Consider the following 72,089-nt stretch of genomic DNA (forward strand, 5'->3'; position numbering starts at 1 on the left):
GGAAAACAGTTTTCATGGGCACAGAAATCCTAAATCATTTCAGTTTACTAAATCCAATGGTTCTAACCGAGAGTCACCTTAACTTTATTGACAACTCCCAAATGGATACTGTCATTAATGCGGTTCTTCAATAATTACACATAATACATAATACTGTAGCTGTTTAGTTACAGTCACATGTTCAACTATCATCAGCTGATCCAGGAAATCATTTTCTGCATGCCAGTCAAATGTAGTTCTTCATTCATTACTCTGGTAAAGACAGTTATGCCGTGCTCCACGTTGGATCCAACATCCCAAACAAATCGATATTTATAATGTGTTATTGTCTACTTGATTTACAGTAGGGTCTCGTTAGTCCGTTTGGAAACGGAGATACTTAGCTCATAATGTGTAGAGAACTGTTCCTTGGTGGATAGGCTATTGTACAACACACAGAGCTATTTTCCTTTATTCAGGACATTTAGAATGACAACACATTACAGAGTAGCCTAGTGGGATTATTCACAAAATTATCTGGTGATCAGGTTATGAAATGTCATGACAAAGCCAGTTTAGTTCCCATGTTTTACCTGAAATATTAAATGATTTATAGTCCTAGGTCTATGTTGTTGTTAGGTGAAGTTATGGGTCCTACAGTAGGTCTATGTTATTGTTAGGTGATGTTATGGGTCCTACAGTAGGTCTATGTTTTTGTTAGGTGATGTTATGGGTCCTACAGTAGGTCTATGTTGTTGTTAGGTAAAGTTATGGGCCAATTTGTTAAACACTTAGTGTTCAAACCCTCATTGTCAGGCTGATGGCAAAGCTAACCAAAGCATTTTTCTAGTTGAAGTGTTTTTTTAAGTATAAAGCATTTGATTTGGGACAATAACACAAACATTATATTAATCAGGTGATTCATGCGAGCCTTACAATTATAATCCAAAAGTAATGTGAAATGCACTCATAAGCAACCTGTAAATGGAGGCTGTTTTTGCTGTCAGCCTATGAGAACTCCCCTGAGTTTTCCCCCACGGTGGTGAATTAGTGAATAGACACAGAGCTTAATGTGAGTTTCCTTGAGTAGCACTCCTGATCTTGCGATGTAATATTCAGAATACATTGTGAGAAACTAAAGTCTTTGCTCATCATTTTTTGCTCCAGGCAGATATACTACATCCATATCTAGCGGTTTCCTCATTTGCAGGGAGGTGTTTCTGCAATCAAATTGTGTATGCTTTGCCATCGTGCTGCAATTTTAGCAAACACAGAAAGGAGCCTATATTGGAGACCAAAAGTCGTCTGGCACACTGCTTAGGATTTCAACAACTTTAATAACTTATTTCTAATGTGAAAACAAGACAAAATATGATTGTTGGTAAGTTGACTGTCTTAATGGTCAAATATTTTAACAGAAGTCAATCGTTGTACAAGTTCATGGGTATGATCTGGGCATCACCTTTTACCTCAAATAAACAATGGATTTCTGCTGTTGTGGGCCTTTAACCTCTTGCTTCTAGGCGTTCCGCTGGTGGAACCCCTAGCCAACAGCCAATGGGATAGCAGGGCGCGAAATACAAAACATCAAAAATCTAATAATTAAAATTTCTCAAACATACGACTATTTTACACCATTTGAAAGATACACACACTTCTCCTTAATCACACCACATTGTCCGATTTCAAAAAGGCTTTACGGTGAAAGCAAAACATTAGATTATGTTAGGCTACCACCCCAGCAAATAAACAACAACACAGCCATTTTCCAAGCAAGGGTAGCCATCCAAAAGCAGAAAACCAGCTAAAATTATGCACTAACCTTTGACGATCTTCATCAGATGACACTCCTAGGACATTATGTTAGACAATACATTCATTTGTTGTTCTATCAGGTTCATATTTATATAAAAAAAAAACATTTTACATTGGCGCATGACGTTCAGAAAATGGGCACATCAATTTACAGAAATACTCATCATAAACGTTGACAAAATATATAACAATTAATTAACCTCTCTAGGGTAGGTGGCAGTATTTTCACATCCGGATAAAAAACGTACCCGATTTAATCTGGTTATTACTACTGCCCAGAAACTAGAATATGCATATAATTGTTTGATTTGCATAGAAAACACCCTAAAGTTTCTAAAACTGTTTGAATGGTGTCTGTGAGTATAACAGAACTCATATGGCAGGCCAAAACCTGAGAAGATTCTGTACAGGAAGTGCCCTCTCTGACCATTTCTTGGCCTTCTATACCCTCTTTATCGAAAACAGAGGATCTCTGCTGTAACGTGACATTTTCTAAGGCTCCCATAGGCTTTCAGAAGGTGCCAGAATGTTGAATGATCCCTCTACAGTCCCTGGCTGAAAAACAGTAGCGCATTTGGATAGTGGTCGATCTGAGAACAATGAGACGGGTGTGCACGTGAAGAGTCCATTTTACATTTTCAGTCTTTGAACAAAAAAGACGTCTCCCGGTCGGAATATTATCGCTATTTTACGAGAAAAATTGAATAAAAATTGATTTTAAACAGCGTTTGACATGCTTCGAAGTACGGTAATGGAATATTTTGAATTTTTTTGTCACGACATGCTTCCGCGCGTCACCGTTCGGATAGTGTCTTAAACGCAAGAACAAAACAGAGGATATTTGAACATAACTATGGATTATTTTGAACCAAAACAACATTTGTGGATGAAGTAGAAGTCCTGGGAGTGCATTCTGACGAAGAACAGCAAAGGTAATCCAATTTTTCTTATAGTAATTCTGAGTTTAGTGAACGCCAAACTTGGTGGGTGTCAAATTAGCTAGCCCGTGATGGCGAGCTATCTACTCAGAATATTGCAAAATGTGCTTTTGTCGAAAAGCTATTTTAAAATCTGACACCGCGATTGCATAAAGGAGTTCTGTATCTATAATTCTTAAAATAATTGTTATGTTTTTGGTGAACATTTATCGTGAGTAATTTAGTAAATTCACCAGAAGTTTTCGGTATGTTTGCTAGTTCTGAACGTCACATGCTAATGTAAAAAGCTGGTTTTTGATATAAATATGAACTTGATTGAACAAAACATGCATCTATTGTATAACATAATGTCCTAGGAGTGTGACATTATATGCTAGCTTGAAAAATGGGTGTCTGATTATTTCTGTCTGGGTACTCTCCTGACATAATCTAATGTTTTGCTTTCGTTGTAAAGCCTTTTTGAAATCGGACAATGTGGTTAGATAAAGGAGCGTCTTGTCTTTAAAATGGTGTAAAATAGTCATATGTTTGAGAAATTGAAGTAATAGCATTTTTAAGGTATTTGAATATCGCGCCACTCGATTCCACTGGCTGTTGACTAGGTGGGACGATTTCGTCCCACATACCCTAGAGAGGTTAAAGAATTATAGATAAACTACTCCTTTACGCAGCCGCTTTGTCAGATTTCAAAATAACTTTACGGAGAAAGCACATTGTTCAATATTCTGAGTACTGAGCCACATCATCAATCCAAGCTATACAGTTAGCCGTCCAGCCACGGCATCCACAAAACTCTGAAATATGTTTAAAATATTTTCTTACCTTTGCTGATCTTTGGCTGAATGCACTCGGAAGGACTCCCACTTCCACAGAAATGTTAATTTGTTCGATAAAGTCCATCATTTATGTCGAAATAAATCTGTTTTGATGGCGCGTCCAGATCACCATTCCAAAATGCATGAAGCGCGTCTATCCACCGTCGACGAAAAGTTATAATGTTCACTCAGCGTTTGTAGAAACATGTCAAACCATGTTCACAATCAATCTTTAGGGTGTTTTTAACGTAGAATTTCGATAATATTTCAGCCGGACAATAGCAGTTTCATTTCAGAAGAAAAAGAAAAATGGCTAACCCTTCGTGAAAACGCGCGAGGTAAGTCAGTGACCCCAGCGAGACCACTTACTGTTCCGGGTATTATTCAATCAAATTGCATTGTAGAAGCCTCAAACAAGGTTCTAATGACTGTTGACATCTAGTGGAAGCCTTAGGAAGTGCAAGTTGTAGTTTGGATAGAACATCATTTGAAATGACTACAACCCTGAGTGCCCACTTCCTGGCTGGATACCTCTCAGGTTTTTGCCTGCCATATGAGTTCTGTTATACTCATAGACATCATTCAAACAGTTTTATAAACTTTAGAGTGTTTTCTATCCAAATCTACTAATAATATGTAAATATTTGACTCTGGCCCCGAATAGTAGGCTGTTTCATTTGGGTACGTTTTTCATCCGGCCGTGAAAATACTACCCCCTATAGCGAACAGGTTAACCGTCTGTCTGATTTTGTCATTCACACAGGAGAGAGGCGGGACAGTCGTGGATCCTCTGGGGAGCCTCAACAACATCATGATGCTGACGAGGCAGAGAAGAGTCTCTCCAGATCAGAACACCTCAGGAAACACCAGCAGAGACCCACAAGGAAGATATCTCACTGCTGCTCTGACTGTGGGAAGAGATTCACCTCATCAGGCATTAAAATTCATCAGAGAATCCACACAGGAGAGAAATCTTTTAGCTGTACTCAATGTGGGATGAGTTTTACTGACTCTAGCAGTCTGACTAAACACCAGAGAATACACACAGTAGATAAACCTTATAGCTGTGGTCAATGTGGGAAGAGTTTTGTAAAATCTAGAGATCTGACAGTGCACCAGAGAATACACACAGGAGAGAAACCTTATAGCTGTGGTCAATGTGAGAAAAGTTTTGGTCAATCTAGCCATCTGACAGTGCACCAGAGAAGACACACAGGAGAGAAACCTTATAGCTGTACTCAATGTGGGAAGAGTTTTGTTCAATCTAGCCAGCTCTCATTACACAAGAGAACACACACAGGAGAGAAACCTTATAGCTGTGATCAATGTGGGAAAAGTTTTACTAACTCTAGCAGTCTGACTCTACACCAGAGAATACACACAGGAGAAAAACCTTATAGCTGTGGTCAATGTGGGAAGAGTTTTGTTCAATTTGGCCAGCTGACTCGACACCAGAGAATACACACAGGAGAGAAATTGTATAGCTGTGATAAATGTGGGAAGAGTTTTACTAACTCTAGCAGTCTTACTAAACACCAGAGAATACACACAGGAGAAAAATCTTATAGCTGTGGTCAATGTGGGAAGAGTTATGTTAAGTCTACAGATCTGACAGTGCACCAGAGAATACACAAAGGAGAGAAATCTTATAGCTGTGATCAATGTGGAAAGAGTTTTGCTGCATCTGGCAATCTGACTAGACACCAGCGAGTACACACAGGAGAGAAACAATTCCACTGTTCAGATTGTGGAAAAAGATTCTCAACTTCACAGAACTTGAAGATGCACCAGAAAACACACACAGGAGATAAACCTTATAGCTGTGGTCAATGTGGGAAGAGCTTTATTACATCTAGCCATCTAACACGACACCGGAGAACACACACAGGAGATAAACCTTATAGCTGTGGTCAATGTTGGAAGAGCTTTATTAAATCTGGCCATCTGACAGTACACCAGAGAACACACACAGGAGAGAAACCTTTTAGCTGTGATCAATGTGGAAAGAGTTTTACTGACTTTAGCAGTCTGACTAAACACCAGAGAATACACACAGGAGATAAACCTTATAGCTGTGGTCAATGTGGGAAGAGTTTTGTAAAATCTAGAGATCTGACAGTACACCGGAGAACACACACAGGAGAGAAACCTTATAGCTGTGATCAATGTGGGAAGAGTTATGTTTCATCGAGCGGTCTGACAGTACACCAGAGAACACACAGAGGAGAGAAATCTCTTAGCTGTGACCAGAGATAATCTGATAAAAGATCTCTGATCAAATATCAGAAAATAGATGGAGTTGTTTCATGATATCAATTAATTAATGTCACAATGTAGAATGTTTTAACATTGTAGGAGTATTTTAATGATGTCACAATGTAGAACCCTAAACGTTTGTCCCCTGTTCTATTGATTTCAACATGATATGGATATTAGCCTCAGGGGGAAAATCCAGGCTCTGAAATGGAAGAGTTACTATTTATGTGATTTAATAAAAAAGAGTTGTGTTACACTTGCCACGTTGGTGACGCACTTTAATCAAAATGCAACACTTCAAAATGTAGCTAGCTGTTTTCTACAAATTGTTTTCTAACCAGGGATGTACACATTATTCCCAGATTCCGTGTGGTTTGTGAGCTGTTAGTTTTAACAGGATGTTCAACCTCATCTCCCTCCTCTCGCACAAATGATTTTAGCATGATATTGATGAGTTATGACAAATAAGTGTTCCTTTGTTTAGCGACCCCTACATTTAAATGCATCACTCCAAAATGTAGCTGACTGTCTTCTGCAGGTTGTCCTCTAATCAGTGAGGTAAAATATATCTCCCATTTCCATGTGTTTTGTTTAGTTGTGTTAGTTTCAACCGCACAAACAACCTGATTTCCCCCCTAATCGATATCAGTGATTTATTGCTACTTGTCAAAACAACAGTGTTGTTAAATATTTCTGTTTATTTTGTTAATTTTCATTGTCTTTTATTTGTTTTTTCCTGTGAAGCATCCATGTCTGATATGTGCTGTGTAAATAAAGCTTGATTTAATTTGAACATATTGCAAAATAAATTAACCCAATGACTGATAATCAACAGACTTCATTTTTTATTTTATTTAACCTTTATTTAACTAGGCAGTTAAGAACAATTCTTATTTACAATGATTGCCTACCAGGGAACAGTGGGTTAACTGCCTTGTTCAGGGGCAGAACAACATATTTTTACCTTGTCAGCTCTAACCACTAGGCTACCTGCTGCCCTCTTGCATAACCAATGAACACGTATTTTAGAATGAAAAACAGTATCAATTCAGTGTATCTTCCACTATGTCAAAACAGTATCACTTTTCAACCAATTCAGTGCATTTGTTGAAACTGAAAGGTTTTGAAATCAACAATACGTCAAAATCAGACGTTTCATTCAGACCCTGCAGGGCTTAAATTAAGCCAGGACTTGATAAACTAGGACAATTAAGTAGCTTTCCTGAACTTGGCTTAGTTAGTCGGAGACTGGAGTCAGGTAAGTAAGCCTAAATGAGAACACCTGGGTTAATCCTGATTAGGTGCAGTATGAACACCTGGGTTAAGCCTGATTAGGTTCAGTATGAACACCTGGGTTAATCCTGATTAGGTTCAATATGAACACCTGGGTTAATCCTGACTAGGTTCAGTATGAACACCTGGGTTAATCCTGATTAGGTTCAGTATGAACACCTGGGTTAAGCCTGATTTAGGTTCAGTATGAACACCTGGGTTAAGCCTGATTAGTTTCAGTATGAACACCTGGGTTAAGCCTGATTAGTTTCAGTATGAACACCTGGGTTAATCCTGATTAGTTTCAGTATGAACACCTGGGTTAATCCTGATTAGTTTCAGTATGAACACCTGGGTTAATCCTGATTAGGTTCAGTATGAAAACCTGGGTTAATCCTGATTAGGTTCAGTATGAACACCTGGGTTAATGCTGATTAGGTTCAGTATGAACACCTGGGTTAATCCTGATTAGTTTCAGTATGAACACCTGGGTTAATCCTGATTAGTTTCAGTATGAAAACCTGGGTTAATCCTGATTAGGTTCAGTATGAACACCTGGGTTAATGCTGATTAGGTTCAGTATGAACACCTGGGTTAATCCTGATTAGGTTCAGTATGAACACCTGGGTTAATCCTGATTAGGTTCAGTATGAACACATGCTGTTGGTCTAGTGGTGCTCATTAAAACCCGGAATAGAAAACACCAATACTGGTGTGAATCTGGAGACGAAACAATGGCAGAGGCAAAAATAATTTGTTCCAAAAAACTTTTGTGTGCATGAAAAAAATGCTCCAAAACAAATGTTGTCAAACCATCCAGTTATTCAAGGTAAAAACCACACTGCTGCTACTGAGCAGTAGAACAAGAGGGTTGGGCTGCAATTTGCAGTGAATTCAATGGAAATGTAACCAGAAGAAGAGTACAACAACTTCAGGTGAGATATCTGCATTATTATCAGGATTACACGAAGAAACAACAACTAGAGGTGAGATATCTGCATTATTATCAGAATTTCACATTTCTCAAATTCATATTTTTGTGACATCACTTTTATTATTAAATTATATCTGCCTTTTATAGACTCTGTGGAAGAACTTTAAACTGGCTTTAAAAAGAGAGAAAGCAGAGATCAGAAGAGAGTGATTTACTACTGGTGGTGGACCACCAAAACAAGACAACACTGATGAATTGAGTGACTTCCTGTCAGGAATAATAGAGCAGCAGCAACCTCTGGATGGTATACCAGATGATGACCAACCTCTGGATGGTATACCAGATGATGACCAACCTCTGGATGGTATACCAGATGATGACCAACTTCTGGATGGTATACCAGACGATGACCAACCTCTGGATGGTATACCAGACGATGACCAACCTCTGGATGGTATACCAGACGATGACCAACCTCTGGATGGTATACCAGACGATGACCAACCTCTGGATGGTATACCAGACGATGACCAACCTCTGGATGGTATACCAGACGATGACCAACCTCTGGATGGTATACCAGACGATGACCAACCTCTGGATGGTATACCAGACGATGACCAACCTCTGGATGGTATACCAGACGATGACCAACCTCTGGATGGTATACCAGACGATGACCGACCTCTGGATGGTATACCAGATGATGACCGACCTCTGGATGGTATACCAGACGATGACCGACCTCTGGATGGTATACCAGATGATGACCGACCTCTGGATGGTATACCAGATGATGACCGACCTCTGGATGGTATACCAGATGATGACCGACCTCTGGATGGTATACCAGAAGATGACCATTTGGACAGTTCAGATGAAGAACTGAGCACTAATGGTACATAAACCAAAGACAGTAAATTGGTTACTTCCTTTGTTAAATATATTCCACTGTCTGAGTCAATCTTTATTCTTCTTCATTCTAAGAACCATATGAGTTTATTTGTGCTTCTAACCGTGTTCTTTTTCCAGAGGAAAGGAATGTGAACAGGTTGGAAGAGCCAGTACACAGTGAGGGTGGAATGTGAACAGGTTGGAAGAGCCAGTACACAGTGAGGATGTAATGTGAACAGGTTGGAAGAGCCAGTACACAGTGAGGGTATAATGTGAACAGGTTGGAAGAGCCAGTACACAGTGAGGGTGGAATGTGAACAGGTTGGAAGAGCCAGTACACAGTGAGTGTGGAATGTGAACAGGTTTGAAGAGCCAGTACACAGTGAGGGTGTAATGTGAACAGGTTGGAAGAGCCAGTACACAGTGAGGGTGTAATGTGAACAGGTTGGAAGAGCCAGTACACAGTGAGGGTGGAATGTGAACAGGTTGGAAGAGCCAGTACACAGTGAGGGTGGAATGTGAACAGGTTGGAAGAGCCAGTACACAGTGAGGGTAGAATGTGAACAGGTTGGAAGAGCCAGTACACAGTGAGGGTGGAATGTGAACAGGTTGGAAGAGCCAGTACACAGTGAGGGTGTAATGTGAACAGGTTGGAAGAGCCAGTACACAGTGAGGGTGTAATGTGAACAGGTTGGAAGAGCCAGTACACAGTGAGGGTGGAATGTGAACAGGTTGGAAGAGCCAGTACACAGTGAGTGTGTAATGTGAACAGGTTGGAAGAGCCAGTACACAGTGAGGGTGGAATGTGAACAGGTTGGAAGAGCCAGTACACAGTGAGGGTGGAATGTGAACAGGTTGGAAGAGCGAGTACACAGTGAGGGTGTAATGTGAACAGGTTGGAAGAGCCAGTACACAGTGAGGGTGTAATGTGAACAGATTGGAAGAGCCAGTACACAGTGAGGGTGGAATGTGAACAGGTTGGAAGAGCCAGTACACAGTGAGGGTGTATTGTGAACAGGTTGGAAGAGCCAGTACACAGTGAGGGTGTAATGTGAACAGGTTGGAAGAGCCAGTACACAGTGAGGGTGTATTGTGAACAGGTTGGAAGAGCCAGTACACAGTGAGGGTGTAATGTGAACAGGTTGGAAGAGCCAGTACACAGTGAGGGTGGAATGTGAACAGGTTGGAAGAGCCAGTACACAGTGAGTGTGTTCCCTCCACATCTGCTATAACATCCCTGAGAGAAGATGCTGCCACCACCTTTCAGCAGAGAACAAAGAAGATGACCATGCATGAAACGTTAACCAGAGAATTTCATGAGCATAAAATGAAATATCTGAAGGAAGAACATGAGATGAGAATTGTCCAGGTTGAATTGGATATGAAGTTGGAAGAGAGAGGTATGATCCTAAAAAGAGACAGTAATGAGACAATAGTGATGACCAGCCATGGTGAACAATATGATATGTAAAACTATACATGTTTTGTCATTTGGATATTCATGAGTGAGAGTATTTTAATCACCACAAACTACATTTTAAACCAGTCTTGGTTTAGTCACTCATTTCATTTTGCTTCACACTATTTGAATTTTTTACAGAACAAACATTATCAAACCAAAAAGAATCCATAATGAATACATTCCATATTTAAATGCATCTCATCTAGTTGAAATGCTGCAATGTGAAGCAACTCTGTGCAACTGTGCAAGTCCTCGTTGGTCATTGACTGCCTCAGTCATGGACACATCTGCCTCAATCACATCTGCCTCAGTCATGGGAACATCTGCCTCAGTCATGGGAACATCTGCTTGATGCTGATCATGGGAGGATCAGGACAGTCATGGGAACATCTGCTTGATGCTGATCATGGGAGGATCAGGACAGTCATGGGAACATCTGCTTGATGCTGATCATGGGAGGATCAGGACAGCCATGGGTACATCTGCTTGATGCTGATCATGGGAGGATCAGGACAGTCATGGGAACATCTGCTTGATGCTGATCATGGGAGGATCAGGACAGCCATGGGTACATCTGCTTGATGCTGATCATGGGAGTATCAGGACAGCCATGGGTAAACCTGCTTGATGCTGATCATGGGAGGATCAGGACAGTCATGGGTACATCTGCTTGATGCTGATCGTGGGAGGATCAGGACAGCCATGGGTACATCTGCTTGATGCTGATCATGGGAGGATCAGGACAGCCATGGGTACATCTGCTTAATGCTGATCAGCGGAGGATCAGGACAGCCATGGGTACATCTGCTTGATGCTGATCGTGGGAGTATCAGGACAGCCATGGGTACATCTGCTTGATTCTGATCATGGGAGGATCAGGACAGCCATGGGTACATCTGCTTAATGCTGATCAGCGGAGGATCAGGACAGCCATGGGTACATCTGCTTGATGCTGATCGTGGGAGGATCAGGACAGCCATGGGTACATCTGCTTGATGCTGATCGTGGGAGGATCAGGACAGTCATGGGAACATCTGCTTGATGCTGATCGTGGGAGGATCAGGACAGCCATGGGTACATCTGCTTGATGCTGATCGTGGGAGGATCAGGACAATCATGGGTACATCTGCTTGATGCTGATCGTGGGAGGATCAGGACAATCATGGGTACATCTGCTTGATGCTGATCGTGGGAGGATCAGGACAGCCATGGGTACATCTGCTTGATGCTGATCATGGGAGGATCAGGACAGTCATGCTGCGTCAGGTAGTTGTGCAGCACAGCTGTAACAATGATCACCTTGCAGCATCTTCTTGGTTTGAAACAAAGTGTAGTGCGTAAACACTGGAATCGATTTTTCCATACTCCAAACATACGCTGGACCATCACTCTGGTGTGGATATGAGCTCTGTTGTATCTTTGCAGCTCAGCTGTTGTGGGATTTATGTATGGAGTGAATAAAAACTTACTCTGACCAGATTACTATATAGTAACTATTAGTAGACCATGTTACTATGTAGTAACTATTAGACCATATTACTATGTAGTAACTATTAGTAGACCATATTACTATGTAGTAACTATTAGTAGACCATGTTACTATGTAGTAACTATTAGTAGACCATATTACAATGTAGTAACTATTAGTAGACCATGTTACTATGTAGTAACTATTAGACCATATTACTATGTAGTAACTATTAGTAGACCATATTACTATGTAGTAACTATTAGTAGACCATATTATTATGTAGTAACTATTAGTAGACCATGTTACTATGTAGTAACTATTAGTAGACCATGTTACTATGTAGTAACTATTAGTAGACCATGTTACTATGTAGTAACTATTAGTAGACCATGTTACTATGTAGTAACTATTAGACCATATTACTATGTAGTAACTATTAGTAGACCATATTACTATGTAGTAACTATTAGTAGACCATATTACTATGTAGTAACTATTAGTAGACCATATTACTATGTAGTAACTATTAGTAGACCATATTACTATGTAGTAACTATTAGTAGACCATGTTACTATGTAGTAACTATTAGTAGACCATGTTACTATGTAGTAACTATTAGTAGACCATGTTACTATGTAGTAACTATTAGTAGACCATATTACTATGTAGTAACTATTATTAGACCATATTACTATGTAGTAACTATTAGTGGACCATATTACTATGTAGTAACTATTAGTAGACCATATTACTATGTAGTAACTATTATTAGACCATATTACTATGTAGTAACTATTATTAGACCATATTACTATGTAGTAACTATTAGTAGACCATATTACTATGTAGTAACTATTAGTAGACCATGTTACTATGTAGTAACTATTAGACCATATTACTATGTAGTAACTATTAGTAGACCATATTACTATGTAGTAACTATTAGTAGACCATATTACTATGTAGTAACTATTAGTAGACCATATTACTATGTAGTAACTATTAGTAGACCATGTTACTATGTAGTAACTATTAGACCATATTACTATGTAGTAACTATTAGTAGACCATATTACTATGTAGTAACTATTAGTAGACCATATTACTATGTAGTAACTATTAGTAGACCATATTACTATGTAGTAACTATTAGACCATATTACTATGTAGTAACTATTAGACCATATTACTATGTAGTAACTATTAGTAGACCATGTTACTATGTAGTAACTATTAGACCATGTTACTATGTAGTAACTATTAGTAGACCATGTTACTATGTAGTAACTATTAGTAGACCATATTACTATGTAGTAACTATTAGTAGACCATATTACTATGTAGTAACTATTAGTAGACCATATTACTATGTAGTAACTATTAGTAGACCATGTTACTATGTAGTAACTATTAGTAGACCATGTTACTATGTAGTAACTATTAGTAGACCATGTTACTATGTAGTAACTATTAGTAGACCATGTTACTATGTAGTAACTATTAGACCATGTTACTATGTAGTAACTATTAGTAGACCATGTTACTATGTAGTAACTATTAGTAGACCATGTTACTATGTAGTAACTATTAGTAGACCAGATTACTATGTTGTAACTATTAGTAGACCATATTACTATGTAGTAACTAGTAGACCATGTTACTATGTAGTAACTATTAGTAGACCATATTACTATGTAGTAACTATTAGTAGACCATATTACTATGTAGTAACTATTAGTAGACCATGTTTTTCACCCTAATATCCACTGTCACCAGGTAGTTGTCCACTATGTTGTCCTCTCTGAAACTGAGACCAATGAAGAGTTGAGGGAAATCCTTCCATCCTGAGTTGCACCTTTCCAACGGGCAACAATGTTTGACAACTCTAAATGAGGAGTTCATCCACCCTGAACATTGATGGAAAACCAGTTGTTATGGTTACGGTACTCCTCAGCATCAGGAGTTGATGGTAAATCAGTTGTTATGGTTACGGTACTCCTCAGCATCAGGAGTTGATTGACAACCAGTTGTTATGGTTACGGTACTCCTCAGCATCAGGAGTTGATTGACAACCAGTTGTTATGGTTACGGTACTCCACAGCATCAGGAGTTGATGGAAAACCAGTTGTTATGGTTACGGTACTCCTCAGCATCAGGAGTTGATGGAAAACCAGTTGTTATGGTTACGGTACTCCTCAGCATCAGGAGTTGATGGAAAACCAGTTGTTATGGTTACGGTACTCCTCAGCATCAGGAGTTGATGGTAAACCAGTTGTTATGGTTACGGTACTCCTCAGCATCAGTAGTTGATGTAAAACCAGATGTTATGGTTACGGTACTCCTCAGCATCAGGAGTTGATGGTAAACCAGTTGTTATGGTTACGGTACTCTGCAGCATCAGGAGTTGATGGTAAACCAGTTGTTATGGTTACGGTACTCCTCAGCATCAGGAGTTGATGGTAAACCAGTTGTTATGGTTACGGTACTCCTCAGCATCAGGAGTTGATGTAAAACCAGTTGCTATGGTTACGGTACTCCGCAGCATCAGGAGTTGATGGTAAACCAGTTGTTATGGTTACAGTACTCCTCAGCATCAGGAGTTGATGGACACTTGATGGGAACATGACATCCATCTAACCAGCCAATCACTCCTGGGAACTGCCCATATTCAGAGAATTACCCTTTATAGTTGGCTTGACCAGCAGCATCAGGAAACTAGATATAAAGACTCCTCCTGCAGACTTTATAGTTGGCTTGGCCAGCAGCATCAGGAAACTAGATGTAAAGACTCCTCCTGCAGACTTTATAGTTGGCTTGGCCAGCAGCATCAGGAAACTAGATGTAAAGACTCCTCCTGCAGACTTTATAGTTGGCTTGACCAGCAGCATCAGGAAACTAGATGTAAAGACTCCTCCTGCAGACTTTATAGTTGGCTTGGCCAGCAGCATCAGGAAACTAGATGTAAAGACTCCTCCTGCAGACTTTATAGTTGGCTTGGCCAGCAGCATCAGGAAACTAGATGTAAAGAATCCTCCTGCAGACTTTATAGTTGGCTTGGCCAGCAGCATCAGGAAACTAGATGTAAAGACTCCTCCTGCAGACTTTATAGTTGGCTTGACCAGCAGCATCAGAAAACTAGATGTAAAGACTCCTCCTGCAGACTTTATAGTTGGCTTGGCCAGCAGCATCAGGAAACTTGATATAAAGACTCCTCAGTTCACAAATGGCCCTGCAGACTTTATAGTTGGCTTGACCAGCAGCATCAGGAAACTAGATGTAAAGACTCCTCCTGAAGACTTTATAGTTGGCTTGACCAGCAGCATCAGGAAACTAGATGTAAAGACTCCTCCTGCAGACTTTATAGTTGGCTTGGCCAGCAGCATCAGGAAACTAGATGTAAAGACTCCTCCTGCAGACTTTATAGTTGGCTTGGCCAGCAGCATCAGGAAACTAGATGTAAAGACTCCTCCTGCAGACTTTATAGTTGGCTTGGCCAGCAGCATCAGGAAACTAGATGTAAAGACTCCTCCTGCAGACTTTATAGTTGGCTTGACCAGCAGCATCAGGAAACTAGATGTAAAGACTCCTCCTGCAGACTTTATAGTTGGCTTGGCCAGCAGCATCAGGAAACTAGATGTAAAGACTCCTCAGTTCACAAATGACCCTGCAGACTTTATAGTTGGCTTGGCCAGCAGCATCAGGAAACTAGATGTAAAGACTCCTCAGTTCACAAATGGCCCTGCAGACTTTATAGTTGGCTTGGCCAGCAGCATCAGGAAACTAGATGTAAAGACTCCTCAGTTCACAAATGGCCCTGCAGACTTTATAGTTGGCTTGGCCAGCAGCATCAGGAAACTAGATGTAAAGACTCCTCAGTTCACAAATGGCCCTGCAGACTTTATAGTTGGCTTGACTAGCAGCGTCAGGAAACTAGATGTAAAAACTCCTCCTGCAGACTTTGTCAACTATTAAACACACAGTTGCTTCACTGGCACTGACACAAATCACCAGTTTCACAATGAAATATTCCAGATGCCAAAAACCTCAGTGATCAGAACTTGGAGAGAATTGGGTGAAGGCCTTCCTCTTTGAGACAGAGAGGAAAGTCTAGGCTCAAGCAGAGATATTATCTCCAATGCATTTTCTTTGTACATAAGAAAGCGGTCTCAAGGTAATGTAATGGATTCCTCCTATCCACAAGTACTGGTCTGGCCTCTGTAGTGCATGTTGGTCTTCATTTAGACATTCCACATAGTCCAGGCTACCTCACAAACAGCACTAAGCAGAAGTTAAACCTGCCTCTTTGAAAGATTCATTTAATCTTCCATTTAGTCCTGGAGTAGCTCTAATCCTCCCTCTTGCAATAGGCTTTGATTAGTCCAGAACAGGCTAAATCTACCACTATTTTAACATAACTCAAAGCGACTTGCACAGACTTAAGACAGCTCAAACAAGCATTTTAGTCTGGGACTAAGCTTAAGCCTTGTCTGTGAAACCGGCCCTGAGTGTTTTATATAATATGACTAAATGTGTTTATTTCTGTGTTGCAGTCAAGAAATGGAACAGCAAGGCCACAGAACATGACATAAGCAGAGCTGTGGGAGACCACCTCAAGCCCCTGGTAGAGCCGGGGGTGGTGTTTACCACTCCACCACGCCTTCAGCAGGCTGGAAAAGTGGGATTGGTACTGTTTTTCATATTAAGACCAAGAAATGTGTTGCTTTTACACATATTTGTTCATTGGTTTGGAAATAGTCTTGATTGGTCAGTCATTGGATTAATTTGTTTCACAATATGTTTAAATCAAATCAAGCTTCATTTATACAGCACATTTCAGACATGGATGCAACACAATGGTTTCACAGGGGGAAAAAACTATGAAAACAAACAGAAATATTTAGTACACAACAAATATGAGGATAAAAAACAAGATTAACAACTGAAAGACTAATGAGCACCCTAAAGAAATGCCATTGATTAAAATATTAACAATTGGATGCAACATCCAACCCAAAATATAACTTGTTTTACTACATTGTTTGTTGTTACGTTCCCCAGCAAGAAAAAATCTAAAATGTTGCTCAAACAGAAGAGGAACTAACAAAGAGTCACTGACAACAACCACAACTAAACAGGTGGGGGTTTTAGGAGGGGTTCTGAAAGACACTATGGGGGTGTCCACTGAAAGTTGACTAGTAACAACAACTGGGACCTAAAAGACACCCACCATGAGACCCACTAAATCTGCCCAAGAAGAGACAAACAAAATAAAAACCCACACCAAACTTAAAGACAGGAAGCAAAACAAAAAGTTGGAGCAACTAAAGGTGTTGACTCTCCACATGTATCAAGACAACTGGAGCACTGGACCAGACACTCTTAAATAGAACCTGGACCAGCTCAGGTGAAACACCTTCCCACTAACGAGATGGACAAGCCAGCACAGGTGAAACACATACTGACTAACGAGGTGACACCAATCAGTGCGTCCTAAGTGCTAACGAGCTAGACGTGCTAACGAGCTAGACGTGCTAACGAGCTAGACGTGCTGACGAGCAACTTCAAAACATAAATGGGGAAACCAAAGCCTGTAACACCTTCCCCCTTAAGACAACAAATATATCCTATATTTTTGTTGGACAAGTTTGCTCACCACCAACAGAAAACAACTTGCTGTCAACAATTAAAAACAAGAAAAAACACGTATTTCTAAATAATAATATACAATTATATCATTTTTCTCCTTTTTCTTACTATAGAATCCTAAAACTCACTAGCTTCTAGAACTCTCGTCCCCTTGGAACGAGCCCAAACAAAAATCAAATCAAATTGTATTAGTGATGTCTGATTTCAAGAGCAAACTCCTGCAATATCTCGATAGGCATGTTGTTGGATCGGAAAACACATATTTTTGACTGCCCACATCTGAGACAATCAGAAACCAAGTTGTCCTTGGCAATAATTAACTTAATGGTGAGGCATGAAATAATAAAACATGTATCTTTTGTCAGGCTGGATGTTTGAAATATGAGGTGATTTGAGTCATGCTTCTTCAGTAGTGGAATAAAGACAATTAGCATTTGAATGTTGTAAAGAAATACTGGAGTGATGTAGGATTGTTAATAAAATTGATTATAGACAAATTGATTATTGGCCGTCGGGCATAGTATTCTTTTCAATGACATTTTGCTAGGTGGGATAGCCCCAATGTCAAAACACAGTTTTGAGACGGTTTGTGATGTATTGAAAACCTAAACATAAAATGTGCAATATACACAAACATCTGCCACAATAATCATATTACTTGTATTTTTTTAAACAAGCACTTTATAAACTGCACAAGCACCAGAAACGCTGTTGTTTTGACAAGTAGCAATAAATCACTGATATCGATTAGGGGGGAAATCAGGTTGTACGTAATGTTGAAACTAACACATCTAAAAAAAACACATGGAAATGGGAGATATCGTTTACCTCTCTGGTTAGAGGACAACCTGCAGAAGACAGTCAGCTACATTTTGGAGTGATGCATTTAAATGTAGGGGTCGCTAAACAAAGGAACACAACACTTATTTGTCATCACTCATCGATATCATGTTGAAATCAATTGTGCAAGAGGAGGGAGATGAGGTTGCACGTCCTGTTAAAACTAACAGCTCAAAAACCACCCAGAATCTGGGAATAATGTGTACATCACTGGTTAAAGGACAATTTGTAGAAAACAGCTAGCTACATTTTGAAGTGTTGCATTTTGATTCAAGTGGGTCACCAACATGGTAAGTGTAACACAACTCTTTTTTTGTTAGTCACTTTTTGTTAAATCACAAAAATAGTAACTCTTCCATTTCAGAGCCTGGATTTTTCCCCTGAGGCTAATATCCATAAAATGTTGAAATCAATAGAACAGGGGACAAACGTTTAGGGTTCTACATTGTGACATTATTAAAATACTCCTTCTACAATGTTAAAACATTCCACATTGTGACATTAGTATCATGAAACAACTCCATGTATTTTCTGATATTTGATCAGAGATCTTTTATCAGATTATCTCTGGTCACAACTAAGATGTTTCTCTCCTGTGTGTGTTCTCTTGTGTACAGTCAGACTGCTAGATGAAACATGACTCTTCCCACATTGACTACAGCTATAAGGTTTCTCTCCTGTGTGTGTTCTCCGGTGTAGAGTCAGATTGCTAGATGAAACATGACTCTTCCCACATTGACCACAGCTATAAGGTTTCTCTCCTGTGTGTGTTCTCTGGTGTAATGTCAGATGGGCAGATCGAACAAAACTCTTCCCACAAAAATCACAGATATAAGGTTTCTCTCCTGTGTGTGTTCTCTGGGGCACTGTCAGAGCTCCAGATTGACCAAAACTCTTCCCACATTGAACACAGCTATAAGGTTTCTCTCCTGTGTGTGTTCTCTGGTGTTGAGTCAGATGGCCAGATGTGGTAAAACTTCTCCCACATTGATGACAGCTATAAGATTTCTCTCCTGTGTGGATTCTCTGATGATATTTAATGCCTGATGGGGAGGTGAATCTCTTCCCACAGTCAGAGCAGCAGTGAGTTCTCTTCCCTGTGGGTCTCTGCTGGTGTTTCTTGAGGTGTTCTAATGTGGAGAGACTCTTCTCTGCCTCGTCAGCATCATGAGGTTGTTGAGGCTCCCCAGAGGATCCAAGATAGTGAAGTATCTCTCCTGTGTGAACAACAAAGTCAGACAGATGGTTAAAGGCCCACAACAGCAGTAATCCACTGTAAAAGGTGATGCCAACAGCGTAGCCATGATGTTGTACAACAATTGACGTCTGTAATGAATGTTAAAATTATTTGACAACTGTCTTAAAATGAGCAAGAATAGTCATATATAGTCTTGTTTTCACATTAGTAGTAACATCGATGATTGTAGGCCAGAAATAAATTATTAAAGTTGTTGAAACTCTAAGCAGTGTGCCAGACGACTTTCGCTCTCCAATATAGGCCCCTTTCTGTGTTTGCTAAAATTGCGGCACGAGGGCAAAGCACACAATTTGATTGCAGAAACTCCTCCCTGCTAATGAGGAAACCACTGGTTATGGATGTAGTATATCTGGTAATGAGGAAACCACTAGTTATGGACCTAGTATATTTGGTAATGAGGAAACCACTAGTTATGGACCTAGTATATTTTGTAATGAGGAAACCACTAGTTATGGATGTAGTATATCTGGTAATGAGGAATCCACTAGTTATGGATGTAGTATATCTGGTAATGAGGAAACCACTAGTTATGGATGTAGTATATCTGGTAATGAGGAATCCACTAGTTATGGATGTAGTATATCTGGTAATGAGGAAACCACTAGTTATGGATGTAGTATATCTGGTAATGAGGAAACCACTAGTTATGGATGTAGTATATCTGGTAATGAGGAAACCACTAGTTATGGATGTAGTATATCTGGTAATGAGGAAACCACTAGTTATGGATGTAGTATATCTGGTAATGAGGAAACCACTAGTTATGGACCTAGTATATTTGGTAATGAGGAAACCACTAGTTATGGATGTAGTATATCTGGTAATGAGGAAACCACTAGTTATGGATGTAGTATATCTGGTAATGAGGAAACCACTAGTTATGGATGTAGTATATCTGGTAATGAGGAAACCACTAGTTATGGATGTAGTATATCTGGTAATGAGGACACCACTAGTTATGGATGTAGTATATCTGGTAATGAGGAAACCACTAGTTATGGATGGAGTATATCTGGTAATGAGGAAACCACTAGTTATGGATGTAGTATATCTGGTAATGAGGAAACCACTAGTTATGGATGTAGTATATCTGGTAATGAGGAAACCACTAGTTATGGATGTAGTATATCTGGTAATGAGGAAACCACTAGTTATGGATGTAGTATATATCTGGTAATGAGGAAACCACTAGTTATGGATGTAGTATATCTGCATGGAGCAAAAATGGTGAGAAAAGATTTTGGTTTTTCACAATGTATTCTGAATATTACAAAGAAAGATCAGGAGTGCTACTCAAGGAAACATGAAGCTCCGTTGTCTATTCACTAATTCACCACAGTGGGGAAACTTACAGGCTGCCAGCAAAAACAGCCTCCATTTCCAGGTTGCTTATGAGTATATTTCACACTACTTTGGATTATAATTGTTAGGCTCATTTGAATGTCCTGCTTAATATAATATGTGTTAAGCAAATCAACTGCTTTATACTTAAAAAAAAACACTTCAACCAGTAAAATGCTCCTTGACTAGCTTTGCTACCAGTCTGTCAATGAGCGTTTGTAAAATAAATGTACCCAAATTGGCCCATAACGTCACCTAACAATAACATAGACCTACTGTAGGACCCATATCTTCACCTAACAATAACATAGACCTACTGTAGGACCCATAACTTCACCTAACAACAACATAGACCTACTGTAGGACCCATAACATCACCTAACAACAACATAGACCTAGGACTATAAATCATTTAATATTTCAGGTGAAACATGGAAACTAAAATGTCTTTGTCATGACATTTCATAACCTGATCACCAGATAATTTTGTGAATAATCCCACAAGGCTACTCTGTAATGGGTTGTCATTCTAAATGTCCTGAATAAAGGAAAATATCTCTGTGTATTGTACAATAGCCTATCCATCAAGGAACAGTTCTCTACACATTATGAGCTAAGTATCTCTGTGTCCAGACAGACTAATGAGACCCTACTGTAAATCAAGCAGACAATAACACTTTATAAACATCAATTTGTTAGGGATGTTGGATCCAACGTGGAGCACAGCATTACTGTCTTTACCAGAGTAATGAATGAAGAAGCACTTTGGTTGTTGTTGCATGTCGTGATGTTTGTCATGTGACTGTCATTCAGAAAATGATTTCCTGGATCAGCTGATGATAGTTGAACATGTGACTAACTAAACAGCTACAGTATTAAGAATTATGTGTAATTATTGAAGAACTGTGTTAATGACAGTATCCATTTGGGTGTCGTCAATAAAGTTAAGGTGACTCTCGGTTAGAACCATTGGATTTGCAAACTCTGAAATGATTTAGGATTTCTGTGCCCATGAAAACTGTTTTCCCAGTGTAACATAAGGAGACACTAAATGTTACGTAGGTAGAGAGCATTTCAAAGATCTGAATACAGAAAACCGTCCTAACATGACAATAACCTAAACCACAAGGCCAAATCTACACTGGAGGAGCTTACCAAGATGACATTGAATGTTCCTGAGTGGCCTAGTTATAGTTTGGACTTAAATCGTCTTGAAAGTCTATGGCAAGACTTGAAAATGGTTTGTGTCCCTGTTTTATAAGATAGTACTCACTGTATTTACTGGTGTTAATCAGATCAATGTCCCTGTTTTATAAGATAGTACTCCCTGTATTTACTGGTGTTAATCAGATCAATGTCCCTGTTTTATTAGATAGTACTCACTGTATTTACTGGTGTTAATCAGATCAATGTTCCTGTTTTATAAGATAGTACTCACTGTATTTACTGGTGTTAATCAGATCAATGTCCCTGTTTTATTAGATAGTACTCACTGTATTTACTGGTGTTAATCAGATCAATGTTCCTGTTTTATAAGATAGTACTCACTGTATTTACTGGTGTTAATCAGATCAATGTCCCTGTTTTATAAGATAGTACTCACTGTATTTACTGGTGTTAATCAGTTCTCCAGTCTTCTCTTCTTCGTCCTCCTCTAATGTGACAGTAATCTCCCCCTCTTCATCCTCCAATCCAAAAACGGCATCTTCCTCCTTTTCTTTCACAGTAACATCCTCCTCCTCTTTCACTCTGAAGGCGTCTTCCTCTTCTTTCTCTGTAACGTCTTTCTCTTCTTCTTTCACTGTAACAGCCTCACCCTCTACTTCTTGTTTTACTGTGACATCCTCCTCTTCCTTCTCCTCTTTCACGACAACGTTCAGCCCCAGAGCTTCTTTCTCCGTCCAGCAGACCTCTTCTTTAGCAGGAGGAGAGTAGTTTAGTGAACTCATGGTCGGGGATAATAGCTAGTTAGCATTAGCGACTAGACTAGTGCTAACTTAACCAGCCAGCCAGTTGACTTACAACGTAAATATTTAATTTAATGGGGTAGCTAGATGTTTCCACATAACTACGTTTAATGTATAGTGGCAAATACAACACGAATTTGTCCAAAGAACTTGAATATTCCGACTTTGTCGGCTGGCGAGCTACCGAGGTGGCTGCAGTTGTTGAAGAAGCGTTCCGTCCACTAGATTATACGTCACACTAGAAACATCGCCTGAAAGACACATATCGCCATCTGCTGTCTGGAGGGAGGAAACGCAGTTGAGGAGGGAAAACTATTTTTATTCTTCATTGAATTATAATATTATAAAGCAGTTTAGGGAAACGTTTTTCCTTCTTCATTAAATAACAATATTATATCAACACGTGCAAAGAGCAACAAGTGTTGTTTGATTAGTTCAGATTTTTTATGAGAATTTAAAACAAACTTAACCTCTACTCCACATCTGTATTTCTGATTCAGTCAAATAACTAGATATCAAAATAAGCACCTAGTTATTAATAGCCTTGATAAAGATGAGCAAAAATTACTGTATAAAATAAATAAACTTTACCCACTACCAGGATATTTTTAGCCCAAAACCTGGTTACCTCTCTGCTAGGAGGCTGAAACTTGGCCATAAGTATTTCTTCCAGCAAGACACATCAACATCCACAAAGAAATGGTTAATTGGGCATAAAATCAAAAATGTTCTATGGCCATCTCAGTCTTTGGACTTGAACTCCATTGTGTTCCTTGTGGCTCAGTTGGTAGAGCATGGTGTTTGCAACGCCAGGGTTGTGGGTTCGATTCCCACGGGGGGGCCAGTACAAAAAAAATGCATGAATTGAAATGTATGTATTCACTACTGTAAGTTGCTCTTATCCAGAGCGACTTACAGTAGTGAATACATACATTTCAATTCATGCATTTTTTTTTGTACTGGCCCCCCCACAACCTGGAGGTGTAACAATACATCATGTAGATGTATATAATGAACAGACTAGGTCTATACTGCTGCTACATGGTGTAACAATACATCATGTAGATGTATATAATGAACAGACTAGGTCTATACTGCTCCTACATGGTGTAACAATACATCATGTAGATGTATATAATGAACAGACTAGGTCTATACTGCTGCTACATGGTGTAACAATACATCATGTAGATGTATATAATGAACAGACTAGGTCTATACTGCTCCTACATGGTGTAACAATACATCATGTAGATGTATATAATGAACAGACTAGGTCTATACTGCTCCTACATGATGTAACAATACATCATGTAGATGTATATAATGAACAGACTAGGTCTATACTGCTCCTACATGGTGTAACAATACATCATGTAGATGTATATAATGAACAGACTAGGTCTATACTGCTCCTACATGGTGTAACAATACATCATGTAGATGTATATAATGAACAGACTAGGTCTATACTGCTGCTACATGGTGTAACAATACATCATGTAGATGTATATAATGAACAGACTAGGTCTATACTGCTGCTACATGGTGTAACAATATATCATGTAGATGTATATAATGAACAGACTAGGTCTATACTGCTCCTACATGGTGTAACAATACATCATGTAGATGTATATAATGAACAGACTTGGTCTATACTGCTCCTACATGGTGTAACAATACATCATGTAGATGTATATAATGAACAGACTAGGTCTATACTGCTCCTACATGGTGTAACAATACATCATGTAGATGTATATAATGAACAGACTTGGTCTATACTGCTCCTACATGGTGTAACAATACATCATGTAGATGTATATAATGAACAGACTAGGTCTATACTGCTCCTACATGGTGTAACAATACATCATGTAGATGTATATAATGAACAGACTAGGTCTATACTGCTCCTACATGGTCTAACAATACATCGTGTAGATGTTTATAATGAACAGACTAGGTCTATACTGCTCCTACATGGTGTAACAATACATCGTGTAGATGTATATAATGAACAGACTAGGTCTATACTGCTCCTACATGGTGTAACAATACATCATGTAGATGTATATAATGAACAGACTAGGTCTATACTGCTCCTACATGGTGTAACAATACATCATGTAGATGTATATAATGAACAGACTAGGTCTATACTGCTCCTACATGGTGTAACAATACATCATGTAGATGTATATAATGAACAGACTAGGTCTATACTGCTCCTACATGGTGTAACAATACATCATGTAGATGTATATAATGAACAGACTAGGTCTATACTGATGCTACATGGTGTAACAATACATCATGTATGAACAGACTAGGTCTATACTGATGCTACATGGTGTAACGATACATCATGTATGAACAGACTAGGTCTATACTGCTCCTACATGGTGTAACAATACATCATGTAGATGTATATAATGAACAGACTAGGTCTATACTGCTGCTACATGGTGTAACAATACAGTGTATTCGGAAAGTACTCAGACCCCGTCACTTTTTCCACATTTTGTTACGTTACTTATTCTAAAAAAAAAATTTTAAATACTGAATTGACACACAATACCCCATAATGACCTCACAATACCCCATAATGACAAAGCAATACCCCATAATGACAAAGGAAATACATTATATATATTTCTTTGCTCATTTATTAAAATAATAAACTGAAAAATCTGCATAAGTATTCAGACCGTTTACTACGTACTTTGTTGAAACACCTTGGGCAGCGATGACAGCCTCCAGTCTTCATGGGGATGACGTTACAAGTTTCTACCATTCTTCTCTCAAACTCTGTCAGATTGGATGGGGAGCTTTGCTACACAGCTATTTTCAGGTCTCACCAGAGATGTTAGATTGGGTTCAAGTCCGGGCTGGTTCACTCAAGGTTATTCAGCGACTTGTCCCAAAGCCACTCCTACACTGTCTTGGCTGTGTGCTTAGGGTCATTGTCCTGTTGGAAGGTGAACCTTCGCCCCAGTCTGAGGCCCTGAGTGCTCTGGAGCAGGTTTTCATCAAAGAGCTCTCTGTACTTTGCTCCGTCCATCTTTCCCTCGATCCTGACTAGTATCCCAGTTCCTGCCGCTGAAAAACATCCTCACAGCCTGATGCTGTGCCAGGTTTACGCAAGATGTGATGCTTGGCATTCAGGCCAAAGACTTCAATCTTGGTTTCATCAGACCAGAGAATCTTGTTTATCATGGTCTGAGAATCCTTTAGGTGCCTTTTTGGCAAACTCCAAGCAGGCTGTCATGTGCCTTTTACTGAGGAGTGCCTTCCGTCTGGCCACTCCACCATAAAGGCCTGATTGGTGGAGTGCTACAGAGATGGTTGTCCTTCTGGAAGGTTCTCCCATCCCCACAGAGGAACTCTGTAGCTCTGTCAGAGTGACCATTGGGTTCTTGGTCACCTCCCTGACCAATGCCCTTCTCTCCCAATTGCTCGGTTTGGCTGGGTGGCCAGCTCTGGGAAGAGTCTTGGTGGTTCCAAACTTCTTCCATCAAAGAATCATGGTGACCACTGTGTTCTTGGGGACCTCCAATGCTACAGACATTTTTTGGGACCATTCCCCAGATCTGTGCCTTGACACAATCCTGTCTCGGAGCTCTATGGACAATTTCTTCGACCTCATTGCTTGGTGTTTGCTCTGACGTGCATTGTCAACTGTGGGACCTTATATAGACAGGTATAATCATAAACAATATTATTTCATGTGGCATAAACAAAAACACAAATTCTCAGTCAAAAATATAAGTCAGAACACAGCGCCTTTATTCTCTCATGTGATTTCAGGTTCTGTGACTGGGAAAATGTCTTTCCACACAGAGAGAGATGTGGTAGGGCTTTTTTGGTGTGTATCTTCTTATGCTCCTTCAGGCTGCTTAACCAGGTAAAACGCTTTCCACACTGGGAGCATTGGAAAGGCTTTATCCTGTGTGTATTCTCTCATGCTCTTTTAACGGACCTTTCTTAGCAAAACTCTTTCCACGCTGGGAACAATGGAAAGGCTTTTCTCCTGTGTGCATCCTCTCGTGAGCTTTTAGGTGCCCTGTCTGAGTAAAACTCATTCCACAGTGGGAACAGTGATAAGGCTTTTCTCCAGTGTGTATTCTCTCATGCCTTTTCAGGTTAGCTAAAACGCTAAAAGTCTTTTCACAATGGGAACATTGGAAAGACTTTTCTCCTGTGTGTGTCCTCTCATGAGCTTTTAGGTACCCTAAATGAATAAAACTCTTTTCACAGTGGGAACATTGGAAAGGCTTTTCTCCTGTGTGTATTCTCTCATGAGCTTTTAGGTCCCCTAACTGAATAAACCTCTTTTCACAGTGGGAACAGTGGTAAGGCCTTTCTCCTGTGTGTATTCTCTCATGCCTTTTCAGGTTAGCTAACACGGCAAAACTCTTTTCACACTGGGAACATTGGAAAGGCATTTCTCCGGTGTGTAGTTTCGCATGCTTTTTTAGGTTTCCTATTAGAGTAAAACTCTTTCCACAATGGGAACATTGGAATGGCTTTTCTCCTTTGTGTATTCTCTCATGCTCTTTTAATTGCCCTTTCTTAGTAAAACTCATTCCACAGTGGGAACAGTGATAAGGCTTTTCTCCTGTGTGTATTCTCTCATGCCTTTTCAGGTTAGCTAACATGGTAAAACTCTTTCCACACTGGGAACATTGGAAAGGCTTTTTTCCTGTGTGTGTCTTCTCATGCAGTTTTAGGTTCCTTAACCAGCAAAAACTCTTTTCACAGTGGGAGCAGTGGTGTTGTCTCGCTGGTTTGGGCGTCTCTGGGTCTGGTTCCCCTGAAGGACTCTTCCCGCTGTCAGAGTGAGAGTCTGGTTTCTCTCCTGCCAAAGACAAACAGAGAATCCCGTTAAACAGAGACCTGAATGAAATCTCCACAAGATAAAACTGTCTTCCTATGAGGTTTAATCCAGACTAGATCCCTCAATAAAAGAGCAGAACTGGTCATCACAGAGTGGCTGTAGTGCTTTGTAGGCTGGGTAAATCCATTTGAATTCAATACATTTTTGGCAGCATCCCTTTTGATTTAAAAAAAGCTTTCCTTACATGTTGGACTATGGAAGATGTGGTAAGAAAGTGACTTCATGTAACTGAATGTAAAAACATTCATGAGATATACAGTTGTAAGTGTATATACAGTACCAGTCAAAAGTTTGGACACACCTACTCATTCAAGGGTTATAATTATTTGTTTTACCATTTTCTACATTGTAGAATAATAGTGAAGACATCAAACTATGAAATAACACATATGGAATCATGTAGTAACCAAAGAAGTGATAAACAGTTCAAAATATATATTTGATTTTTCAAAGTAGCCACCCTTTGCCTTGATGACAGCTTTGCACACTCTTGGCATTCTCTCAACCAGCTTCACCTGGAATGCTTCTTCAATAGTCTTGAAGGAGTTCCCACATATGCTGAGCACTTGTTGGCTGCTTTTCCTTCACGCTGCGGTCCAACTCATCCCAAACCATCTCAATTGGGTTGAGGTCGGGTGATTGTGGAGGCCAGGTCATCTGATGCAGCACTCCATCACTCTCCTTCTTGCTCAAATAGCCCTTACACAACCTGGAGGTGTGTTGGGTCATTGACCTGTTGAAAAACAAATGATCGTCCCACTAAGCACAAACCAGATGGGATGGCGTATCGCTTCAGAATGCTGTGGTAGCCAGACAGGTTGTGTGCCTTTCCAAATCACGTCCAATCAAGCTGTAGAAACATCTCATCGATGATCAATGGAAACAGTATGCACACCTGAGCTCAATTTCGAGTCTCATAGCAAAGGGTCTGAATACTTATTTAAATAAGGTATTTATGTTTCTTATTTTTAACAAATGTGACATTTTTTCTCCAAACATATTTTCTCTTTGTCATTATGGGGTATTGTGATGCCATTATGGGGTATTGTGATGTCATTATGGGGTATTGTGATGTCATTATGGGGTATTGTGTGTAGACTGATGAGGATTCTTATTTATTTAATCCATTGTAGAATAAGGCTGTAACGTAACACAATGTGGAAAGACTTAAGTGGCAAAAAAAGGGGTTAAAGACATGTATCTCTCTTATATAGGACAGACACTTCAGAACAAACTTCCTTTGGATGTTTTGGGGGACTGTTGTTCCATGTTGTGAATGTTATGCAATGCGTTAGTATGGGTTATAGCAGTATGGCCAAATATTGTTTTACATAAAATAACTTTTGAATATTTCTTTATTGATACTTCTATGAGTCTTAAAGTTCAAAATCAAATAGCAAAATTATCCTTGGTATAACCTTCTTAAAACAGTTTTTAAATTGTCAATACTGCCCCCTAGCCCCAACAGGTTAACCTGTTGAGGACAGACGTTCCATTTCGTGACAAGAAAATTCCAAATATTCCATTACCATACTTAGAAGCATGTCAAACGCTGTTTAAAATCAATTTTTATGCTATTTTTCTCGTAAAATAGCAATAATATTCCAACCGGGCAACGTTGTATTCATTCAAAGGCTGAAAGAAAAAAATGGAGTAGTCTCGTGGACGCGCATCTCCAGTGTCACTGTCCCCAGGCTGACCACTTACAAATTATCCTGCTGTTCTTCGCCCAGAGACAGCAGACACCCCATTCCACTTTCTGGCGGCTTTAGAGAGCCAATGGGAGCCTTAGAAAGTGTCACGTTACAGCACAGATGCTGTATTTTCGATAGAGATGCAACAGAAGGAGAACAAATTGTCAGACAGGGCACTTCCTGTAAAGGAATCTCTCAGGTTTTTGCCTGCCATTTGAGTTCTGTTATACTCACAGACACCATTCAAACAGTTTTAGAAACTGTGGAGTGTTTTCTATCCAACGCTACTAATTATATGCATATTCTAGTTTCTGGGCAGGAGTAGTAACCAGATTAAATCGGGTACGTTTTTTTATCCGGCCGTGAAAATACTGCCCCCTATCACAAACAGATTAAAACATTCTACATTGTGACATCATGAAAATACTCCTTCTACAATGTTAAAACATTCTACATTGTGACATTAATTCATTGATATCATGAAACAACTCCTTCATGTATTTTCTGATGTTTAATCAGAGATCTTTTATCAGAGTATCTCTTGTTACATTGATCACAGCTATGAGGTTTCTCTCCTGTGTGTGTTCTCTGGTGTTCAATAAGACGGCTAGATGTAACAAAACTCTTCCCACATTGACCACAGCTATGAGGTTTCTCTCCTGTGTGTGTTCTCTGGTGTACAATAAGACTACTAGACTTAGTAAAACTCTTCCCACATTGACCACAGCTATAAGGTTTCTCTCCTGTGTGTGTTCTCTGGTGTGATACCAGGTTGCTTGACTGAGTAAAACTCTTCCCACATTGATCACAGCTATAAGATTTCTCTCCTGTGTGTTTTCTCTGGTGTGATAACAGGCTGCCTAAATGAGTAAAACTCTTCCCACATTGAGTACAGCTAAGATATTTCTTTCCTGTATGTGTTCTCTGGTGTACAATCCATTGGCTAGATGTAGTGAAACTCTTCCCACATTGAGTACAGCTATACGGTTTCTCTCCTGTATGTGTTCTCTGATGAATAGTCAGACAGCTAGATATAGTAAAACTCTTCCCACATTGATCACAGCTATAAGGTTTCTCTCCAGTGTGAATTCTCATGTGTACTTTTAGTGATTTTAATCTTAAGTAACTCTTCCCACAATCAAAACAGTGGTGAGATTTCTCTCCAGTGTGAATTCGCAGGTGTACTTTTAGTGAATTTGATCTTGAGAAACGTTTCCCGCAGTCAGAGCAGCAGTATGGTTTCTCTCCTGTGTGTACTTGCTGGTGTATTTTAAGTTCTGATGAAGATTTGCAACCTTTCCCACAGTCAGAGCAGCAATGAGATTGATCATCTGTGGGTCTCTGCTGGTGTTTCTGGAGGTGTTCTGATGTGGAGAGACTCTGCTCTGCCTTGTCAGAATCATGATGATGTTGAGGCTCCCCAGAGGATCCACGATAGTCCCGTATCTCTCCTGTGTGAACAACAAAGTCAGACAGATGGTTAAAGGCCACAACAGCAGAAATCCACTGTAAAAGGTGATGCTGTCTTAAGACAGTCAAGTCAGAAACTGTAGTGATATTTTGTCTTGTTTTCACATTAGCAGAAACATCGATGATTGTAGGCTAGAAATAAGTTATTAAAGTTGTTGACATCCTAAGCAGTGTGCCAGACAACTTTTTGGTCTCCAATATAGGCCTCTTCTGTGTTTGCAAAAATTGGCGCACGAGGGCGATGCACACACAATCTGGTTGTAGAAACTCCTCCCTGCTAATGAGGAAACCACTAGTTATGGATGTAGTATATCTGGTAATGAGGAAACCACTAGTTATGGATGTAGTATATCTGGTAATGAGGAAACCACTAGTTGTGGATGTAGTATATCTGGTAATGAGGAAACCACTAGTTATGGATGTAGTATATCTGGTAATGCGCACGCAATTTGGTTGCAGAAACTCCATGCTAATGCAGAAACTGCTAGTTATACCAATACCATAGACCTACTGTAGGACCCATAACTTCACCTAACAATAACAAAAACCTACTGTAGGACCCATAACTTCACCTAACAACAACATAGACCTAGGACTATAAATCATTTAATATTTCAGGTGAAACATGGAAAGTAAAATGTCTTTGTCATGACATTTCATAACTGATCACCAGATAATTTTGTGAATAATCCCACTAGGCTACTCTGTGATGTGTTGTCATTCTAAATGTCCTGAATAAAGGAAAATAGCTCTGTGTGTTGTACAATAGCCTTTCCATCAAGGAACAGTTTTCTACACATTATGAGCTAAGTATCTCCGTTTCCAAACGGACTAACGAGACCCTACTGTAAATCAAGTAGACAATAACACATTATAAATATCGATTTGTTTGGGATGTTGGATCCAACGTGGAGCACGGCATAACTGTCTTTACCGGTGTAATGAATGAAGAACTACATTTGACTGGCATGCAGAAAATGATTTCCTGGATCAGCTGATGATAGTTGAACATGTGACTGTAACTAAACAGCTACAGTATTAAGTATTATGCGTAATTATTTAAGAACCGCATTAATGACAGTATCCATTTGGGAGTTGTCAATAAAGTTAAGGTGACTCTCGGTTAGAACCATTGGATTTAGTAAACTGAAATGATTTAGGATTTCTGTTCCAATGAAAACTGTTTTCCCAGCGTAACATAAGGAGACAATAAATGTTAAGTAGTTAGAGAGCATTTCAGAGATCTGAATACAAAAAAACTGTCCGACAGCAAGATCCGGTATTTAAGTTAAAGTTCATCATATGACAAGCTTAACGTTATGACTATAACTACTGTTCCCTGAAGGAGGGAAACTAGGTACAACATACTATTAAATCCACACCTCGCTGGAAGCCCCGCATTCCACAGGTGATGAGCGTGAGACTCGGATATATTCCTTAAATGATTTAATCCTTAAATGTAATACCTCACTTCACCGACCCAGGAAGTGGCGGAGCCAAACAGGTGTTGCAACTCGTTCATAACTGGCACGCAGATCGGTAGAAATGGTAAGATAAATTGGCACTTCAAACGGAAATGGAAAAAGTTTGCCTATTTTACCGGAAACTCCAGGAGCATAACGTCAGAATTAACGAAGGCCAGCAGCAGGTGGGGAATTGGTTATTTTCTTCTGGTTATATTGACCTCTGGCTTCCTCAAGTCATTTGTGTGTGTTAATTATTTAATCAAACGCTTGAAGCATCAGTTCAGTTCAAGTTCTGCACATACAGTTGATTTTATTAAACACATGGGGTGTGTCTATATGAACAAATACACGTCATAACATTTCAACCAATCAATTGGTAGAAAGAAAATACTAATTTAAAAAAAAAATCTGCCCTAGAACATACAACATACATGCATTCAGACCCCTTCCCTTTTTACACATTTGGTTATTATAAAATTGATTTATTTTTTCAATGATCAACTTTCAGACAATACCTCATAAACACATCACAATACCCCATAAAAGTGAGAAAAAAAGTTTAGAAATGCTTGTATGTATATATATATATATATACCTATATATATAGGTCATTCCAGTAGGTTACAGTAGGTTGTATCTCTCTAGGTCATGCCAGTAGGCTACAGTAGGTTGTATCTCTCTAGTTCATGCCAGTAGGTTACAGCAGGTTGTAACTCTCTAGTTCATGCCAGTAGGTTACAGTAGATTGTATCTCTCTAGGTCATGCCAGTAGGTTACATTAGGTTGTATCTCTCTAGGTCATGCCAGTAGGTTACAGTAGGTTGTAACTCTCTAGGTCATGCCAGTAGGCTACTGTAGGTTGTATCTCTCTAGGTCATGCCAGTAGGTTACAGTAGGTTGTATCTCTCTAGGTCATGCCAGTAGATTACAGTAGGTTGTATCTCTCTAGGTCATGCCAGTAGGTTACAGTAGGTTGTAACTCTCTAGGTCATGCCAGTAGGTTACATTAGGTTGTATCTCTCTAGGTCATGCCAGTAGGCTACAGTAGGTTGTAACCCTCTAGGTCATGCCAGTAGGTCAGTAGGTTGTATCTCTCTAGGTCATGCCAGTAGGTTACAGCAGGTTGTAACTCTCTAGGTCATGCCAGTAGGTTACAGTAGATTGTATCTCTCTAGGTCATGCCAGTAGGTTACAGTAGGTTGTATTTCTCTAGGTCATGCCAGTAGGTTACAGTAGGTTGTATCTCTCTAGGTCATGCCAGTAGGTTACAGTAGGTTGTATCTCTCTAGGTCATGCCAGTAGGTTACAGTAGGTTGTATCTCTCTAGGTCATGCCAGTAGGTTACAGTAGGTTGTAACTCTCTAGGTCATGCCAGTAGGTTACAGTAGGTTGTATCTCTCTAGGTCATGCCAGTAGGCTACAGTAGGTTGTAACTCTCTAGGTCATGCCAGTAGGTTACAGTAGGTTGTATCTCTCTAGGTCATGCCAGTAGGTTACAGTAGGTTGTATCTCTCTAGGTCATGCCAGTAGGTTACAGTAGGTTGTAACTCTCTAGGTCATGCCAGTAGGTTGTACCTCTCTAGGTCATGCCAGTAGGTTACAGTAGGTTGTATCTCTCTAGGTCATGCCAGTAGGTTACAGTAGGTTGTAACTCTCTAGATCATGCCAGTAGGTTACAGTAGGTTGTATCTCTCTAGGTCATGCCAGTAGGCTACAGTAGGTTGTAACTCTCTAGGTCATGCCAGTAGGTTACAGTAGGTTGTATCTCTCTAGGTCATGCCAGTAGGTTACAGTAGGTTGTATCTCTCTAGGTCATGCCAGTAGGTTACAGTAGGTTGTAACTCTCTAGGTCATGCCAGTAGGCTACAGTAGTTTGTATCTCTCTAGGTCATGCCAGTAGGTCAGTAGGTTGTAACTCTCTAGGTCATGCCAGTAGGCTACAGTTGGTTGTGTCTCTCTAGGTCATGTCAGTAGGTTACAGTAGGTTGTAACTCTCTAGGTCATGCCAGTAGGTTACAGTAGGTTTTATCTCTCTAGGTCATGCCAGTAGGTTACAGTAGGTTGTAACTCTCTAGGTCATGCCAGTAGGTTACAGCAGGTTGTATCTCTCTAGGTCATGCCAGTAGGTTACAGTAGGTTGTAACTCTCTAGGTCATGCCAGTAGGTTACAGCAGGTTGTATCTCTCTAGGTCATGCCAGTAGGTTACAGTAGGTTGTATCTCTCTAGGTCATGCCAGTAGGTTACAGTAGGTTGTAACTCTCTAGGTCATGCCAGTAGGCTACAATAGGTTGTAACTCTCTAGGTCATGCCAGTAGGCTACAGTAGGTTGTATCTCTCTAGGTCATGCCAGTAGGCTACAGTAGGTTGTATCTCTCTAGGTTATGCCAGTAGGTTACAGTAGGTTGTATCTCTCTAGGTCATGCCAGTAGGTTACAGTAGGTTGTATCTCTGTAGTTTATGCCAGTAGATTACAGTAGGTTGTATCTCTCTAGGTCATGCCAGTAGGTTACAGTTGGTTGTATCCAAGTGGAAACAATTATCAACCCAATGTGAAAAGTGTTGAATTTGGTCAACAACAAAATGAATGGCTTATTTGCTACGTGAGGTTTACTAGATCTAACAGAAGTTTCGTAATGATTAAGTTGTTATGTGGACACGTGTCATACCGACAACTTTGATAAAACACTATAGGATTTGTCTCCAGATCGCTATGCATATTCATGCTAGTAGCTTAGCATCTCTCTCCATTGAATACAGGCGGTTGACGTCAACAACCCTCATAGAATATAAACAATAGATTACAATAATAAGATGTATCCACCAATCCAAAGACAGGATAGGCGGGAGATAGACAACCCACAGTGCAGCTTTGTGGACAACGACTCCCCTTGTTAGGACGGAGAGACATCTTGTCAGTATATCCATAATCTTTGGTGTAGCCAACCCAACTCTCACATGGCTCTATTGGGGGTCACGGTGTGTAGTAAAACATCACTACATTAAAATCACTACATGCCGTGGCCCCCCAGTCTGCGGTCAGCAGATAGACCCTCCTCAAATATATATGTTAAGTCACTTTTTGGAAACGGAACGGAGAAAACAAGGGGTAGCTTGTTCTCTACGTCGTCTGATTCTAGACATATCAGTCATCATCCCAGGACCCTCCGTTGAAGAGGTATTGACGAGCCAACTCCGAATATCCAAAGTTAAAAACTAATTGAAGGTGGTACTTACTGGTGTTACTCAGATCTCCTATCTCCTCCTCTTCATCTTTTAATGTGACAGTAATCTCCCCTTCCTTCTTCACTCCAAACACAGCATCATCCTCTTCTTCCTCTTGTTTAACTGAAACGTCTTTCTCTTCATCTTTCACTGTAACAGCCTCACCCTCTACTTCTTGTTTTACTGTAACATCCTCCTCTTCCTTCTCCTCTTTCACGACAATGTTCAGCCCCAGAGCTTCTTTCTCCGTCCAGCAGACCTCCTCTTCTTTAACAGGAGGGGAGTAGTTTAGGGAGCTCATGTTCGGGGATGTTAGCTAGCTAGCTATCATTAGCGACCAGGCTAATGCTAACTTAACCAGCCAGCTACTATAGCTGACTAACACAAAATAACGTAATATTAAATTAAATAGGTTAACAAGTAGATACGACAGAAGTGTGTCTGAAACACAGTAGCTAATATAGACCGAAAGCGTATAAATAGCTTGAATCTTTCGGCTATGTTGGCTAGCAAGCTACCGAGGTGGTTGACGAGCTGTTTATGAAGAACCGTCCACTAGATTATACGTCACGCTGCAGCGTCGCCTGAAAGACGCACATCGCCGTCTGCTGACTGGAGGGAAACGCAGTTGAGGATCAGATTTTATTTTCAGACAAAGATTATTTTACATGGATTTAATTAAATAATACTATTGAGACATACAAAGACAGGAATGTGGTGATTGATTAGTGAGAATAAAAAAATGTTCACTACAGCACATTTAAGGCAGTTTCATTCAGTCAAACAACATATAAATAAGTAGCCAGCTACTGTAGGTCTATACTGCTCCTACATGGTGTAACAATACATCATGTAGATGTATATAATGAACAGCCTAGGTCTATACTGCTGCTACATGGTGTTACAATACATCATGTAGATGTATATAATGAACAGACTAGGTCTATACTGCTCCTACATGGTGTAACAATACATCATGTAGATGTATATAATGAACAGACTAGGTCTATACTGCTCCTACATGGTGTAACAATACATCATGTAGATGTATATAATGAACAGACTAGGTCTATACTGCTCCTACATGGACTAACAATACATCATGTAGATGTATATAATGAACAGACTAGGTCTATACTGATCCTACATGGTGTAACAATACATCATGTAGATGTATATAATGAACAGACTAGGTCTATACTGCTGCTACATGGTGTAACAATACATCATGTAGATGTATATAATGAACAGACTAGGTCTATACTGCTCCTACATGGTGTAACAATACATCATGTAGATGTATATAATGAACAGACTAGGTCTATACTGCTCCTACATGGTGTAACAATACATCATGTAGATGTATATAATGAACAGACTAGGTCTATACTGCTCCTACATGGTGTAACAATACATCATGTAGATGTATATAATGAACAGACTAGGTCTATACTGATCCTACATGGTGTAACAATACATCATGTAGATGTATATAATGAACAGACTAGGTCTATCCTGCTCCTACATGGTGTAACAATACATCATGTAGATATATATAATGAACAGACTAGGTCTATACTGATCCTACATGGTGTAACAATACATCATGTAGATGTATATAATGAACAGACTAGGTCTATACTGCTCCTACATGGTGTAACAATACATCATGTAGATGTATATAATGAACAGACTAGGTCTATACTGCTCCTACATGGTGTAACAATACATCATGTAGATGTATATAATGAACAGACTAGGTCTATACTGCTGCTACATGGTGTAACAATACATCATGTAGATGTATATAATGAACAGACTAGGTCTATACTGCTGCTACATGGTGTAACAATACATCATGTAGATGTATATAATGAACAGACTAGGTCTATACTGCTCCTACATGGTGTAACAATACATCATGTAGATGTATATAATGAACAGACTAGGTCTATACTGCTGCTACATGGTGTAACAATACATCATGTAGATGTATATAATGAACAGACTAGGTCTATACTGCTCCTACATGGTGTAACAATACATCATGTAGATGTATATAATGAACAGACTAGGTCTATACTGCTGCTACATGGTGTAACAATACATCATGTAGATGTATATAATGAACAGACTAGGTCTATACTGCTGCTACGTGGTGTAACAATACATCATGTAGATGTATATAATGAACAGACTAGGTCTATACTGCTCCTACGTGGTGTAACAATACATCATGTAGATGTATATAATGAACAGACTAGGTCTATACTGCTCCTACGTGGTGTAACAATACATCATGTAGATGTATATGATGAACAGACTAGGTCTATACTGCTCCTACGTGGTGTAACAATACATCATGTAGATGTATATAATGAACAGACTAGGTCTATACTGCTCCTACATGGTGTAACAATACATCATGTAGATGTATATAATGAACAGACTAGGTCTATACTGCTCCTACATGGTGTAACAATACATCATGTAGATGTATATAATGAACAGACTAGGTCTATACTGCTCCTACATGGTGTAACAATACATCATGTAGATGTATATAATGAACAGACTAGGTCTATACTGCTCCTACATGGTGTAACAATACATCATGTAGATGTATATAATGAACAGACTAGGTCTATACTGCTCCTACATGGTGTAACAATACATCATGTAGATGTATATAATGAACAGACTAGGTCTATACTGCTCCTACATGGTGTAACAATACAGTGCATTCGTAATGTATTCAGACCCCTTCACTTTTTCCACATTTTGTTACATTACAGCCTTATTCTAAAATGATTAACACTACCGTTCAAAAGGTTGGAGTCACTTAGAAATGTTCTTGTTTTTGAAAGAAATACACTTTTTTGGTCCATTAAAATAACATCAAATTGATCTGAAACACAGTGTAGACATTGTTAATGTTGTAAATGACTATTGTAGCTGGAAACAGCTGATTGTTTATGGAATATCTACATAGGCGTACAGAGGCCCATTATAAGCAACCATCACTCCTGTGTTCCAATGCCACGTTGTGTTAGCTAATTCAAGTTTATCATTTTAAAAGGCTAATTGATCATTAGAAAACCCTTTTGCAATTATGTTAGCACAGCTGAAAACTGTTGTGCTGATTTAACAAAGCTTTTGTAAACAGTCTTGTTGCATAACAATCAGGGAGTAGAACAACAATAATCATCACCCTCTTGACCAATCTTCCCTCCCCTTAACCTGTACCAGGTGGACATTGGGTTTGATTCAGACCCTGACAGTGTACCAGGTGGACATTGGGTTGATTCAGACCCTGTCAGTGTACCAGGTGGACATTGGGTTTGATTCAGAGCCTGCCAGTGTACCAGGTGGACATTGGGTTTGATTCAGACATTGTCAGTGTACCAGGTGGACATTGGGTTTGATTCAGACCCTGCAAGTGTACCAGGTGGACATTGGGTTTGATTCAGACCCTGTCAGTGTACCAGGTGGACATTGGGTTGATTCAGACCCTGTCAGTGTACCCGGTGGACATTGGGTTTGATTCAGACCCTGCCAGTGTACCAGGTGGACATTGGATTTGATTCAGACCCTGCCAGTGTACCAGGTGGACATTGGGTTTGATTCAGACCCTGCCAGCATGGCCAGAAATGTATTCCAAGGTCAGTAACTTATAACCACAGAACCACCCCAGACCTTTCATGACTAAAAACACCCAAGTATTAGATTTACTACCATGGTCTAGTATGTCACTGCATCAGACACCATTCACAATGCTGGCTGAGGTACGAGTAAAACATGACATATTATTTCCTAACCATTCACAATGCTGGCTGAGGTACGAGTAAAACATGACATATTATTTCCTAACCATTCACAATGCTGGCTGAGGTACGAGTAAAACATGACATATTATTTCCTAACCATTCACAATGCTGGCTGAGGTACGAGTAAAACATGACCTATTATTTCCTAACCATTCACAATGCTGGCTGAGGTACGAGTAAAACATGACATATTATTTCCTAACCATTCACAATGCTGGCTGAGGTACGAGTAAAACATGACATATTATTTCCTAACCATTCACAATGCTGGCTGAGGTACGAGTAAAACATGACATATTATTTCCTAACCATTCACAATGCTGGCTGAGGTACGAGTAAAACATGACATATTACTTCCTAACCATTCACAATGCTGGCTGAGGTACGAGTAAAACATGACATATTATTTCCTAACCATTCACAATGCTTGCTGAGGTACGAGTAAGACATTTTACATTTTAGTAATTTAGCAGACACTCTTATCCAGAGCGACTTACAGTAGTGAATACATATATTTCATTTCATGCATTTTTTTTTGTACTGGCCCCCCTTGGGAATCGAACCCACAACCCTGGCGTTGCACACACCATGCTGGCATTACACACACCATGCTCTACCAACTGAGCCACAGGAACATATTATTTTTAACCATTCACAATGCTGGCTGAGGTACGAGTAAAACATGAAATATTATTTCCTAACCATTCACAATGCTGGCTGAGGTACTAGTAAAACATGACATATTATTTCCTAACCATTCACAATGCTGGCTGAGGTACTAGTAAAACATGACATATTATTTTCTAACCATTCAAAATGCCTAATGAGGTACGAGTAAAACATGACATATTATTTCCTAATTGTAAAAAATTCCCCAATCTTTTAAAAAATATCTGAAATGGCAAGGCCTTAGTTCAATACTTATTTCCCTCATTAAAATGCAAATCAATTTATAACATTTTTGACATGCATTTTTCTGGATTTTTTTGTTGTTTTTCTGTCTCTCACTGTTCAAATAAACCTACAGTTAAAATTATAGACTGATCATTTCTTTGTCAGTGGGCAAACATCAGCAGGGGATCAAATACTTTTTTCCCTCACTGTATATGCTCTCTAACATAGACAGTTGTTCCTGCTGTAAATGTTTTGCCTTTGTACAGATCTAGGATCAGTTCTCCTCCACAATGCATATTCAGTAGGTCAATTGTTTGGACACACCTACAAATTCAATGTTTTTTCTTTATTTTAACTATTGTCTACATTGTAGAATAATAGTGGAGACATCAAAACTATGAAATAACTCATATGGAATCATGTAGTAACCAAAAAAGTGTTAAACATAAAATATATTTTATATTTGAAATCCTTCAAAGTAGCCACCCTTTGCCTTGATGACAGCTTTTCACACTCTTTGCGTTCCCTCAACCAGCTTCACCTGAAATGCTTTTCCAACAGTCTTGAAAGAGTTCCCACATATGCTGAGCACTTGTTGGCTGCATTTCCTTCACTCTGCGGTCCGATTCATCCCAAACCATCTCATAGGCATAGTTGTGTTGTCTTCACAGTTAACTCTAATGAACTTATCTTCTGCAGCAGAGGTAACTCTGGGTCTTCCTTTCCTGTGGCAATCCTCATGAGAGCCAGCTTCATCATAGCGATGGATGGTTTTTGTGACTGCACTTGAAGAATCTTTCAAAGTTCTTGAAAGTTTCTGCATTGACTGACCTTCATGTGTTAAAGTAATGATGAGCTGTCATTTCTTTTTGCTTATTTGAGCTGTTCTTGCCATAATAGAGACAAATAGGGCTTCTTCTGTATACCACCCCTACATTGTCACAACACAACTGATTGGCTCAAATGCATTAAGAAAGAAAGAAATTCCGCAAATTAACATTTAACAAGGCACACCTGTAAATTGAAATGCATTCCAGGTGACTACCTCATGGTAGATGATAGGAGATGGTCAAAAGATAAACGTTTTTATTTTTTTTAAGTCAAAATCAAACATAATAAAAAGTACATTTGAATGACACTAAGTGGCAGTGTTTTTACAACTAATGCCGGTTTGCCTGAGGCTGATGCCGTGCAGGAACACATGCATATTCACACACTCTCATTCAAATAAACACATACAAGAACACACACATACATGTAATAGTGCCAGACATGCACAAAAACATATACAGTTGGCATTGCTGTTATGATTTTAGTTGTCCTTGATGTCCTTTGTTTTAAATGTATTATTTTGTTTTATAATTTTTTGCATTGTTGTTTGCTGTTTTCTTCTGTCTTTTCCTTTTTTCTCTTTAGTTCATTCCGTTGGTTGTTGGTGCATTGGGGGGTTCTTGGGGGTGGGGAATGGAATTAATTGTCTTTTTCTATTAGGGGGGACTGTGGGAGGGGTCTCGAATGGTTGAGGGACAGCTATTGGGGAACTGTGGGGGGATCTTGGAGGCTTGAGGAACAGCTATTGGGGAACTGTGGGGGGATCTTGGAGGGTTGAGGGTCAGCTATTGGGGAACTGTGGGGGGATCATGGAGGGTTGAGGAACAGCTATTGGGGAACTGTGGGGGGATCTTCGAGGGTTGAGGGACAGCTATTGGGGAACTGTGGGGGGGATCTTGGAGGGTTGAGGGACAGCTATTGGGGAACTGTGGGGGGATCTTGGAGGGTTGAGGAACAGCTATTGGGGAACTGTGGGGGGATCTTGGAGGGTTGAGGGACAGCTATTGGGGAACTGTGGGGGGATCTTGGAGGGTTGAGGGACAGCTATTGGGGAACTGTGGGGGGATCTTGGAGGGTTGAGGGACAGCTATTGGGGAACTGTGGGGGGGATCTTGGAGGGTTGAGGAACAGCTATTGGGGAACTGTGGCGGGGGGGATCTTGGAGGGTTCGGGTTTCACTAGATTGTGATCATGAAAAAGGAAACTATGACATATATTTTATATCACTATCATGGACACGCACCCTCACACATAAGGATTATTAGATTTACTGCCATGGTCTAGTATGTCACAGCCTCAGACACCATTCACAATGCTGGCTGAGGTACGAGTAAAACATTATAGATTATTTCCTAACCATTCACAATGCTGGCTGAGGTACGAGTAAAACATGACCTATTATTTCCTAACCATTCACAATGCTGGCTGGGGTACGAGTAAAACATGACATATTATTTCCTAACCATTCACAATGCTGGCTGGGGTACGAGTAAAACATGACATATTATTTCCTAACCATTCACAATGCTGGCTGAGGTACGAGTAAAACATGACATATTATTTCCTAACCATTCACAATGCTGGCTGAGGTACGAGTAAAACATGAAATATTATTTCCTAACCATTCACAATGCTGGTTGGGGTACGAGTAAAACATGAAATATTATTTCCTAACCATTCACAATGCTGGCTGAGGTACGAGTAAAACATGACATATTATTTCCTAATTGTAAAAAATTCCCCAATCTTTTAAAAAATATCTGAAATGACAAGGCTTTAGTTCAGTGGGCTTTTCCATTGTTGAGGAAAGCAGGTGAAGTGTTGTGAGTAACAGAACTGCCTACGGTGTGGGGGAAGGGATGCTGCTCACTGATTGGCTGTAGTGACAAGGGTCCCTCCAAAAATCTATCACTATTCCAACTCAAATTCTCCCCCAAATCTACCACTAATAGGCCAAGCCTCCACAGACCCTGTCTTGTATTGACAAACAGAACAAATCATTTGACATTCAAATATGTGATTTTAAATAGCTAAATTCAATCCAGCTGGGCCTTTTAACACAGACAGTTGTTCCTGCTGTAGATGTTATGCCTTTGTACAGATCTAAGATCAGTTCTCCTCCACAATGCATATTCAGTACCGGTCAATTGTTTGGACACACCTCCAAATTCAATGTTTTTTCTTTATTTTATCTATTGTCTACATTGTAGAATAATAGTGGAGATATCAAAACTATGAAATAACTCATATGGAATCATGTAGTAACCAACAAAAGTGTTAAACAAATCAAAATATATTCTATATTTTATATTCTCCAAGTTTATCATTTTAAAAGGCTAATTGATCATTAGAAAACCCTTTTGCAATTATGTTAGCACAGCTGAAAACTGTTGTTCTGATTAATGAAGCAATAAAACTGGCCTTCTTTAGACTAGTTGAGTATCTGGAGCATCAGCATTTGTAAGTTCGATTACAGGCTCAAAATGGCCAGAAACAAATCATTTTCTTCTGAAACTTGTTAGTCTATTCTATTTCTGAGAAATGAAGGCTATTCCATGCGAGAAACTGCCAAGAATCTGAAGATCTCGTACAATGCTGTGTACTACTTCCTTCACAGAACAGCGCAAACTGGCCTAACCAGAATGGAAGGAGGCCCCAGATGAATGATCAGTAGTGACAGGATATAAATAGCACTCCTAAAGAAGATGCAGTGTGGATGAATGATCAGGATATAAATAGCACTCCTATAGAAGATGCAGTGAGGATGAATGATCAGGATATAAATAGCACTCCTATAGAAGATGCAGTGTGGATGAATGATCAGGATATAAATAGCACTCCTATAGAAGATGCAGTGAGGATGAATGATCAGGATATAAATAGCACTCCTATAGAAGATGCAGTGTGGATGAATGATCAGGATATAAATAGCACTCCTATAGAAGATGCAGTGTGGATGAATGATCAGTATATAAATAGCACTCCTATAGAAGATGCAGTGTGGATGAATGATCAGGATATAAATAGCATTCCTATAGAAGATGCAGTGTGGATGAATGATCAGGATATAAATAGCACTCCTAAAGAAGATGCAGTGTGGATGAATGATCAGGATATAAATAGCTCTCCTATAGAAGATGCAGTGTGGATGAATGATCAGGATATAAATAGCACTCCTATAGAAGATGCAGTGTGGATGAATGATCAGGATATAAATAGCACTCCTATAGAAGATGCAGTGTGGATGAATGATCAGGATATAAATAGCACTCCTATAGAAGATGCAGTGAGGATGAATGATCAGGATATAAATAGCACTCCTATAGAAGATGCAGTGTGGATGAATGATCAGGATATAAATAGCACTCCTAAAGGAGATGCAGTGTGGATGAATGATCAGGATATAAATAGCACTCCTATAGAAGATGCAGTGTGGATGAATGATCAGGATATAAATAGCACTCCTATAGAAGATGCAGTGTGGATGAATGATCAGGATATAAATAGCACTCCTATAGAAGATGCAGTGTGGATGAATGATCAGGATATAAATAGCACTCCTATAGAAGATGCAGTGTGGATGAACGATCAGGATATAAATAGCACTCCTATAGAAGATGCAGTGTGGATGAACGATCAGGATATAAATAGCACTCCTATAGAAGATGCAGTGTGGATGAATGATCAGGATATAAATAGCACTCCTATAGAAGATGCAGTGTGGATGAATGATCAGGATATAAATAGCACTCCTATAGAAGATGCAGTGAGGATGAATGATCAGGATATAAATAGCACTCCTATAGAAGATGCAGTGAGGATGAATGATCAGGATATAAATAGCACTCCTATAGAAGATGCAGTGTGGATGAATGATCAGGATATAAATAGCACTCCTATAGAAGATGCAGTGAGGATGAATGATCAGGATATAAATAGCACTCCTATAGAAGATGCAGTGTGGATAAATGATCAGGATATAAATAGCACTCCTATAGAAGATGCAGTGAGGATGAATGATCAGGATATAAATAGCACTCCTATAGAAGATACAGTGAGGATGAATGATCAGGATATAAATAGCTCTCCTATAGAAGATGCAGTGTGGATGAATGATCAGGATATAAATAGCACTCCTATAGAAGATGCAGTGAGGATGAATGATCAGGATATAAATAGCACTCCTATAGAAGATGCAGTGTGGATGAATGATCAGGATATAAATAGCACTCCTATAGAAGATGCAGTGTGGATGAATGATCAGGATATAATTAGCACTCCTATAGAAGATGCAGTGTGGATGAATGATCAGGGTATAAATAGCACTCCTATAGAAGATGCAGTGGGGATGAATGATCAGGATATAAATAGCACTCCTATAGAAGATGCAGTGTGGATGAATGATCAGGATATAAATAGCACTCCTATAGAAGATGCAGTGTGGATGAATGATCAGGATATAAATAGCACTCCTATAGAAGATGCAGTGAGGATGAATGATCAGGATATAAATAGCACTCCTATAGAAGATGCAGTGTGGATGAATGATCAGGATATAAATAGCACTCCTATAGAAGATGCAGTGAGGATGAATGATCAGGATATAAATAGCACTCCTAAAGAAGATGCAGTGTGGATGAATGATCAGGATATAAATAGCACTCCTAAAGAAGATGCATTTTTCAGTTTGCTACCAACTTGAAAGAGGGAACTTTAGTATAAAACCCACATGGAAAACTAAGATTCGGCAAATAACATATAAAGAGAGGCCAAACCAACAACAGAAGTTACTAAAACATAAATTGCTAATTTATGATGTAAAAGGTGGATTTTATGATCTAATGTCTACTTTATACATTTCTATCACAGGACCACCCAATTTTTCAAATTCTCCGTAAATCTGCTGTGGATTACCCAGAATCCCATACCTTTATCACTGAATGTAATGTAAACACACGAGCAGCAGTCTAAGGCCCTGCATCTCAGTGCTAGAGGCATCACTACAGACCCTGGTTCAAAACTAGGTTGTATCATACCAAGCCGGGATTGGGCGTCCCACAGGGCAACGCACAGTGGCCCAGCATGTCTGGGTTAGGGTTTGGCAGGGGTTTGGCCGTCATTGTAAATAAGAATTTGTCCTTAGCTGGCTTGCCTGGTTAAGTAAAGGTTAAATACATTTTTTAAATGTAACTTCATTACACCGTTACACTGGCATACAAACTCGGTAGCATAGAGTTGATAATACATATGACGTTGGAAAATAGTGCATTGTGGGTAGTTTAGAAGATTTCCCGAAATAAGTTAATACATTTGTAATAATGCAAAAACATAACTGTTTGTACTTATAGGTAACCATATCGTGACTACAACTAAGTTACTAAGTCTTTAACCACACTGTGTTGTTACACTGGTGAGTAAAAACTCATGCTTCCTACACTTTAACTTGTCTGAAAATAAAAAATAAACATTTTACTGAACTGCGTTACCCACTCCAGTCAGCAGATGGCGGTCTGGGAATTTAAGGTAATGCTGTTGGTGTGACGTATAATCTAGTGGACGGAACGCTTCTTTCAACAGCAGCAACAGTTCGTCAGCCACCTCGGTAGCTTGCTAGACAAAATAGCCGAACCAATAAAACTCTTTAGACGCGTTAGTGTATATTAGCCACTGTGTTTTAAACCCACTTCTGTCGTCTAGTTAGTTATCAGATTTAATTTCATATTTACGGTGTTCTTGTTATTATTCAGCTAGCGGGCTGGTTAAGTTAGCATTAGCCTAGCTAGCTAACATCCCCGACCATGCGGTCACTGAGCTACTCTCCTGCTAAAGAAGAGAACATCACAGTAAAACAAGAAGTAGAGGGTGAGGCCGTTACTGTGAAAGAAGAAAAATACGCGTTCAGAGTGAAAGAGGATGAGGATGTCACAGTAAAACAAGAAGTAGAGGGTGAGGCCGTTACAGTGAAAGAAGAAAAAGACGCGTTCAGAGTGAAAGAGGAGGAGGATGTTACAGTAAAACAAGAAGTAGAGGGTGAGGCCATTACTGTGAAAGAAGAAAAAGACGCGTTCAGAGTGAAAGAGGAGGAGGATATTACAGTAAAACAAGAAGTAGAGGGTGAGGCCATTACTGTGAAAGAAGAAAAAGACGCCTTCAGAGTGAAAGAGGAGGAGGATGTTACAGTAAAAGAAGAGGAGGATGCAGTTTATGGAGTGAAAGAGGAAGAGGGGGAGATCACTGTCACATCGAAAAAGGAGGTGGAAGAAGAGGAGGGCTCTGGACATCTGGGCCCGGTTTCCCAAACGCATCTTAAGGCGTCCAATGGTTCTAACGGTGAACTTAGCCATAAGATGGTTTTGAGAAACCGTTCCCTGATTAACACTAGTAAGTACTGTCTTAAATACAGAGGCACAAACTCTGCAGTTGTTGAACTGATGTGTGGTGTTAAAGCGGAAATATGCAATAGCTACATCCATATTGTGACTTTTAAATTAATAATTTGTAGCCATTGATTCTTGAAGAATATAACACATGTCTCATGAGCTTAGTTCAACTGTTGTACCCCATCAGAACCCCAAATAAGCTTTTTTTTACTCCAATGTTTAGAAATGTAAACCAACACTGTATAGCCTCAACATGGTTAAAACTATATTGTTGATATCATGGATGGTCAGTCCTTGCATCCATAGGTCTGTCTATGAATTTGAAAGTAGTTACATTTCTCCAACCCCATAGTCATCTTATAACCAAAACAGTGGTGGAATGACAGCTTTGTTGTTGTATGAACTGCAGATTGCTGGGTTGTGTGTTTTTTTTCAACAGTAACAAAATGGCTGCCCAGAGGCTTGGTTTGGTAAACAGCTGAGGGATGGGGGAAGGAGGGGTGTAACCACTCAAATTTATTCATCCAGGATGTCATAATGATAGTTTAACCAGGTTTCTGGGATATATAGTATATTCTAGAATTCATCCATGATGTCATAATGATAGTTTAACCAGGTTTCTAGGATATATAGTATATTCTAGAATTCATCCATGATGTCATAATGATAGTTTAACCAGGTTTCTAGGCTAAATAGTATATTGTAGAATTCATCCATGATGTCATAATGATAGTTTAACCAGGTTTCTAGGATATATAGTATATTCTAGAATTCATCCATGATGTCATAATGATAGTTTAACCAGGTTTCTAGGATATCTAGTATATTCTAGAATTCATCCATGATGTCATAATGATAGTTTAACCAGGTTTCTAGGATATCTAGTATATTCTAGAATTCATCCATGATGTCATAATGATAGTTTAACCAGGTTTCTAGGATATATAGTATATTCTAGAATTCATCCATGATGTCATAATGATAGTTTAACCAGGTTTCTAGGCTATATAGTATATTCTAGAATTCATCCATGATGTCATAATGATAGTTTAACCAGGTTTCTAGGCTATATAGTATATTCTATAACTGCCAGTGTAGATTTCCTGTGGAGGCAAATTATTAGAGCTGTTGATAAGTCATTGCATAATATTCAGCCAATTGTTTTTCATGCTATTACATTAAAGGCAAGACATACCTAGATTCAATTACATTCATGAATTGGTTTGAAACCTTTGTTTTAAACCCTTCTCAAAATTGGTGCCTTGCCGGATTTGTAAAAAATGGTTTGTCATGAAACTCTATTTTTTAAATGTATTTAAATGTAACCTTTATTTAACTAGGCAAGTCAGTTAAGAACAAATTCTTATTTACAATGACTGCCTACCCCGGACAACACTGGGCCAATTGTGCGCCGCCCTATGGGACTCCAAATCACGGCCGTTTGTGATACAGCCTGGATTTGAACCAGGGTGTCTGTAGTGAAGCCTCAAGTACTGAGATGCAGTGTCCGCTGCGCCACTCGGGAGCCCCAAAATCATGTTCTAGTGCTGTCCCCAAATAAAATAAATCTTGGTCAACCAAGAGTCATCTGTTCTTTCTACAAATCGCCCCATGTGTTTTTATAAAATCAACTATATGTACTGAACTTGTCTGATGCTTTAAGCATGCTATTTGATTAAATAATTAAAACACACAAATGACTGGAGGGAGCCAGTCGTCAACGTAACCTGACTGGAGGGAGCCAGTCGTCAACGTAACCTGACTGGAGGGAGCCAGTCGTCAACGTAACCTGACTGGAGGGAGCCAGTCGTCAACGTAACCTGACTGGAGGGAGCCAGTCGTCAACGTAACCTGACTGGAGGGAGCCAGTCGTCAACGTAACCTGACTGGAGGGAGCCGACCAGTTCTGAAATCCTTTAGCTGTACCCTCATCCTACTTCTCTGGTGATGTAGAGGTTATCCCAGGCCCTGTGTGTCCCCAGGCGCTCTCATTTGTTGACTTCTGTAACCGTAAAAGCCTTGGTTTCATGCATGTTAACATCAGAAGCCTCCTCCCTCAGTTTGTTTTACTCACTGCTTTAGCACACTCCGCCAACCTTGATGTCCTTGCCGTGTCTGAATCCTGGCTTTGGAAGGTCACCAAAAATTCTGAAATTTCCATCCCCTACTACAACATTTTCCATCAAAATGAGAGGAGTTGCAATCTACTGCAGAGATGGCCTGCAATGTTCTATCATACTTTCCAGGTCTAAGCCCAAACAGTTCGAGCTTTTAATTAAAAAAATGAATCTCTCCAGAAATAAGTCTCTCACTGTTGCCGCCTGTTACAGACCCCCCTCAGCTCCCATCTGTGCCCTGGACACCATATGTGAATTGATTGGCCCCCATCTATCTTTAGAGTTTGTTCTGTTAGGTGACCTAAACTGGGATATGCTTAACCTCTCTAGGGGGTGTGGGACGCTACCATCCCACATGGCAAACATCCAGTGAAATTGCAGAGCACCAAATTTAAAAACAGAAATACTCATTATAAGAATTCATTAAACATACAAGTGTTATACATCGGTTTAAAGATTAACTTCTTGTTAATCAAACCACGGTGTCAGATTTCAAAAAGGCTTTACGGCGAAAGCATCCCATGCGATTATCTGAGAACAGCGCCCAGCAGACAAATCATTACAGACAGTTACCAGCCAAGTGGAGGAGTTTCACAAGTCAGAAATAGAGATAAAATGAATCACTTACTTTTGATGATCTTCATATCGTTGCAACTCACAAGACTCCCATTTACTCAATAAATGTTTGTTTTGTTCGATAAAGTCTCTCTATATCCAAAAACCTCCGTTTTGTTCATGCGTTTTGTTCAGTAATCCACAGGCTCAAAGGCAATCACAACAGCCAGACGAAAAATCAGAAAAGTATCAGTAAAGTTCATAGAAACATGTCAAACGATGTTGATAATCAATCCTCAGGTTGTTTTTAGCCTAAATAATATAGAACATTTCAACCGGACAATAACGTCTTCAATATAAAAGGTAAACAAGAAAGGCGCGCACTCGATCTCGCGCATGAAAAATCTCTGGGACACTGAATGGTCCACTCATTCAGAGTGGTCTTACACTCTCATTTTTCAGAATACAAGCCTGAAACCATTTCTAAAGACAGTTGACATCTAGTGGAAGCCATAGGAAGTGCAATTTGAGACCTAAGTCAATGGAATCTGTATAGGCAGTCAATGGAACACTACAACAACAACAAAATCCCACTTCCTGGATGGATTTTACTCAGGTTTTCGCCTGTCATATCAGTTCTGTTATACTCACAGACATTATTTTAACAGTTTTGGAAACTGTAGAGTGTTTTCTATCCAAATCTAAACTTACTTTGGCACGCTTTTCATCCAGAGGTGAAAATAGTGCCCCCTACCCTAGTGAGGTTAACACCCCGGCTGTCCTACAATCCAAACTAGATGCCCTCAATCTCACACAAATTATCAAGGAACCCACCAGGTACAACCCTAAATCTGTAAACATGGGCACCCTCATAGATATTATCCTGACCAACTTGCCCTCCAAATACCTCTGCTGTTTTCAATCAGGATCTCAGCGATTACTGTCTCATTACCTGCATCCGTTATGGGTTTGCGGTCAAACGACCACCCCTCATCACTGTCAAACGCTCCCTAAAACACTTCTGCAAGCAGGCCTTTCTAATCGACCTGGCCCGGGTATCCTGGAAGGATAATGACCTCATCCCGTCAGTAGGGGATGCCTGGTTGTTCTTTAATTGTAATTTCCTCACCACCTCAGATAAGCATGCCCCTTTCAAAAAATGTAGAACTAAGAACAGATATAGCCCTTGGTTCACTCCAGACCTGACTGCCCTCGACCAGCACAAAAACATAGAATAGTCTCCGCGATATGCAACTTTCAGAGAGTCAGGAACCAATACACACAGTCAGTTAGGAAAGCAAAGGCTAGCTTTTTCAAACAGAAATTTGCATCCTGTAGCTCTAACTCCAAAAAGTTTTGGGACACTGTAAAGTCCATGGAGAATAAGAGCACCTCTTCCCAGCTGCCCACTGCACTGAGGCTAGGAAACACTGTCACCACCAATAACTCCACGATAATCGAGAATTTCAAGAAGCAATTCTCTACGGCTGGCCATGCTTTCCTCCTGGCTACCCCAACCCCGGCCAACAGCTCCCCGCAGCTACTTCCCCAAGCCTCCCCATATTCTCCTTCACCCAAATCCAGATAGCTGATGTTCTGAAAGAGTTGCAAAACCTGGACCCGTACAAATCAGCTGGGCTAGACAATCTGGACCCTCTCTTTCTAAAATGATCCGCCGCCATTGTGGCAACCCCATTACTAGTCTGTTCAACTTCTCTTTAGTATCGTCCAAGATTCCTAAAGATTGGAACGCTTCCGCGGTCATCCCCCTCTTCAAAGGGGCTGACACTCTAGACCCAAACTATTACAGACCTATATCCATCCTGCCCTGCCGTTCTAAAGTCTTCGAAAGTCAAGTTAACAAACAGATCACTGACCATTTTGAATCCCACCGTACCTTCTCTGCTGTGCAATCCACTTTCCGAGGTGGTCACAGGTGCACCTCAGCCACGCTCAAGGTACTAAACGATATCATAACCGCCATCGATAAAAGACAGTACTGTGCAGCTGTCTTCATCAACCTGGCCAAGGCTTTCGACTTTGTCAATCACCGTATTCTTATTGGCAGACTCAATAGCCTTGGTTTCTCAAATGACTGACTCGCCTGGTTCACCAACTACTTCTCAGAGTTCAGTGTGTCAAATCGAAGGGCCTGTTGTCCGGACCTCTGGCAGTCTCTATGGAGGTACCACAGGGTTCAATTCTCGGACCGACTCTTTTCTCTATATATACCAACGATGTTGCTCTTGCTGCGTGTGATTCCTTGATCCACCTCTACGCAGATGACACCATTCTGTATACATCTGGCCCTTTGGACACTGTTAACAATCCTCCAAACGAGCTTCAATGCCATACAACACTCCACCCGTGGCCTCCAACTGCTCTTAACTTCTTTGGGCTATGTGGGACGTTAGCGTGCCACCCGTGGCGCACCCTATCAACAGCAGGTGCATTTCAAGAGCGGCAAATTTGAAACCAAATAAATGTCAAAATTCAAGTTTTTCAAACATACAACTATCTGGCACCCTTTGAAAGATAAACATCTCCTTAATCTAACCACGTTTTCCGATTTCAAAAAGGTTTTACGGCGAAAGCATAAAGTTAGGTTATGTTAGGAGAGTACATTGACAATAGCTGTGTGTATTGTATTGTCAATTCAAAGACAGGCGTCACCAAAACCATAAAATCAGCTAAAATTATGCACTAACCTTTGACAATCTCCATCAGATGACACTCCTAGGACATTATGTTAGACAATGCATGCATTTTTAGTTCTATCAAGTTCATATTTATATCTAAAAACAGTGTTTTACTATGGCGTTGATGTTCTGGAAATCGTTTCCCTCCAATACCGGCAGTCAAGTCATCACAACAAAATAATTAATTAATATTAGAAAACATTGGTAAAATATTATATTGTCATTCAAAGAATTATAGATTTACATCTCTTGAACGCAATGGACTTGCCAGATTTAAAATTAACCTTACTGGGAAATCACACTTTGCAATAATCTGAGCACTGCGCCCAGAAAAATTCACATTGCGATACAGACTAACCGCCATGTTGGAGAGATCTAAAATCGAAAATACTATGTAAATAATCCATTACCTTTGATTCTCTTCATCAGATGTCACTTCCAAAGAATCCCAGGTCCATAACGAATGTAGTTTTGTTCAAAAAAGCTCATCATTTATGTCCAAAAACCTCCGTGTTGTTAGCACATGATCTAAGCCAGCCGGACTTCACTTCACGAACGAACGGAAAAAATGTATTTACGTTCGTTCAAACATGTCAAACGTTGTATCGCATAAATCATTAGGGCCTTTTTTATCCAGAACATGAATAAAATTCAAGGCGGACCATTGGGTTCTCTTTTAAAACGTTTCGGAATGAGAGTACCCACCATCAACTCGTGCGCAAGGTGTCTAATGGGCCATCACCGTTCCAAGGCTCTTCTTCAGTCAGATCTCAGAGTAGAAGACTCAAAACACTTTGTAAAGGCTGGGGACATCTTGTGGAAGCAATAGGAAGTGCCAAAATATTCCTCAGTCCCTTTGTTTTTCAATGGTATAGGCTTAAAGTCAATTCAACACATCAGGTATCCACTTCCTGTCAGAATCTGTCTCAGGGTTTTGCCTGCCAAATGAGTTCTGTTATACACAGACACCATTCAAACAGTTTTAGAAACTTTAGGGTGTTTTCTATCCATATATAATAAGTATATACATATTGTAGTTACTGGGTAGGATTAGTAACCAGATTAAATCGGGTACATTTTTTTATCCAGCCGTGAAAATACTGCCCCCTATACCCTAACAGGTTAAACGCTAGTAAAACTAAATGTATGCTCTTCAACCGATCACTACCCGCCTGTCCAGCATCGCTTCTCTGGACGTTTCTGACTTAGAATATGTGGACAACAAAACATACCTAGGTGTCTGGCTAGACTGCAAACTCTCCTTCCAGACTAATATTAAGCATCTCCAATCCAAAATTAAATCTAGAATCGGCTTCCTATTTCGCAAACAAAGCCTCTTTCACTCACGCTGCCAAACATACTCTCGTAAAACTGACTATCCTACCGATCCTTGACTTCGGCGATGTCATTTTCAAAATAGCCTCCAACACTCGACTCAGCAAACTGGATGCAGTCTATCACAGTTCCATCCGTTTTGTCACCAAAGCCCCATATACCACCCACCACTGTGACCTGTATGCTCTCATCGGCTGGCCCTCGCTACATATTCGTCGCCAAACCCACTGGCTCCAGGTCATCTATAAGTCTTTGCTAGGCCGCCTTCACTCACTGGTCACCATAGCAACACCCACCCATAGCACGCGCTCCAGGAGGTATATCTCACTGGTCATCCCCAAAGCCAATACCTACTTTGGCTGCATTTCCTTCCAGTTCTCTGCTGCCAATCACTGGAACGAATTGCAAAAATCAAGTTGGAGACTTATATCTCCCTCACTAACTTTAAGCATCAGCTATCTGAGCAGCTTACCGATCGCTGCAGCTGTACACAGCCCATCTGTAAACTTAACTTTATTGACAACACCCAAATGGATACTGTCATTAACACGGTTCTTCAATAATTACACATAATTCATAATACTGTAGCAAACATTATATTAAGCAGGACATTCAAATGAGCCTTACCATTATAATCCAAAGTAGTGTGAAATGCACTCATAACCAACCTGGAAATGGAGGTTACTCCCCTGAGTTTCCCCATTCACATTCAGAATACATTGTGAAAAACTAAAATCTTTGCTCACCATTTTTGCTCCAGGCAGATATAGTACATCCATAACTTTCGGTTTCCTCATTAGCAGGGAGGAGTTTCTGCAATCAAATTGCCCTCGTGCCGCAATTTTAGCAAACACAGAAAGGGGCCTATATTGGAGACCAAAAGTCGTCTGGCACACTGCTTAGGATTTCAACAACATGAATATCTTATTTATAGCCTACAATCATCGATGTTACTACTAATGTGAAAAGAAGTCATTTTAAGACAATTGTCAAATAATTTTAACATTCATTACAGACGTCAATTGTTGTACAAGATCATGGCTACGCTGTTGGCATCACCTTTTACAGTGGATTACCGCTGTTGTGGGCCTTTAATCATCTGTCTGACTTTGTTGTTCACACAGGAGAGATACTTACCTATCGTGGATCCTCTGGGGAGCCTCAACAACCTCGTGATGCTGAAGAGGCAGAGGAGAGTCTCTCCAGATCAGAACACCTCAATAAACACCTGCAGAGATCCACAGTGAAGAGAACTCACTGCTGCTCTGACTGTGGGAAGAGATTCACCTCCCCAGCAGGCATTAAAATTCATCAGAGAACGCACACAGGAGAGAAACCTTATATCTGTGGTCAATGTGGGAAGAGTTTTAGTCAATCTAGCTATCTGACAATGCACCAGAGAACGCACACAGGAGAGAAACCTTATAGCTGTGGTCAATGTGGGAGGAGTTTTACTCAGTCAGGCAGCCTGATATCACACCAGAGAACACACACAGGAGATAAATCTTATAGCTGTGATCAATGTGGGAAGAGTTTTACTACATCTAGCTCTCTGACTCAACACCAGAGAATACACACAGGAGAGAAACCTTATAGCTGTGGTCACTGTGGGAAGAGTTTTGCTGCATCTGGCTCTCTGACTCTACACCAAAGAATACACACAGGAGAGAAACCTTATAGCTGTGGTCGATGTGGGAAGAGTTTTACTATGTCAAGCAACCTGATATCACACCAGAGAATACACACAGGAGAGAAACCTTATAGCTGTGATCAATGTGGGAACAGTTTTACTCAGCTAAGCAACCTGATATCACACCAGAGAACACACACAGGAGAGAAACCTTATAGCTGTGTTCAATGTGGGATGAGTTTTGGTCGATCTGACCATCTGGTATCACACCAGAGAACACACACAGGAGAGAAATCTTATAGCCTTATAGCTGTGAACATTCTCCGATAAGACATCTGATCAAACACCAGAAAATACATGAAGGGGTTGTTACATGATATCAATGATATGTCACAATGTAGAATGTTTTAACATTGTAGTAGGAATATTTTAATAGTGTCACAATGTAGAACCCTAAACGTTTGCCCCCTGTTCTATTGATTTCAGCATGAAATGGATATCAGCCTCATGGAAAAATACAAGCTCTGAATTGAAAGAGTACTATTTATGAGATTTAACAAAAAAGAGTTGTGTTACACACGTTGGTGACGCACTTGAATCAAAATGTATCTAGCTGTTTTCTATAAATTGTCCTCTAACCAGTGATGTACACATTATTCCCAGATTCCGTGTGGTTTTTGAGCTGTTAGTTTTAACAGGACGTGCAACCTCATCTCCCTCCTCTCGCACAAATGATTTTAGCATGATATCGAAGAGTTATGACATAAGTGTTGCGTTCCTTTGTTTAGCGACCCCTAAATTTAAATGCATCACTCCGAAATGTAGCTGACTGACTTCCGTAGGTTGTCCTCTAACCAGTGAGGTAAAATATATCTCCATTTCCATGTGTTTTTTGTTTTGTTGTGTTAGTTTGAAGAGCAGATTCAACCTGGTTTCCCCCCAAATCGATATAAGATTTGTGTATTGCGTTTAGCCAGTGCGTTGCCATGGATCTTTATTTATTTTGACTGCATGTTTTTCTGTATTGGAGATGAATTTTGTTTGGGCTCGTTCCAAGGGGACGAGAGTTCTAGAAGCTAGTGAGTTTTAGGAAGACTTGAGTTCTAGAAGCTAGTGAGTTTTAGGATTCTATAGAAAGAAAAAGGAGAAAAATAATACTATTGTATAATATTATTATTTAGAAATACGTGTTTTTTTCTTGTTTTTAATTGTTGATAGCCAGTGATTATATTGTAGAAGGTGAAGCATTGTAGTTGATTAAAATGTGAAATGGAAGTTGTTTTCTGTTGGTGGTGAGCAAACTTGTCCAACAAAAATATAGGATATGTTTGTCTTAAGGGGGAAGGTGTTAGAGGCTTTGGTTTTTCCATTTATGTTTTGAGGTTGGACTTTAGCACGTCTAGCTCGTTAGCACGTAGGACGCACTGATTGGTGTCACCTCGTTAGTCAGTATGTGTTACACCTGTGCTGGCTTGTCCATCTCGTTAGTGGGAAGGTGTTTCACCTGAGCTGGTCCAGGTTCTATTTAAGAGTGTCTGGCCCAGTGCTCCAGTTGTCTTGATACATGTGGTGAGTCAACACCTTTAGTTGCTCCACCTTTTTGGTTTGCTTCCTGTCTTTAAGTTTGGTGTGGGTTTTTCTTTTGTTTGCCTCTTCTTGGGCAGATTTAGTGGGTCTCATGGTGGGTGTCTTTTATGTCCCAGTTGTTGTTACTAGTCAACTTTCAGTGGACACTGAGAGCAAAACTGCAAGATTATGTTATAATACTTTTATTGAATCAAATGGTTGTTATGCAACAGAATAGAGGGTTCTTATAACTATTGTGTCTGTGTTCTACTGAGGATGGGCCTCTGGGAGAAAACACTGACAGGAGATTTACAATGTCTTTTGGGTGATAAAACCTAAAGAGACTGCATTCCAGAGCATGAGTTAATGTTTCTGTTCTATATGGTACCAGGGAGAGATGACCCCAGGGCCAGACCCTGGTCTCTTCACAAAGAGTACTGTTTTTACAGCAGATTCTGTCTGCTGAGAATTATAAGTATCTTTCATACAAATCTTAACCTTGTGACCCGTTCTATACATCTATTGTTGGTCATGTAGGTTGAAAGGGCTGTAAAAGACCTTTGTACTTTTGTCCCGTTGGTCCACCAGCCATCATTATTGTAGGGCACTCAATTGATTCACTTTATATGTGTATGTTATATTGACCTGCTCCCTTATAAGTGAATAAAGATTTAGTTTAAGATTAACTCTGACTTGTATGATAAGTTTGTCTCACCTCATTTGATATTAAAGAAATTAACAACCACATTTGGGGATGTGAATCTTCTCTTGGTGACCGCTCCTGACGACCTGGGTAAATGGTGCATGAGGGATCCCTCTAACTTGGGATCTCAGGGTGACCACACTTCGGGAACGGAGCAGATGGACCCACCTTTGATCTGAGAGGCAGCGAGCCAAGTGGATACCATCAGCATAGTATATACATCAGTACATCTCCAGAGGCAGCGAGCCGAGTGGATACCACATCTCGAACGTAGTTTAGAAAAAGGAGGTGGTGAGCGACACACACAAAGTGGAGTTTTTAGAAAAGCCCCGTAGGCTCTGAGTGTGTATTCCTGTGTGGAGGTGTAAACAGGGTCCAGTCAGTAGGCTCTGAGTGTGTATTCCTGTGTGGAGGTGTAAACAGGGCCCAGTCAGGAGGCTCTGAGTGTGTGTTCCTGTGTGGAGGTGTAAACAGGGCCCAGTCAGGAGGCTCTGAGTGTGTATTCCTGTGTGGAGGTATAAACAGGGCCCAGTCAGTAGGCTCTGAGGCTGAGTCAGCTATCTGTGTGAACTGGATGAAATCTAGAATCTGTGTTTACTAGTTAAGACCATTTATGATATAGTATAAGATAGTAAGGTGCACCTGTAATTGTTTTAAACCTGTACCCCATTTTAGAAGTATTGAAAAATATAAATGTATCAGTTACATTATCCTAGGAACTAACCATGAGATTGAAATGTGAAAATATTCCTGCAGGTTAAAATATTTTTGAAAAACAACTAATTGATTAGGTATGTTTGGGAATAGCATTGTGTGGCTGTGATATGGGAGTTGTGTGACTGTGATATGAGAGTTGTGTGACTGTGTCTTAATCTGAAGTTTGAGCCTATTCCTGGAAATATTGAACCACTGTAGTTTACATCAATTATAATTTCTAAAGTGGAAGTTGGAAAGTTAAGACCATTTATGATATAGTATAAGATAGTAAGGTGCACCTGTAATTGTTTTAAAGCAGTGGAAGGTCTATAGTTCCTGGGAGGCTTGATTTTGCCGTGGTCTCTGGGAGGTTAGAGAACCGTTGCGGAGTAGTATAAGATAGTATACGGAAAAGGATAAGAGATAAAACTCATCGCCAAAACCAGTCAAAATAAATTGTAATCAATGGCAACGCACTGGCTAATGCAAAACTTTTTAACTGCCCACAATCAGCAACCAAGTTGTGCATAGACATACCTTGTCACGGACATAAAGGCCAAGTTGTCCTTACCACGGACATGTCTGATTTCGAGCTTCTCTCTCTTTTCAGGGTTCACTAGATAGGCATGTTGTTGGATCGGGGCCCAGTCCCCAATGTCATGCTCTAGTACATTTGGGTTGGCACATCTGAGAATGAACCTGATATTCTAATAGCAGGGCAACAATGTCAATATAATTGTACCAAACAATTGTCAGTTGGTTGCATAAATAAATATTTGGTTGCATAGTCCTTTTTTCAAAGTATTTTCAATTACATTTTTCTAGGTGGGATAGCCCAATGTCAAAACACAGTTTTAACATGTACAAATCAATAAACAATATGCAGAAACAGTTTGTGATAAATTGAAAACCTAAACATAACATGTGCTATATACACAAACATCTGCCACAATAATCATATTACTTTTTAAAAACAAGCACCTTATAAACTGCACAAGCACCAAAAACGCTGTTATGACAAGTAGCAATAAATCACTGATATCGATTAGGGGGGAAATCAGGTTGTACGTGCTGTTGAAACTAAAACAACTAAAAAAACACATGGAAATGGGAAATATATTTTACCTCACTGGTTAGAGGACAACCTGCCGAAGACAGTCAGCTACATTTTGGAGTGATACAATTAAATTTAGGGGGTCGCTGAACAAAAGAACACAACACTTATTTGTCATAACTCATCGCTAAAATCATTTGTGTGACAGAAGGGAGATGAGGTTGCAAGTCCTGTTAAAACTAACAGCTCAAAAACTACACGGAATCTGGGAATAATGTGTACATCCCTGGTTAGAGGACAATTTGTAGAAAACAGCTCGCTACATTTTGAAGTGTTGCATTTTGATTCCAGTGGGTCACTAACGTGGTAAGTGTAACACAAGTCTTTTTTTGTTAGTCACTTTTTGTTAAATCACATAAATAGTAACTCTTCCAATTCAGAGCCTGGATTTTCCCCCTGAGGCTAATATCCATATCATGTTGAAATCAATAGAACAGGGGACAAACGTTTAGGGTTCTACATTGTGACATCACTAAAATACTCCTACTACAATGTTAAAAACATTCTACATTGTGACATTAATTCATTGATATCATGAAACAACTCCTTCATGTATGTATTTTCTGATCTTTTATCAGATTATCTCTGGTCACAGCTATGAGGTTTCTCTCCTGTGTGTGTTCTCTGGTGTTTAGTCAGATGGCCAGATGGACCAAAACTCTTCCCACATTGATCACAGCTATAACGTTTCTCTCCTGTGTGTGTTCTCGTGTGATGTCAGATGGCCAGATTGACCAAATCTCTTCCCACATTGATCACAGCTATAGGATTTCTCTCCTGTGTGTATTCTCTGGTGCACTGTCAGATGGCCAGATTTACCAAAACTCTTCCCACATTGATCACAGCTATAGGATTTCTCTCCTGTGTGTATTCTCTGGTGCACTGTCAGATTGCTAGATTGACCAAAACTCTTCCCACATTGATCACAGCTATAAGGTTTCTCTCCTGTGTGTCTTCTCTGGTGTAATGTCAGACCCCTAGACTCAGTAAAACTCTTCCCACACTGATCACAGCTATACGGCTTCTCTCCTGTGTGTGTTCTCTGGTGTGATGTCAGATGGCCAGAATGAACAAAACTCTTCCCACATTGATCACAGCTATAGGGTTTCTCTCCTGTGTGGATTCTCTGATGAATTTTAATGCCTGATGGGGAGGTGAATCTCTTCCCACAGTCAGAGCAGCAGTGAGTTCTCTTCCCTGTGGGTCTCTGCTGGTGTTTCTTGAGGAGTTCTGATCTGGAGAGGCTCTTCTCTGCCTCGTCAGCATCATGAGGTTGTTGAGGCTCCCCAGAGGATCCACGATAGTCCCGTCTCTCTCCTGTGTGAACAACAAAGTCAGACAGATGGTTAAAGGCACACAACAGCAGAAATCCATTGTTTATTTGAGGTAAAAAGGATGACCAAATCAAATCAAATTTATTTGTCAGATCATACCCATGAAGTTGTACAACAATTGACGTCTGTTAAATTATTTGACCAATACGACAGTCAACTTAGCAACAATCCATATTTTGTCTTGTTTTCACATTAGTAGTAACTAAAAGTCACATTAGTAGTGACTTTTGGTCTCCAATATAGGCCCCTTTCTGTGTTTGCTAAAACTGCGGCACGAGGGCAATGCGCACACAATTTGATTGCAGAAACACCTGCCTGCTAATGAGGAAACCACTAGTTATGGATGTAGTATATCTGGTAATGAGGAAACCACTAGTTATGGATGTAGTATATCTGGTAATGAGGAAACCGCTAGTTATGGATGTAGTATATCTAGCTGGATTTTAGTTTTTCACAATGTATTCTGAATATTACAGCGCAAGATCAGGAGTGCAACTCAAGGAAACTCACATTAAGCTCTGTGTCTATTCACTAATTCACCACCGTGGGGGAAAACTCAGGGGAGTTCTCATAGGCTGACAGCAAATATAGCCTCCATTTACAGGTTGCCTTCACATTACTTTTGGATTATAATTGTAAGGCTCGTTTGAATCTCCTGCTTAATATGTTTGTGTTATTGTCGCAAATCAACCGCTTTATACTTAAAAAACACTTCAACCAGTAAAATGCTCCTTGGCTTTTCCATCAGCCTGACAATGAGGGTTTGTACACTAAGTGTTTAACAAATTGGCCCATAACTTCACCTAACAATAACATAGTAGAGGTCCATAACATCACCAACAATAACATAGTAGAGATCGACCCATAACATCACCAACAATAACATAGTAGAGGTCCATAACATCACCAACAATAACATAGTAGAGGTCCACCCATAACATCACCACCAATAACATAGTAGAGGTCCATAACATCACCACCAATAACATAGTAGAGGTCCACCCATAACATCACCAACAATAACATAGTAGAGGTTCATAACATCACCACCAATAACATAGTAGAGGTTCATAACATCACCACCAATAACATAGTAGAGGTTCATAACATCACCAACAATAACATAGTAGAGGTCCATAACATCACCAACAATAACATAGTAGAGGTCGACCCATAACATCACCAACAATAACATAGTAGAGGTCCACCCATAACATCACCAACAATAACATAGTAGAGGTCCACCCATAACATCACCAACAACAACATAGTAGAGATTCATAACATCACCACCAATAACATAGTAGAGGTCGACCGATTATGATTTTTCAATGCCGATACCGATTATTGGAAGACCAAAAAAAGCCAATACCGATTAATTGGACGATTTTATATATATATATTTGTAATAATGACAACTACAACAATACTGAATGAACACTTTTATTTTAACTTAATATAATACATAAATAAAATCTATTTAGTCTCAAATAAATAATGAAACACGTTCCATTTGGTTTAAATAAATAATGAAACACGTTCCATTTGGTTTAAATAAATAATGAAACACGTTCCATTTGGTTTAAATAAATAATGAAACACGTTCCATTTGGTTTAAATAAATAATGAAACACGTTCCATTTGGTTTAAATAAATAATGAAACACGTTCCATTTGGTTTAAATAAATAATGAAACACGTTCCATTTGGTTTAAATAAATAATGAAACACGTTCCATTTGGTTTAAATAAATAATGAAACACGTTCCATTTGGTTTAAATAAATAATGAAAAAACGTTCCATTTGGTTTAAATAAATAATGAAACACGTTCCATTTGGTTTAAATAAATAATGAAACACGTTCCATTTGGTTTAAATAAATAATGAAACACGTTCCATTTGGTTTAAATAAATAATGAAACACGTTCCATTTGGTTTAAATAAATAATGAAACACGTTCCATTTGGTTTAAATAAATAATGAAACACGTTCCATTTGGTTTAAATAAATAATGAAACATGTTCCATTTGGTTTAAATAAATAATGAAACATGTTCCATTTGGTTTAAATAAATAATGAAACATGTTCCATTTGGTTTAAATAAATAATGAAACACGTTCCATTTGGTTTAAATAAATAATGAAACACGTTCCATTTGGTTTAAATAAATAATGAAACACGTTCCATTTGGTTTAAATAAATAATGAAACATGTTCCATTTGGTTTAAATAAATAATGAAACACGTTCCATTTGGTTTAAATAAATAATGAAACATGTTCCATTTGGTTTAAATAAATAATGAAACACGTTCCATTTGGTTTAAATAAATAATGAAACATGTTCCATTTGGTTTAAATAAATAATGAAACATGTTCCATTTGGTTTAAATAAATAATGAAACACGTTCCATTTGGTTTAAATAAATAATGAAACACGTTCCATTTGGTTTAAATAAATAATGAAACACGTTCCATTTGGTTTAAATAAATAATGAAACATGTTCCATTTGGTTTAAATAAATAATGAAACACGTTCCATTTGGTTTAATAAATAATGAAACATGTTCCATTTGGTTTAAATAAATAATGAAACATGTTCCATTTGGTTTAAATAAATAATGAAACATGTTCCATTTGGTTTAAATAATGCAAAAACACTGTGTTGGAGAAGAAAGTAAAAGTGCAATATGAGCCATGTAAAAAAGCTCTTAACATATAACTATTTCTCTCTATATCATTTGAAATTCATATACACTTTTATTTATTTATGTAATTTATATATTTTCTTACCTTTAGTGGGTTAACTGCCTGTTCAGGGGCAGAACGACAGATTTGTACCTTGTCATCTCGGGGATTTGAACCTTTCAGTTACTAGTCCAACGCTCTAACCACTAGGCTACCCTGCCGCCCAGAATGTTCTTATAGGCACTATAGTATTGCCAGCCTAATCTTGGGAGTTGACAGGCTTGAAGTCATAAACAGAGCTGTGCTTCAAGCATTGCGAAGAGCTACTGGCAAACGCAGGAAAGTGCTGTTTGAATGAATGTTTGAATGAATGCTTACAAGCCTGCTGCTGCCTACCACCGCTCAGTCAGACTGCTCTATCAAATATCAAATCATAGACTTAATTATAATATAATAAACACAGAAATACGAGCCTTAGGTCATATTCAATTTAATATCGCTCTTCACCGAGCCCAGGAAGGGATGGAGCCAAACAGGTGTTGTACCTCGTTTCCCTCCTTCAGGGAACAGTATTTATAGTCATAAAGTTACACTCCCTTTTAGTCGGTCAACTTCGGTACAACATACTATGGGGAAATACAATCATTCCCCATGCCGACCCAAACGGATACTAAATGAAACGGCCCCTGGCAGACCACCCAGACCTGACCTCTTCAAGACGCGTAAGTTTTGTCAATTTATTCATTTTATTTTGTTTGAAACACTCCTGTCAATGTTGAGTAAGGACCCACACCTAATTACCCATATAGAAGTAGGACTAGTCTACCTGGCCTGTGTGCAAATGTAGGCCAATAAATGTGCCCATTTGGGGATGTCTGATAGTATTTCTGATTGTCTTAATGCACCACCACTAATGAGTTGGAGCTTCTCAAAGTAATTTTTTCTTCACCTCAAACAGCAAGTAAACAAAGTCTAATCAAAATCAATTGCAAATGACAATAGTTCCTCAAAGTATTTTCGTAAAATATTTCCACTCGGCACGAAAGGGAAAAACTGTAATGTGCTGATCCAGTGGAAATGTCAAAATACCTGATTACTTCTTATCCCTTTAACAAATAGCCTACAGCTGCGTCTGTCCCAAACTCACTGGCGGGAAACTGAGGGCCCAGAATATTTTATACTGTGTTTCAAGTTCGTTATAGACAGGCCATGTGATTTATAGGATATTTATTTGCAATGGCTTATTTGTTGGCTTTATGTAGGGAATTTTCACATAGTTGGCAATGGCAATAAAAGTTCCTTTTAGATTTGTAATTTTCATTTAGATTTAGATAGAATGTAGATTAATCACAGACAATGATTTTGAGATACTATTATTAATTAAATTAAACTGTTCCATGAAAATGTGCATATGAAAATCATAACTGGCACGCAGATCGGCAGAAATGGTCAGATAAATTTGAACTCCAAACGTAGGTTGCTGACTGCTTGTGTAGCCTATTACTTGCAACGTCAGAATTTATGAAGGCCAGCAGGAGGTGGTGGTTCAGGAAGGTTTTATTCTCTTCTGGTTGGGCTATATTGATGTAATGGCATGAAAATAAATTAGCTGAATATTATACAATGACTTATCAACAGCTCTAACAATTTGACCCCCACAGGAAATCTACACTGGCAATTCTAGAATATACTATATAGCCTAGAAACCTGGTTAAACTATCATTATGACCTCATGGATGAATTCTAGAATATACTATATAGCCTAGAAACCTGGTTAAACTATCATTATGACATAATGGATGAATTCTAGAATATACTATATATCCTAGAAACCTGGTTAAACTATCATTATGACATCATGGATGAATTCTAGAATATACTATATAGCCTAGAAACCTGGTTAAACTATCATTATGACATCATGGATGGCCAGTCCTTGTATTCATAGTGTAGTGGATTCAGGGGGTAGCCCTGAGCTGAACTCAAACCTGGGTCCAGCGACTGTCATGCCAACACCTTATAACTGTTACGCCAAGATGTCTGAACTTCTTGACGAGGTCCCTATGAATGTGAGAGTGGTTACATTTCTCCAGCCCCCATCCCTCAGCTGTTTACCAAACCAAGTCTCAGGGAAGCCATTTTGTTGCTGTTTAAATACTAGGTTGCCACTTTAAAAAAGCCACACAACAATCAATCAACCTGCAGTTCAAACAATAACAAATCTGTCATTCCACCACTGTTTTGGTAATAAGATGATTATGGGGTTGGAGAAATGTAACTACAGACAGACAGACCTATGGATGCAAGGAGTGATCATCCATGATATCAACATTATAGTTTTAACCATGTTGAGGCTATACAGTGTTGATTTACATTGTTTCTAAACATTGGAGTAAAAAAAGCTTATTTGGGGTTCTGATGGGGTACTACAGTTGAACTAAGCTCATGAGGCATGTGTTATATTCTTCAAGAATCAATGGCTATAAATAAATCATTTAAAAAGTCTAAATATGGATGTAGCAATTTAATATTTCCCCTTTAACACCAAACATCAGATCAACAACTGCAGAGTTTGTGCCTCTGTATTTAAGACAGTACTTACTAGTGTTAATCAGGGAACGGTTTCTCAAAACCATCTTATGGCTAAATTCACCGTTAGAACCATTGGACGCTTTAAGATGCGTTTGGGAAACCGGGCCCAGATGTCCAATTTCCTCCTCTTCTTCCTCCTCCTTTATCGATGTAACAGTCATCTCCCCCTCCTCCTTTCACTCCATAAACTGCATCCTCCTCTTCTTTTACTGTAACATCCTCCTCCTCTTTCACTCTGAACGTGTCTTTTTCTTCTTTCACAGTAACGGCCTCACCCTCTACTTCTTGTTTTACTGTGATATTCTCTTCTTTAGCAGGAGGAGAGTAGCTTAGTGACCGCATGGTCGGGATGTTAGCTAGCTAGGCTAATGCTAACTTAACCAGCCCACTAGCTGAATAATAACAACAACACCGTAAATATGAAATTAAATCTGATAACTAACCAGACGACAGAAGTGGGTTTAAAACACAGAGGCTAATATACACTAACGCGTCTAAAGAGCTTTATTGTTCGGCTATTTTGTCTAGCAAGCTACCGTGGTGTCTGACTAACTGGTGCTACTGTTGAAAGAAGAGTTCCGTCCACTACATTATACGTCACACTAACAGCATTACCTTAAATTCCCACACCGCCATCTGCTGACTGGAGTGGGTAACGCAGTTGAGTAAAATGTTTATTTTGTCAGACAAAAAGTTAAAGGGTAGGAATAAGGGACATCGCTGGTCCTAAAATATTCATTAGCCCCCCCTAAATAAATCAATATCAGTCAATATATTTTTTCTGTGATTTATTTTTTTCGTCAACCGTTCCATCGCATCTTAAAATTCTAACCGGGCCGCACTAGGACCAGGGGAGGCTGCTGCTACACTAGTGACTGTTAGACTTTCTTCAGCAATACTAGGAGAGAGGGGTACCCCTACACAGAACTGAACTGGATCAAAGATGGAGGACAGGAACACTAGGAGAGAGGGTTACCCCTACACAGAACTGAACTGGATCAAAGATGGTGGACAGAAATACTAGGAGAGAGGGGTACCCCTACACAGAACTGAACTGGATCAAAGATGGCGGACAGAAATACTAGGAGAGAGGGGTACCCCTACACAGAACTGAACTGGATCAAAGATGGCGGACAGAAATACTAGGAGAGAGGGGTACCCCTACACAGAACTGAACTGGATCAAAGATGGCGGACAGAAATACTAGGAGAGAGGGGTACCCCTACACAGAACTGAACTGGATCAAAGATGGCGGACAGAAACACTAGGAGAGAGGGGTACCCCTACACAGAACTGAACTGGATCAAAGATGGCAGACAGAAACACTAGGAGAGAGGGGTACCCCTACACAGAACTGATCTGGATCAAAGATGGAGGACAGAAATACTAGGAGAGAGGGGTACCCCTACACAGAACTGAACTGGATCAAAGATGGTGGACAGAAACACTAGGAGAGAGGGGTACCCCTACACAGAACTGAACTGGATCAAAGATGGCGGACAGAAATACTAGGAGAGAGGGGTACCCCTACACAGAACTGATCTGGATCAAAGATGGAGGACAGAAATACTAGGAGAGAGGGGTACCCCTACACAGAACTGAATCAAAGATGGTGGACAGAAATACTAGGAGAGAGGGGTACCCCTACACAGAACTGAACTGGATCAAAGATGGTGGACAGAAATACTAGGATGGAAGCAAATGTAAGGGATTATAGCGTCATAACGAATCATGCAGAAACATGTACAGTTGACCGGAATGTTAGTTAATGTAGAGACAAACGATTATGCTTTTTTAAAAGTTAATTTACGAAAATTGCGATTTAGCCAGCTAGCTGACGAGCTAACATTAGCCAGCTAACTGACGAGCTAACATTAGCCAGCTAGCTGACTAGCTAACATTAGCCAGCTAGCTGACTAGCTAACATTAGCCAGCTAGCTGACTAGCTAACATTAGCCAGCTAGCTGACTAGCTAACATTAGCCAGCTAGCTGACTAGCTAACATTAACCAGCTAGCTGACTAGCTAACATTAGCCAGCTAGCTGACTAGCTTTATGGGTGTTGTGACATGAGTATGAAATTGTAATTCTGGTTGTTTTAGGGACTCATGAAACAACCAGCAAACCAGGCTGTCGTTCTGTGAAACAGTGGATGTATAGAATCTAGCTAGCTGAAGAATTCACTGCAAATTTAATGTACAATTTTGTAAGCTTGCCTTGCTGATATTTGCCATGCAGATAGATGAAATAACGTAGCTAGCTATGTTCTTGCTTATTGTGCAGTGGATGATTAAAATACCTGTATGCCTATGGATGTGTAGCTAGCTATCTAGCCGATCTGTGTATAGACCCAAACGTTTGGTATACATATTAGTTCAGAACCTATGAACCTCAGCTATCATAGCCAGTTGTATCAACTTCAAAACAGCCTGAATGACATTAATGAAGCCTATGGATTGAGTAGAATATAATATCATGTTGTGCCAAGGATGCAAGTCGTATATACATGTAGTTATTACCATGCATGAGATCCCCACATTGTAGCCTGTACATTTAATATATTCACTGATCATGTACTCTACCTTGGCAAATAAAGGTGCAGTTTAGGTATGAATGTCTGAGATTATTTTTCAGTCATATCCAATACAAGGAGTATCAAATTCTAGTCTTTGAATGACGCTTTGTCTTCATGTATGTATTACAATTATACACTTCAACAGTGTTTACCAATCTTGGTCCTGGGACATCAATGGTTACACATTGTAACAGACTAGAAACAGGATTTAACTAGTTAATTCATATATACAGAAATATAATGTTAAAAAACAGAACACTACACTTCCTATGCATCATGTAAATACTCTAACACTGCTTCATCTCAACATCTAATGCCCTTCATCTGCATTGATCTGATAAACACAGGATAGGTGGAGTATTTCATCACATTACACTTCATTTCAACCAGTAGAGAATGTGAAACGCTTTATTGAAAAGTTCATTATCCAAGTGTTATAAATACAAGTTCAATCTGTCCTTCAATGCACATCTGTTGTGCATTATAAAAACAGAGGAAGAAAGAGGAGGTGGTGAGAGAGGTGTAAAAGACAGAAAGGGAAAGAGGTAAGCACATAGGAGCAGGGAAGGCAGCACATGATTAATGAATCACAGTGCTACATAAATATTCTCTCAGTTCATCACAATTACATAATAGTGTCTCTCGTCGGCCCAAAGGTTCTTAAAAGCAGGTGAGGTGGCGATGATGGGACTGGGGGTTGGCATCCTCTCACATCAAAACATATCTGCAGACGAGAGACAGATGGAGAGAGAGAGCATGTTTAAACCTTGTGTTTTTATTTTTTATTCTGACATTGTTAGTCAACAATCAGGAGGTGAAATGCAAAACTGACCTGGGATCATTAACTCTGGGACTACTGCATCTCTGTCTGTATTTCAATGTAAAGCATCTCTTTAATAATACTTCCTGTTGACCTGACCAAGTGACCTCTCACCTCTGATCATGCTGTGCCCTCTATGTAGCCAGTTCAGATGCAGGAGGGGTTCACCGACACAGCTGATATAACCTAGAGGATTTTGGGAGAAGGGGAGAGAGGGATGAAGTGAAGGAGAGAGACTGTTATTGAGAAAATAAGGTAGTTAAAGCGACAGTGTTCAACAGGAATCTCTGTGTGGCCTCACCTGGTGTCCACACCACACTAAGTGGCTGCAGAGTACTTTATGCTGAAAAACATGAACGGACCCACAAGGACAAACAATACAGTGTAGTTATAGAAATAATGAAGTGTCTTACTATTCTCCATGGTTGGCCCTCTTGCCTATTCTTTGAAGGTGGAAGGAGCCACAGTTATACACCTGAACCTGCTTACTGCACAACACAATCCATCGATCAGATTGATACATGAGTGTGTAGGTGTGGGTTATAGGGTGTCTAATTGTTCTACATTTTTTTCAATATGGATGATTTAAAGTAGCCTGTTTTGTTTTTGCACAGACATCACACCCTTACCTTACAGCACCCTCACCTGAGAAGTAGAAATCAAAGGGAGAGAAACTGTGAATTCAATAACTGCAGTTGACATAGCTAAGTAAATGGAAGAATACTCTTATTGCAATGTGAATGGCTCTTAAAGGAGCCTTTGGTTGTGCATAGTGTAGTCTATGGTGTTGCCAGGGAACAGCACCCTCTTTGAAGAAGTAGGAGGTGAAGATCTCCTGCACACGGATTGCCTCTCTTGCTGCGTTGTTGGACCCCATCCTTGAAACATCCTGCAGAGCAGGAGAGTCCTCCTCTGGGACACGGCGGCGAGCTGCAGATCCCCTCCTGGTCCTTGGTCACCCAACCTTGCAGTGCCCTACACGTTAACTGTAGGCAATCGTTTTGAAGGAATCTCCAGTTACAAGGTATCTGTAGGAATATGGAAGACAATGTCATTACTAGACTGTTACATCACCAGGTCATTGTGGATTACTAAAGTATAATATCCCTGATAACAAATCATGATAACATTGGATTGATAGATGCATGGGCACACATATGTACATGTGTAGCATGTGACAATAACAGGATCATATCAAGGACGGCATCACAAATGAATACATAAATACCACTTGAAGCTTGATAATGAGTTGATCATTTGAATCAGCTGTGCAGTGTGAAGGCTAAAACAACAATGTGCCCCTCTGAGTCCCCAGGACTGAGAACCACTGCTCTTCATTGGGACCTCTTCATATGTAGACTGGCTTTCATAGAGCTCTTTATCTGAGGACAGAAAACCTCACAAGAAACAGACTTCATTATAGTCAAATTACACCACACTGAATATTATGTTACTATTATCTCCATCCTCACTTCTAGGGACAGGAACTACACAAAAGTACCTGCCCTATCCAGAATAGCCTCCTCTCTCACTGACAGTTGGGGCTGCTATCCTTTCACCCTCCTCCATGGCTGTTAGCTAGCTACCTACAAATGCATTTGGAGTTTGTTTTTTACAGTGATAAATACATCAAGATAGCTAATATGACGTTAGCTAGCTAAGTGAATTAAATATCACCAGCTATCTATCTATCTATACAGTATGTGAAGTTGGCTAGATAGCTAGCTCATTTAGCAGCTCATTTGAGTTAGCCTGCACTGTAGCTAGTTAGCTAATAATACATAGTTTTTTTTTACATTTTCAAAATCTATTTACTTACTTACTTGAATAGGTTCTTCCTGCCATGTGGACAACTGGAAACAGGGCAGTAAAGTTTGTCACCAGAGCGTTTTAGAGGATATTACTATTGAACTATGTACCCATTTAATAACCAGACCTTCATACAAACTTGCTCTGCTGAATTCCTGATGGAGTCACAATGGGCGGCCTAAGAGGCATCTAGTCCATCTGCTGACTGGACGCAGTTCAGTAAAATGTACATTTTATCTTCAGATAACAAGTTAAAGGGGTCAAATACTTATTTCACTCATTAA

The 72,089-nt window shown here is 39.6% G+C and overlaps 1 protein-coding gene and 1 long non-coding RNA gene across 2 annotated transcripts; both read right to left on the bottom strand.

Moving 5' to 3' along the window:
- Positions 1-26,544: 26,544 nt before the first annotated feature.
- On the bottom strand, positions 26,545-27,734 carry LOC115152495 (zinc finger protein 883-like). Its single transcript, XM_029697361.1, has one exon. It carries the CDS (start codon positions 27,551-27,553, stop codon positions 26,837-26,839), a length of 717 nt encoding a protein of 238 aa, XP_029553221.1. The 5' UTR covers positions 27,554-27,734; the 3' UTR covers positions 26,545-26,836.
- Positions 27,735-30,596: 2,862 nt separating this feature from the next.
- On the bottom strand, positions 30,597-35,689 carry LOC115152503 (uncharacterized). Its single transcript, XR_003867516.1, has 2 exons — positions 35,658-35,689; positions 30,597-30,937 (listed from the first exon to the last, which is right to left on the bottom strand). It is a non-coding gene; the product is annotated as an uncharacterized LOC115152503 (long non-coding RNA).
- Between the last annotated feature and the right edge of the window lie 36,400 nt (positions 35,690-72,089).

Source organism: Salmo trutta, chromosome 17, assembly GCF_901001165.1.
Source record: "Salmo trutta chromosome 17, fSalTru1.1, whole genome shotgun sequence".
NCBI classification, from domain to species: Eukaryota; Metazoa; Chordata; class Actinopteri; order Salmoniformes; family Salmonidae; genus Salmo; species Salmo trutta.

Excerpts from the sequence above, each read along its gene's own strand:
- LOC115152495 (XM_029697361.1), bottom strand. The coding sequence starts at position 27,553 with ATGTTAGCTAACCTGAAAAGGCATGAGAGAATACACACAGGAGAAAAG.